Genomic DNA, 72,089 nt, shown 5'->3' on the forward strand with positions numbered 1-72,089 from the left:
AATGGTGATAATTCCGCTAAATATCGTTTAAAGTCATTTGTATTGAACTAATCATACTTTTTATATTTTTATCGTTAAGCTCACATTATTTTACATCTAAAACACGTCTTTACAATACATTTGGGTGAATACAAAAAATAGAAAAAAAATTTGGGAAAAAATTTGGTAAAAAATGGTGATAATTTCGCTAAATATCGATTAAAGTCATTTGTATTGAACTAATCATACTTTTTATATTTTTATCGTTAAGTTCACATTATTTTACATCTAAAACACGTCTTTACAATATATTTGGGTGAATATAAAAGGTCGTAAAAAAATTTTGAAATACAGGTGATGAATCCGCTAAATATCGTCTTAAGTCATTTCTATTAAACTAATCATACTTTTATATTTTTAACGTTAAGTTCACATTATTTTACATCTAAAACACGTGTTTACAATACATTTGGGTGAATACAAAAAATAGAAAAAAAATTTGGGAAAAAATTTGGTAAAAAATGGTGATAATTCCGCTAAATATCGTTTAAAGTCATTTGTATTGAACTAATCATACTTTTTATATTTTTATCGTTAAGTTCACATTATTTTACATCTAAAACACGTCTTTACAATATATTTGGGTGAATATAAAAGGTCGTAAAAAAATTTTGAAATGCAGGTGATGAATCCGCTAAATATCGTCTTAAGTCATTTCTATTAAACTAATCATACTTTTTATATTTTTAACGTTAAGTTCACATTGTTTTACATCTAAAACACGTATTTACAATACATTTGGGTGAATACAAAAACTAGAAAAAAAATTTGGGAAAAAATTTGGTAAAAAATGGTGATAATTTCGCTAAATATCGATTAAAGTCATTTCTATTCAACTAATCATACTTTTTATATTTTTAACGTTAAGTTCACATTATTTTACATCTAAAACACGTCTTTACAATACATTTGGGTGAATATAAAAGGTCGTAAAAAAATTTTGAAATACAGGTGATGAATCCGCTAAATATCGTCTTAAGTCATTTCTATTAAACTAATCATACTTTTTATATTTTTAACGTTAAGTTCACAATATTTTACATCTAAAACACGTATTTACAATACATTTGAGTGAATAGAAAAAATAGAAAAAAAATTTGGGAAACAATTTGGTAAATAATGGTGATAATTCCGCTAAATATCGTTTAAAGTCATTTGTATTGAACTAATCATACTTTTTATATTTTTATCGTTAAGCTCACATTATTTTACATCTAAAACACGTCTTTACAATACATTTGGGTGAATACAAAAAATAGAAAAAAAATTTGGGAAAAAATTTGGTAAAAAATGGTGATAATTTCGCTAAATATCGATTAAAGTCATTTGTATTGAACTAATCATACTTTTTATATTTTTATCGTTAAGTTCACATAATTTTACATCTAAAACACGTCTTTACAATACATTTGGGTGAATATAAAAGGTCGTAAAAGAATTTTGAAATACAGGTGATGAATCCGCTAAATATCGTCTTAAGTCATTTCTATTAAACTAATCATACTTTTTATATTTTTAACGTTAAGTTCACATTATTTTACATCTAAAACACGTATTTATAATACATTTGGGTGAATACAAAAAATAGAAAAAAAATTTGGGAAAAAATTTGGTAAAAAATGGTGATAATTCCGCTAAATATCGTTTAAAGTCATTTGTATTGAACTAATCATACTTTTTATATTTTTAACGTTAAGTTCACATTATTTTACATCTAAAACACGTATTTACATTACATTTGGGTGAATACAAAAAATAGAAAAAAAATTTGGGAAAAAATTTGGTAAAAAATGGTGATAATTTCGCTAAATATCGATTAAAGTCATTTCTATTAAACTAATCATACTTTTTATATTTTTAACGTTAAGTTCACATTATTTTACATCTAAAACACGTATTTACAATACATTTGGGTGAATACAAAAAATAGAAAAAAAATTTGGGAAAAAATTGGATAAAAAATGGTGATAATTCCGCTAAATATCGTTTAAAGTCATTTGTATTGAACTAATCATACTTTTTATATTTTTATCGTTAAGCTCACATTATTTTACATCTAAAACACGTCTTTACAATACATTTGGGTGAATACAAAAAATAGAAAAAAAATTTGGGAAAAAATTTGGTAAAAAATGGTGATAATTTCGCTAAATATCGATTAAAGTCATTTGTATTGAACTAATCATACTTTTTATATTTTTATCGTTAAGTTCACATAATTTTACATCTAAAACACGTCTTTACAATACATTTGGGTGAATATAAAAGGTCGTAAAAGAATTTTGAAATACAGGTGATGAATCCGCTAAATATCGTCTTAAGTCATTTCTATTAAACTAATCATACTTTTTATATTTTTAACGTTAAGTTCACATTATTTTACATCTAAAACACGTATTTACAATACATTTGGGTGAATACAAAAAATAGAAAAAAAATTTGGGAAAAAATTTGGTAAAAAATGGTGATAATTTTGCTAAATATCGATTAAAGTCATTTCTCTTAAACTAATCATACTTTTTATATTTTTAACGTTAAGTTCACATTATTTTACATCTAAAACACGTATTTACAATACATTTGGGTGAATACAAAAAATAGAAAAAAAATTTGGGAAAAAATTGGGTAAAAAATGGTGTTAATCCGCTAAATATCGTTTAAAGTCATTTGTATTGAACTAATCATACTTTTTATATTTTTATCGTTAAGCTCACATTATTTTACATCTAAAACACGTCTTTACATTACATTTGGGTGAATATAAAAGGTCGTAAAAAAATTTTGAAATACAGGTGATGAATCCGCTAAATATCGTCTTAAGTCATTTCTATTAAACTAATCATACTTTTATATTTTTAACGTTAAGTTCACATTATTTTACATCTAAAACACGTATTTACAATACATTTGGGTGAATACAAAAAATAGAAAAAAAATTTGGGAAAAAATTTGGTAAAAAATGGTGATAATTTCGCTAAATATCGATTAAAGTCATTTGTATTGAACTAATCATACTTTTTATATTTTTATCGTTAAGTTCACATTATTTTACATCTAAAGCACGTCTTTACAATACATTTAGGTAAATATAAAAGGTCGTAAAAAAATTTTGAAATACAGGTGTTGAATCCGCTAAATATCGTCTTAAGTCATTTCTATTAAACTAATCATACTTTTTATATTTTTAACGTTAAGTTCACAATATTTTACATCTAAAACACGTATTTACAATACATTTGAGTGAATAGAAAAAATAGAAAAAAAATTTGGGAAAAAATTTGTTAAATAATGGTGATAATTCCGCTAAATATCGTTTAAAGTCATTTGTATTGAACTAATCATACTTTTTATATTTTTATCGTTAAGTTCACATAATTTTACATCTAAAACACGTCTTTACAATACATTTGGGTGAATACAAAAAATAGAAAAAAAATTTGGGAAAAAATTTGGTAAAAAATGGTGATAATTTCGCTAAATATCGATTAAAGTCATTTGTATTGAACTAATCATACATTTTATATTTTTATCGTTAAGTTCACATAATTTTACATCTAAAACACGTCTTTACAATACATTTGGGTGAATATAAAAGGTCGTAAAAGAATTTTGAAATACAGGTGATGAATCCGCTAAATATCGTCTTAAGTCATTTCTATTAAACTAATCATACTTTTTATATTTTTAACGTTAAGTTCACATTATTTTACATCTAAAACACGTATTTATAATACATTTGGGTGAATACAAAAAATAGAAAAAAAATTTGGGAAAAAATTTGGTAAAAAATGGTGATAATTTTGCTAAATATCGATTAAAGTCATTTCTTTTAAACTAATCATACTTTTTATATTTTTAACGTTAAGTTCACATTATTTTACATCTAAAACACGTATTTACAATACATTTGGGTGAATACAAAAAATAGAAAAAAAATTTGGGAAAAAATTTGGTAAAAAATGGTGATAATTTCGCTAAATATCGATTAAAGTCATTTGTATTGTACTAATCATACTTTTTATATTTTTATCGTTAAGTTCACATAATTTTACATCTAAAACACGTCTTTACAATACATTTGGGTGAATATAAAAGGTCGTAAAAAAATTTTGAAATACAGGTGATGAATCCGCTAAATATCGTCTTAAGTCATTTCTATTAAACTAATCATACTTTTATATTTTTAACGTTAAGTTCACATTATTTTACATCTAAAACACGTATTTACAATACATTTGGGTGAATACAAAAAATAAAAAAAAAATTTGGGAAAAAATTTGGTAAATAATGGTGATAATTCCGCTAAATATCGTTTAAAGTCATTTGTATTGAACTAATCATACTTTTTATATTTTTATCGTTAAGGTCACATTATTTTACATCTAAAACACGTCTTTACAATACATTTGGGTGAATACAAAAAATAGAAAAAAAATTTGGGAAAAAATTGGGTAAAAAATGGTGATAATTCCGCTAAATATCGTTTAAAGTCATTTGTATTGATTTAATCATACTTTTTATATTTTTAACGTTAAGTTCACATTATTTTACATCTAAAACACGTATTTACAATACATTTGGGTGAATACAAAAAATAGAAAAAAAATTTGGGAAAAAATTTGGTAAAAAATGGTGATAATTTCGCTAAATATCGATTAAAGTCATTTCTATTAAACTAATCATACTTTTTATATTTTTAACGTTAAGTTCACATTATTTTACATCTAAAACACGTATTTACAATACATTTGGGTGAATACAAAAAATAGAAAAAAAATTTGGGAAAAAATTGGGTAAAAAATGGTGATAATTCCGCTAAATATCGTTTAAAGTCATTTGTATTGAACTAATCATACTTTTTATATTTTTAACGTTAAGTTCACATTATTTTACATCTAAAACACGTATTTACATTACATTTGGGTGAATACAAAAAATAGAAAAAAAATTTGGGAAAAAATTTGGTAAAAAATGGTGATAATTTCGCTAAATATCGATTAAAGTCATTTCTATTAAACTAATCATACTTTTTATATTTTTAACGTTAAGTTCACATTATTTTACATCTAAAACACGTATTTACAATACATTTGGGTGAATAAAAAAAATAGAAAAAAAATTTGGGAAAAAATTGGATAAAAAATGGTGATAATTCCGCTAAATATCGTTTAAAGTCATTTGTATTGAACTAATCATACTTTTTATATTTTTATCGTTAAGCTCACATTATTTTACATCTAAAACACGTCTTTACAATACATTTGAGTGAATACAAAAAATAGAAAAAAAATTTGGGAAAAAATTTGGTAAAAAATGGTGATAATTTCGCTAAATATCGATTAAAGTCATTTGTATTGAACTAATCATACTTTTTATATTTTTATCGTTAAGTTCACATTATTTTACATCTAAAGCACGTCTTTACAATACATTTAGGTAAATATAAAAGGTCGTAAAAAAATTTTGAAATACAGGTGTTGAATCCGCTAAATATCGTCTTAAGTCATTTCTATTAAACTAATCATACTTTTTATATTTTTAACGTTAAGTTCACAATATTTTACATCTAAAACACGTATTTACAATACATTTGAGTGAATAGAAAAATAGAAAAAAAATTTGGGAAAAAATTTGGTAAAAAATGGTGATAATTTTGCTAAATATCGATTAAAGTCATTTCTCTTAAACTAATCATACTTTTTATATTTTTAACGTTAAGTTCACATTATTTTACATCTAAAACACGTATTTACAATACATTTGGGTGAATACAAAAAATAGAAAAAAAATTTGGGAAAAAATTTGGTAAAAAATGGTGATAATTTCGCTAAATATCGATTAAAGTCATTTGTATTGTACTAATCATACTTTTTATATTTTTATCGTTAAGTTCACATAATTTTACATCTAAAACACGTCTTTACAATACATTTGGGTGAATATAAAAGGTCGTAAAAAAATTTTGAAATACAGGTGATGAATCCGCTAAATATCGTCTTAAGTCATTTCTATTAAACTAATCATACTTTTATATTTTTAACGTTAAGTTCACATTATTTTACATCTAAAACACGTATTTACAATACATTTGGGTGAATACAAAAAATAGAAAAAAAATTTGGGAAAAAATTTGGTAAAAAATGGTGATAATTTCGCTAAATATCGATTAAAGTCATTTGTATTGAACTAATCATACTTTTTATATTTTTATCGTTAAGTTCACATTATTTTACATCTAAAGCACGTCTTTACAATACATTTAGGTAAATATAAAAGGTCGTAAAAAAATTTTGAAATACATGTGTTGAATCCGCTAAATATCGTCTTAAGTCATTTCTATTAAACTAATCATACTTTTTATATTTTTAACGTTTAGTTCACAATATTTTACATCTAAAACACGTATTTACAATACATTTGAGTGAATAGAAAAAATAGAAAAAAAATTTGGGAAAAAATTTGGTAAATAATGGTGATAATTCCGCTAAATATCGTTTAAAGTCATTTGTATTGAACTAATCATACTTTTTATATTTTTATCGTTAAGGTCACATTATTTTACATCTAAAACACGTCTTTACAATACATTTGGGTGAATACAAAAAATAGAAAAAAAATTTGGGAAAAAATTGGGTAAAAAATGGTGATAATTCCGCTAAATATCGTTTAAAGTCATTTGTATTGATTTAATCATACTTTTTATATTTTTAACGTTAAGTTCACATTATTTTACATCTAAAACACGTATTTACAATACATTTGAGTGAATAGAAAAAATAGAAAAAAAATTTGGGAGAAAATTTGGTAAATAATGGTGATAATTCCGCTAAATATCGTTTAAAGTCATTTGTATTGAACTAATCATACTTTTTATATTTTTATCGTTAAGTTCACATAATTTTACATCTAAAACACGTCTTTACAATACATTTGGGTGAATACAAAAAATAGAAAAAAAATTTGGGAAAAAATTTGGTAAAAAATGGTGATAATTTCGCTAAATATCGATTAAAGTCATTTGTATTGAACTAATCATACTTTTTATATTTTTATCGTTAAGTTCACATAATTTTACATCTAAAACACGTCTTTACAATACATTTGGGTGAATATAAAAGGTCGTAAAAGAATTTTGAAATACAGGTGATGAATCCGCTAAATATCGTCTTAAGTCATTTCTATTAAACTAATCATACTTTTTATATTTTTAACGTTAAGTTCACATTATTTTACATCTAAAACACGTATTTATAATACATTTGGGTGAATACAAAAAATAGAAAAAAAATTTGGGAAAAAATTTGGTAAAAAATGGTGATAATTTTGCTAAATATCGATTAAAGTCATTTCTCTTAAACTAATCATACTTTTTATATTTTTAACGTTAAGTTCACATTATTTTACATCTAAAACACGTATTTACAATACATTTGGGTGAATATAAAAAATAGAAAAAAAATTTGGGAAAAAATTTGGTAAAAAATGGTGATAATTTCGCTAAATATCGATTAAAGTCATTTGTATTGTACTAATCATACTTTTTATATTTTTAACGTTAAGTTCACATAATTTTACATCTAAAACACGTCTTTACAATACATTTGGGTGAATATAAAAGGTCGTAAAAGAATTTTGAAATACAGGTGATGAATCCGCTAAATATCGTCTTAAGTCATTTCTATTAAACTAATCATACTTTTTATATTTTTAACGTTAAGTTCACATTATTTTACATCTAAAACACGTATTTACAATACATTTGGGTGAATACAAAAAATAGAAAAAAAATTTGGGAAAAAATTTGGTAAAAAATGGTGATAATTTTGCTAAATATCGATTAAAGTCATTTCTCTTAAACTAATCATACTTTTTATATTTTTAACGTTAAGTTCACATTATTTTACATCTAAAACACGTATTTACAATACATTTGGGTGAATACAAAAAATAGAAAAAAAATTTGGGAAAAAATTGGGTAAAAAATGGTGTTAATCCGCTAAATATCGTTTAAAGTCATTTGTATTGAACTAATCATACTTTTTATATTTTTATCGTTAAGCTCACATTATTTTACATCTAAAACACGTCTTTACATTACATTTGGGTGAATATAAAAGGTCGTAAAAAAATTTTGAAATACAGGTGATGAATCCGCTAAATATCGTCTTAAGTCATTTCTATTAAACTAATCATACTTTTATATTTTTAACGTTAAGTTCACATTATTTTACATCTAAAACACGTATTTACAATACATTTGGGTGAATACAAAAAATAGAAAAAAAATTTGGGAAAAAATTTGGTAAAAAATGGTGATAATTTCGCTAAATATCGATTAAAGTCATTTGTATTGAACTAATCATACTTTTTATATTTTTATCGTTAAGTTCACATTATTTTACATCTAAAGCACGTCTTTACAATACATTTAGGTAAATATAAAAGGTCGTAAAAAAATTTTGAAATACAGGTGTTGAATCCGCTAAATATCGTCTTAAGTCATTTCTATTAAACTAATCATACTTTTTATATTTTTAACGTTAAGTTCACAATATTTTACATCTAAAACACGTATTTACAATACATTTGAGTGAATAGAAAAAATAGAAAAAAAATTTGGGAAAAAATTTGTTAAATAATGGTGATAATTCCGCTAAATATCGTTTAAAGTCATTTGTATTGAACTAATCATACTTTTTATATTTTTATCGTTAAGTTCACATAATTTTACATCTAAAACACGTCTTTACAATACATTTGGGTGAATACAAAAAATAGAAAAAAAATTTGGGAAAAAATTTGGTAAAAAATGGTGATAATTTCGCTAAATATCGATTAAAGTCATTTGTATTGAACTAATCATACATTTTATATTTTTATCGTTAAGTTCACATAATTTTACATCTAAAACACGTCTTTACAATACATTTGGGTGAATATAAAAGGTCGTAAAAGAATTTTGAAATACAGGTGATGAATCCGCTAAATATCGTCTTAAGTCATTTCTATTAAACTAATCATACTTTTTATATTTTTAACGTTAAGTTCACATTATTTTACATCTAAAACACGTATTTATAATACATTTGGGTGAATACAAAAAATAGAAAAAAAATTTGGGAAAAAATTTGGTAAAAAATGGTGATAATTTTGCTAAATATCGATTAAAGTCATTTCTTTTAAACTAATCATACTTTTTATATTTTTAACGTTAAGTTCACATTATTTTACATCTAAAACACGTATTTACAATACATTTGGGTGAATACAAAAAATAGAAAAAAAATTTGGGAAAAAATTTGGTAAAAAATGGTGATAATTTCGCTAAATATCGATTAAAGTCATTTGTATTGTACTAATCATACTTTTTATATTTTTATCGTTAAGTTCACATAATTTTACATCTAAAACACGTCTTTACAATACATTTGGGTGAATATAAAAGGTCGTAAAAAAATTTTGAAATACAGGTGATGAATCCGCTAAATATCGTCTTAAGTCATTTCTATTAAACTAATCATACTTTTATATTTTTAACGTTAAGTTCACATTATTTTACATCTAAAACACGTATTTACAATACATTTGGGTGAATACAAAAAATAAAAAAAAAATTTGGGAAAAAATTTGGTAAATAATGGTGATAATTCCGCTAAATATCGTTTAAAGTCATTTGTATTGAACTAATCATACTTTTTATATTTTTATCGTTAAGGTCACATTATTTTACATCTAAAACACGTCTTTACAATACATTTGGGTGAATACAAAAAATAGAAAAAAAATTTGGGAAAAAATTGGGTAAAAAATGGTGATAATTCCGCTAAATATCGTTTAAAGTCATTTGTATTGATTTAATCATACTTTTTATATTTTTAACGTTAAGTTCACATTATTTTACATCTAAAACACGTATTTACAATACATTTGGGTGAATACAAAAAATAGAAAAAAAATTTGGGAAAAAATTTGGTAAAAAATGGTGATAATTTCGCTAAATATCGATTAAAGTCATTTCTATTAAACTAATCATACTTTTTATATTTTTAACGTTAAGTTCACATTATTTTACATCTAAAACACGTATTTACAATACATTTGGGTGAATACAAAAAATAGAAAAAAAATTTGGGAAAAAATTGGGTAAAAAATGGTGATAATTCCGCTAAATATCGTTTAAAGTCATTTGTATTGAACTAATCATACTTTTTATATTTTTAACGTTAAGTTCACATTATTTTACATCTAAAACACGTATTTACATTACATTTGGGTGAATACAAAAAATAGAAAAAAAATTTGGGAAAAAATTTGGTAAAAAATGGTGATAATTTCGCTAAATATCGATTAAAGTCATTTCTATTAAACTAATCATACTTTTTATATTTTTAACGTTAAGTTCACATTATTTTACATCTAAAACACGTATTTACAATACATTTGGGTGAATAAAAAAAATAGAAAAAAAATTTGGGAAAAAATTGGATAAAAAATGGTGATAATTCCGCTAAATATCGTTTAAAGTCATTTGTATTGAACTAATCATACTTTTTATATTTTTATCGTTAAGCTCACATTATTTTACATCTAAAACACGTCTTTACAATACATTTGAGTGAATACAAAAAATAGAAAAAAAATTTGGGAAAAAATTTGGTAAAAAATGGTGATAATTTCGCTAAATATCGATTAAAGTCATTTGTATTGAACTAATCATACTTTTTATATTTTTATCGTTAAGTTCACATTATTTTACATCTAAAGCACGTCTTTACAATACATTTAGGTAAATATAAAAGGTCGTAAAAAAATTTTGAAATACAGGTGTTGAATCCGCTAAATATCGTCTTAAGTCATTTCTATTAAACTAATCATACTTTTTATATTTTTAACGTTAAGTTCACAATATTTTACATCTAAAACACGTATTTACAATACATTTGAGTGAATAGAAAAATAGAAAAAAAATTTGGGAAAAAATTTGGTAAAAAATGGTGATAATTTTGCTAAATATCGATTAAAGTCATTTCTCTTAAACTAATCATACTTTTTATATTTTTAACGTTAAGTTCACATTATTTTACATCTAAAACACGTATTTACAATACATTTGGGTGAATACAAAAAATAGAAAAAAAATTTGGGAAAAAATTTGGTAAAAAATGGTGATAATTTCGCTAAATATCGATTAAAGTCATTTGTATTGTACTAATCATACTTTTTATATTTTTATCGTTAAGTTCACATAATTTTACATCTAAAACACGTCTTTACAATACATTTGGGTGAATATAAAAGGTCGTAAAAAAATTTTGAAATACAGGTGATGAATCCGCTAAATATCGTCTTAAGTCATTTCTATTAAACTAATCATACTTTTATATTTTTAACGTTAAGTTCACATTATTTTACATCTAAAACACGTATTTACAATACATTTGGGTGAATACAAAAAATAGAAAAAAAATTTGGGAAAAAATTTGGTAAAAAATGGTGATAATTTCGCTAAATATCGATTAAAGTCATTTGTATTGAACTAATCATACTTTTTATATTTTTATCGTTAAGTTCACATTATTTTACATCTAAAGCACGTCTTTACAATACATTTAGGTAAATATAAAAGGTCGTAAAAAAATTTTGAAATACATGTGTTGAATCCGCTAAATATCGTCTTAAGTCATTTCTATTAAACTAATCATACTTTTTATATTTTTAACGTTTAGTTCACAATATTTTACATCTAAAACACGTATTTACAATACATTTGAGTGAATAGAAAAAATAGAAAAAAAATTTGGGAAAAAATTTGGTAAATAATGGTGATAATTCCGCTAAATATCGTTTAAAGTCATTTGTATTGAACTAATCATACTTTTTATATTTTTATCGTTAAGGTCACATTATTTTACATCTAAAACACGTCTTTACAATACATTTGGGTGAATACAAAAAATAGAAAAAAAATTTGGGAAAAAATTGGGTAAAAAATGGTGATAATTCCGCTAAATATCGTTTAAAGTCATTTGTATTGATTTAATCATACTTTTTATATTTTTAACGTTAAGTTCACATTATTTTACATCTAAAACACGTATTTACAATACATTTGAGTGAATAGAAAAAATAGAAAAAAAATTTGGGAGAAAATTTGGTAAATAATGGTGATAATTCCGCTAAATATCGTTTAAAGTCATTTGTATTGAACTAATCATACTTTTTATATTTTTATCGTTAAGTTCACATAATTTTACATCTAAAACACGTCTTTACAATACATTTGGGTGAATACAAAAAATAGAAAAAAAATTTGGGAAAAAATTTGGTAAAAAATGGTGATAATTTCGCTAAATATCGATTAAAGTCATTTGTATTGAACTAATCATACTTTTTATATTTTTATCGTTAAGTTCACATAATTTTACATCTAAAACACGTCTTTACAATACATTTGGGTGAATATAAAAGGTCGTAAAAGAATTTTGAAATACAGGTGATGAATCCGCTAAATATCGTCTTAAGTCATTTCTATTAAACTAATCATACTTTTTATATTTTTAACGTTAAGTTCACATTATTTTACATCTAAAACACGTATTTATAATACATTTGGGTGAATACAAAAAATAGAAAAAAAATTTGGGAAAAAATTTGGTAAAAAATGGTGATAATTTTGCTAAATATCGATTAAAGTCATTTCTCTTAAACTAATCATACTTTTTATATTTTTAACGTTAAGTTCACATTATTTTACATCTAAAACACGTATTTACAATACATTTGGGTGAATATAAAAAATAGAAAAAAAATTTGGGAAAAAATTTGGTAAAAAATGGTGATAATTTCGCTAAATATCGATTAAAGTCATTTGTATTGTACTAATCATACTTTTTATATTTTTATCGTTAAGTTCACATAATTTTACATCTAAAACACGTCTTTACAATACATTTGGGTGAATATAAAAGGTCGTAAAAAAATTTTGAAATACAGGTGATGAATCCGCTAAATATCGTCTTAAGTCATTTCTATTAAACTAATCATACTTTTATATTTTTAACGTTAAGTTCACATTATTTTACATCTAAAACACGTATTTACAATACATTTGGGTGAATACAAAAAATAGAAAAAAAATTTGGGAAAAAATTTGGTAAAAAATGGTGATAATTTCGCTAAATATCGATTAAAGTCATTTGTATTGAACTAATCATACTTTTTATATTTTTATCGTTAAGTTCACATTATTTTACATCTAAAGCACGTCTTTACAATACATTTAGGTAAATATAAAAGGTCGTAAAAAAATTTTGAAATACATGTGTTGAATCCGCTAAATATCGTCTTAAGTCATTTCTATTAAACTAATCATACTTTTTATATTTTTAACGTTAAGTTCACATTATTTTACATCTAAAACACGTATTTACAATACATTTGGGTGAATACAAAAAATAGAAAAAAAATTTGGGAAAAAATTTGGTAAAAAATGGTGATAATTTCGCTAAATATCGATTAAAGTCATTTCTATTAAACTAATCATACTTTTTATATTTTTAACGTTAAGTTCACATTATTTTACATCTAAAACACGTATTTACAATACATTTGGATGAATACAAAAAATAGAAAAAAAATTTGGGAAAAAATTGGGTAAAAAATGGTGATAATTCTGCTAAATATCGTTTAAAGTCATTTGTATTGAACTAATCATACTTTTTATATTTTTAACGTTAAGTTCACATTATTTTACATCTAAAACACGTATTTACATTACATTTGGGTGAATACAAAAAATAGAAAAAAAATTTGGGAAAAAATTTGGTAAAAAATGGTGATAATTTCGCTAAATATCGATTAAAGTCATTTCTATTAAACTAATCATACTTTTTATATTTTTAACGTTAAGTTCACATTATTTTACATCTAAAACACGTATTTACAATACATTTGGGTGAATAAAAAAAATAGAAAAAAAATTTGGGAAAAAATTGGATAAAAAATGGTGATAATTCCGCTAAATATCGTTTAAAGTCATTTGTATTGAACTAATCATACTTTTTATATTTTTATCGTTAAGCTCACATTATTTTACATCTAAAACACGTCTTTACAATACATTTGAGTGAATACAAAAAATAGAAAAAAAATTTGGGAAAAAATTTGGTAAAAAATGGTGATAATTTCGCTAAATATCGATTAAAGTCATTTGTATTGAACTAATCATACTTTTTATATTTTTATCGTTAAGTTCACATAATTTTACATCTAAAACACGTCTTTACAATACATTTGGGTGAATATAAAAGGTCGTAAAAAAATTTTGAAATACAGGTGATGAATCCGCTAAATATCGTCTTAAGTCATTTCTATTAAACTAATCATACTTTTATATTTTTAACGTTAAGTTCACATTATTTTACATCTAAAACACGTGTTTACAATACATTTGGGTGAATACAAAAAATAGAAAAAAAATTTGGGAAAAAATTTGGTAAAAAATGGTGATAATTCCGCTAAATATCGTTTAAAGTTATTTGTATTGAACTAATCATACTTTTTATATTTTTATCGTTAAGTTCACATTATTTTACATCTAAAACACGTCTTTACAATATATTTGGGTGAATATAAAAGGTCGTAAAAAAATTTTGAAATGCAAGTGATGAATCCGCTAAATATCGTCTTAAGTCATTTCTATTAAACAAATCATACTTTTTATATTTTTTACGTTAAGTTCACATTGTTTTACATCTAAAACACGTATTTACAATACATTTGGGCGAATACAAAAACTAGAAAAAAAATTTGGGAAAAAATTTGGTAAAAAATGGTGATAATTTCGCTAAATATCGATTAAAGTCATTTCTATTCAACTAATCATACTTTTTATATTTTTAACGTTAAGTTCACATTATTTTACATCTAAAACACGTCTTTAGAATACATTTGGGTGAATATAAAAGGTCGTAAAAAAATTTTGAAATACAGGTGATGAATCCGCTAAATATCGTCTTAAGTCATTTCTATTAAACTAATCATACTTTTTATATTTTTAACGTTAAGTTCACATTATTTTACATCTAAAACACGTATTTACAATACATTTGGGTGAATACAAAAAATAGAAAAAAAATTTGGGAAAAAATTGTGTAAAAAATGGTGATAATTCCGCTAAATATCGTTTAAAGTCATTTGTATTGAACTAATCATACTTATTATATTTTTAACGTTAAGTTCACATTATTTTACATCTAAAACACGTATTTACATTACATTTGGGTGAATACAAAAAATAGAAAAAAAATTTGGTAAAAAATGGTGATAATTTCGCTAAATATCGATTAAAGTCATTTCTATTAAACTAATCATACTTTTTATATTTTTAACGTTAAGTTCACATTATTTTACATCTAAAACACGTATTTACAATACATTTGGGTGAATACAAAAAATAGAAAAAAAATTTGGGAAAAAATTGGATAAAAAATGGTGATAATTCCGCTAAATATCGTTTAAAGTCATTTGTATTGAACTAATCATACTTTTTATATTTTTATCGTTAAGCTCACATTATTTTACATCTAAAACACGTCTTTACAATACATTTGAGTGAATACAAAAAATAGAAAAAAAATTTGGGAAAAAATTTGGTAAAAAATGGTGATAATTTCGATAAATATCGATTAAAGTCATTTGTATTGAACTAATCATACTTTTTATATTTTTATCGTTAAGTTCACATAATTTTACATCTAAAACACGTCTTTACAATACATTTGGGTGAATATAAAAGGTCGTAAAAGAATTTTGAAATACAGGTGATGAATCCGCTAAATATCGTCTTAAGTCATTTCTATTAAACTAATCATACTTTTTATATTTTTAACGTTAAGTTCACATTATTTTACATCTAAAACACGTATTTACAATACATTTGGGTGAATACAAAAAATAGAAAAAAAATTTGGGAAAAAATTTGGTAAAAAATGGTGATAATTTTGATAAATATCGATTAAAGTCATTTCTCTTAAACTAATCATACTTTTTATATTTTTAACGTTAAGTTCACATTATTTTACATCTAAAACACGTATTTACAATACATTTGGGTGAATACAAAAAATAGAAAAAAAATTTGGGAAAAAATTGGGTAAAAAATGGTGATAATTCCGCTAAATATCGTTTAAAGTCATTTGTATTGAACTAATCATACTTTTTATATTTTTATCGTTAAGCTCACATTATTTTACATCTAAAACACGTCTTTACATTACATTTGGGTGAATACAAAAAATAGAAAAAAAATTTGGGAAAAAATTTGGTAAAAAATGGTGATAATTTCGCTAAATATCGATTAAAGTCATTTGTATTGAACTAATCATACTTTTTATATTTTTATCGTTAAGTTCACATAATTTTACATCTAAAACACGTCTTTACAATACATTTGGGTGAATATAAAAGGTCGTAAAAAAATTTTGAAATACAGGTGATGAATCCGCTAAATATCGTCTTAAGTCATTTCTATTAAACTAATCATACTTTTATATTTTTAACGTTAAGTTCACATTATTTTACATCTAAAACACGTGTTTACAATACATTTGGGTGAATACAAAAAATAGAAAAAAAATTTGGGAAAAAATTTGGTAAAAAATGGTGATAATTCCGCTAAATATCGTTTAAAGTCATTTGTATTGAACTAATCATACTTTTTATATTTTTATCGTTAAGTTCACATTATTTTACATCTAAAACACGTCTTTACAATATATTTGGGTGAATATAAAAGGTCGTAAAAAAATTTTGAAATGCAAGTGATGAATCCGCTAAATATCGTCTTAAGTCATTTCTATTAAACAAATCATACTTTTTATATTTTTAACGTTAAGTTCACATTGTTTTACATCTAAAACACGTATTTACAATACATTTGGGCGAATACAAAAACTAGAAAAAAAATTTGGGAAAAAATTTGGTAAAAAATGGTGATAATTTCGCTAAATATCGATTAAAGTCATTTCTATTCAACTAATCATACTTTTTATATTTTTAACGTTAAGTTCACATTATTTTACATCTAAAACACGTCTTTAGAATACATTTGGGTGAATATAAAAGGTCGTAAAAAAATTTTGAAATACAGGTGATGAATCCGCTAAATATCGTCTTAAGTCATTTCTATTAAACTAATCATACTTTTTATATTTTTAACGTTAAGTTCACAATATTTTACATCTAAAACACGTATTTACAATACATTTGAGTGAATAGAAAAAATAGAAAAAAAATTTGGGAAACAATTTGGTAAATAATGGTGATAATTCCGCTAAATATCGTTTAAAGTCATTTGTATTGAACTAATCATACTTTTTATATTTTTATCGTTAAGGTCACATTATTTTACATCTAAAACACGTCTTTACAATACATTTGGGTGAATACAAAAAATAGAAAAAAAATTTGGGAAAAAATTTGGTATAAAATGGTGATAATTTCGCTAAATATCGATTAAAGTCATTTGTATTGAACTAATCATACTTTTTATATTTTTATCGTTAAGTTCACATAATTTTACATCTAAAACACGTCTTTACAATACATTTGGGTGAATATAAAAGGTCGTAAAAGAATTTTGAAATACAGGTGATGAATCCGCTAAATATCGTCTTAAGTCATTTCTATTAAACTAATCATACTTTTTATATTTTTAACGTTAAGTTTACATTATTTTACATCTAAAACACGTATTTACAATACATTTGGGTGAATACAAAAAATAGAAAAAAAATTTGGGAAAAAATTTGGTAAAAAATGGTGATAATTTCGCTAAATATCGATAAAAGTCATTTATATTAAACTAATCATACTTTTTATATTTTTAACGTTAAGTTCACATTATTTTACATCTAAAACACGTATTTACAATACATTTGGGTGAATACAAAAAATAGAAAAAAAATTTGGGAAAAAATTGGGTAAAAAATGGTGATAATTCCGCTAAATATCGTTTAAAGTCATTTATATTGAACTAATCATAATTTTTATATTTTTAACGTTAAGTTCACATTATTTTACATCTAAAACACGTATTTACAATACATTTGGGTGAATAGAAAAATTTGGGAAAAAATTTGGTAAAAAATGGTGATAATTTCGCTAAATATCGATTAAAGTCATTTCTATTAAACTAATCATACTTTTTATATTTTTAACGTTAAGTTCACATTATTTTACATCTAAAACACGTATTTACAATACATTTGGGTGAATAGAAAAAATAGAAAAAAAATTTGGGAAAAAATTTGGTAAAAAATGGTGATAATTTCGCTAAATATCGATTAAAGTCATTTCTATAAAACTAATCATACTTTTTATATTTTTAACGTTAAGTTCACATTATTTTACATCTAAAACACGTATTTACAATACATTTCGGTGAATACAAAAAATAGAAAAAAAATTTGGGAAAAAATTTGGTAAAAAATGGTGATAATTTCGCTAAATATCGATTAAAGTCATTTGTATTGAACTAATCATACTTTTTATATTTTTATCGTTAAGTTCACATTATTTTACATCTAAAACACGTATTTACAATACATTTGGGTGAATACAAAAAATAGAAAAAAAATTTGGGAAATAATTGGGTAAAAAATGGTGATAATTCCGCTAAATATCGTTTAAAGTCATTTGTATTGAACTAATCATACTGTTTATATTTTTATCGTTAAGTTCACATAATTTTACATCTAAAACACGTCTTTACAATACATTTGGGTGAATATAAAAGGTCGTAAAAGAATTTTGAAATACAGGTGATGAATCCGCTAAATATCGTCTTAAGTCATTTCTATTAAACTAATCATACTTTTTATATTTTTAACGTTAAGTTCACATTATTTTACATCTAAAACACGTATTTACAATACATTTGGGTGAATACAAAAAATAGAAAAAAAATTTGGGAAAAAATTTGGTAAAAAATGGTGATAATTCTGCTAAATATCGTTTAAAGTCATTTGTATCGAACTAATCATACTTTTTATATTTTTAACGTTAAGTTCACATTATTTTACATCTAAAACACGTATTTACAATACATTTGGGTGAATACAAAAAATAGAAAAAAAATTTGGGAAAAAATTGGGTAAAAAATGGTGATAATTCCGCTAAATATCGTTTAAAGTCATTTATATTGAACTAATCATAATTTTTATACTTTTAACGTTAAGTTCACATTATTTTACATCTAAAACACGTATTTACAATACATTTGGGTGAATAGAAAAAATAGAAAAAAAATTTGGGAAAAAATTTGGTAAAAAATGGTGATAATTTCGATAAATATCGATTAAAGTCATTTCTATTAAACTAATCATACTTTTTATATTTTTAACGTTAAGTTCACATTATTTTACATCTAAAACACGTATTTACAATACATTTCGGTGAATACAAAAAATAGAAAAAAAATTTGGGAAAAAATTTGGTAAAAAATGGTGATAATTTCGCTAAATATCGATTAAAGTCATTTGTATTGAACTAATCATACTTTTTATATTTTTATCGTTAAGTTCACATTATTTTACATCTAAAACACGTATTTACAATACATTTGGGTGAATACAAAAAATAGAAAAAAAATTTGGGAAATAATTGGGTAAAAAATGGTGATAATTCCGCTAAATATCGTTTAAAGTCATTTGTATTGAACTAATCATACTGTTTATATTTTTATCGTTAAGTTCACATAATTTTACATCTAAAACACGTCTTTACAATACATTTGGGTGAATATAAAAGGTCGTAAAAGAATTTTGAAATACAGGTGATGAATCCGCTAAATATCGTCTTAAGTCATTTCTATTAAACTAATCATACTTTTTATATTTTTAACGTTAAGTTCACATTATTTTACATCTAAAACACGTATTTACAATACATTTGGGTGAATACAAAAAATAGAAAAAAAATTTGGGAAAAAATTTGGTAAAAAATGGTGATAATTCCGCTAAATATCGTTTAAAGTCATTTGTATCGAACTAATCATACTTTTTATATTTTTAACGTTAAGTTCACATTATTTTACATCTAAAACACGTATTAACAATACATTTGGGTGAATACAAAAAATAGAAAAAAAATTTGGGATAAAATTTGGTAAAAAATGGTGATAATTCCGCTAAATATCGTTTAAAGTCATTTGTATTGAACTAATCATACTTTTTATATTTTTAACGTTAAGTTCACATTATTTTACATCTAAAACACGTATTTACATTACATTTGGGTGAATACAAAAAATAGAAAAAAAATTTGGGATAAAATTGGGTAAAAAATGGTGATAATTCCGCTAAATATCGTTTAAAGTCATTTGTATTGAACTAATCATACTTTTTATATTTTTAACGTTAAGTTCACATTATTTTACATCTAAAACACGTATTAACAATACATTTGGGTGAATACAAAAAATAGAAAAAAAATTTGGGATAAAATTTGGTAAAAAATGGTGATAATTCCGCTAAATATCGTTTAAAGTCATTTGTATTGAACTAATCATACTTTTTATATTTTTAACGTTAAGTTCACATTATTTTACATCTAAAACACGTATTTACATTACATTTGGGTGAATACAAAAAATAGAAAAAAAATTTGGGATAAAATTGGGTAAAAAATGGTGATAATTCCGCTAAATATCGTTTAAAGTCATTTGTATTGAACTAATCATACTTTTTATATTTTTATCGTTAAGTTCACATTATTTTACATCTAAAACACGTATTTACAATACATTTGGGTGAATACAAAAAATAGAAAAAAAATTTGGGAAATAATTGGGTAAAAAATGGTGATAATTCCGCTAAATATCGTTTAAAGTCATTTGTATTGAACTAATCATACTGTTTATATTTTTATCGTTAAGTTCACATAATTTTACATCTAAAACACGTCTTTACAATACATTTGGGTGAATATAAAAGGTCGTAAAAGAATTTTGAAATACAGGTGATGAATCCGCTAAATATCGTCTTAAGTCATTTCTATTAAACTAATCATACTTTTTATATTTTTAACGTTAAGTTCACATTATTTTACATCTAAAACACGTATTTACAATACATTTGGGTGAATACAAAAAATAGAAAAAAAATTTGGGAAAAAATTGGGTAAAAAATGGTGATAATTCCGCTAAATATCGTTTAAAGTCATTTGTATTGAACTAATCATACTTTTTATATTTTTAACGTTCAGTTCACATTATTTTACATCTAAAACACGTATTTACATTACATTTGGGTGAATATAAAAGGTCGTAAAAAAATTTTGAAATACAGGTGATGAATCCGCTAAATATCGTCTTAAGTCATTTCTATTAAACTAATCAAACTTTTTATATTTTTAACGTTAAGTTCACAATATTTTACATCTAAAACACGTATTTACAATACATTTGAGTGAATAGAAAAAATAGAAAAAAAATTTGGGAAACAATTTGGTAAATAATGGTGATAATTCCGCTAAATATCGTTTAAAGTCATTTGTATTGAACTAATCATACTTTTTATATTTTTATCGTTAAGGTCACATTATTTTACATCTAAAACACGTCTTTACAATACATTTGGGTGAATACAAAAAATAGAAAAAAAATTTGGGAAAAAATTTGGTATAAAATGGTGATAATTTCGCTAAATATCGATTAAAGTCATTTGTATTGAACTAATCATACTTTTTATATTTTTATCGTTAAGTTCACATAATTTTACATCTAAAACACGTCTTTACAATACATTTGGGTGAATATAAAAGGTCGTAAAAGAATTTTGAAATACAGGTGATGAATCCGCTAAATATCGTCTTAAGTCATTTCTATTAAACTAATCATACTTTTTATATTTTTAACGTTAAGTTTACATTATTTTACATCTAAAACACGTATTTACAATACATTTGGGTGAATACAAAAAATAGAAAAAAAATTTGGGAAAAAATTTGGTAAAAAATGGTGATAATTTCGCTAAATATCGATAAAAGTCATTTATATTAAACTAATCATACTTTTTATATTTTTAACGTTAAGTTCACATTATTTTACATCTAAAACACGTATTTACAATACATTTGGGTGAATACAAAAAATAGAAAAAAAATTTGGGAAAAAATTGGGTAAAAAATGGTGATAATTCCGCTAAATATCGTTTAAAGTCATTTATATTGAACTAATCATAATTTTTATATTTTTAACGTTAAGTTCACATTATTTTACATCTAAAACACGTATTTACAATACATTTGGGTGAATAGAAAAATTTGGGAAAAAATTTGGTAAAAAATGGTGATAATTTCGCTAAATATCGATTAAAGTCATTTCTATTAAACTAATCATACTTTTTATATTTTTAACGTTAAGTTCACATTATTTTACATCTAAAACACGTATTTACAATACATTTGGGTGAATAGAAAAAATAGAAAAAAAATTTGGGAAAAAATTTGGTAAAAAATGGTGATAATTTCGCTAAATATCGATTAAAGTCATTTCTATAAAACTAATCATACTTTTTATATTTTTAACGTTAAGTTCACATTATTTTACATCTAAAACACGTATTTACAATACATTTCGGTGAATACAAAAAATAGAAAAAAAATTTGGGAAAAAATTTGGTAAAAAATGGTGATAATTTCGCTAAATATCGATTAAAGTCATTTGTATTGAACTAATCATACTTTTTATATTTTTATCGTTAAGTTCACATTATTCTACATCTAAAACACGTATTTACAATACATTTGGGTGAATACAAAAAATAGAAAAAAAATTTGGGAAATAATTGGGTAAAAAATGGTGATAATTCCGCTAAATATCGTTTAAAGTCATTTGTATTGAACTAATCATACTGTTTATATTTTTATCGTTAAGTTCACATAATTTTACATCTAAAACACGTCTTTACAATACATTTGGGTGAATATAAAAGGTCGTAAAAGAATTTTGAAATACAGGTGATGAATCCGCTAAATATCGTCTTAAGTCATTTCTATTAAACTAATCATACTTTTTATATTTTTAACGTTAAGTTCACATTATTTTACATCTAAAACACGTATTTACAATACATTTCGGTGAATAGAAAAAATAGAAAAAAAATTTGGGAAAAAATTTGGTAAAAAATGGTGATAATTTCGATAAATATCGATTAAAGTCATTTCTATTAAACTAATCATACTTTTTATATTTTTAACGTTAAGTTCACATTATTTTACATCTAAAACACGTATTTACAATACATTTCGGTGAATACAAAAAATAGAAAAAAAATTTGGGAAAAAATTTGGTAAAAAATGGTGATAATTTCGCTAAATATCGATTAAAGTCATTTGTATTGAACTAATCATACTTTTTATATTTTTATCGTTAAGTTCACATTATTTTACATCTAAAACACGTATTTACAATACATTTGGGTGAATACAAAAAATAGAAAAAAAATTTGGGAAATAATTGGGTAAAAAATGGTGATAATTCCGCTAAATATCGTTTAAAGTCATTTGTATTGAACTAATCATACTGTTTATATTTTTATCGTTAAGTTCACATAATTTTACATCTAAAACACGTCTTTACAATACATTTGGGTGAATATAAAAGGTCGTAAAAGAATTTTGAAATACAGGTGATGAATCCGCTAAATATCGTCTTAAGTCATTTCTATTAAACTAATCATACTTTTTATATTTTTAACGTTAAGTTCACATTATTTTACATCTAAAACACGTATTTACAATACATTTGGGTGAATACAAAAAATAGAAAAAAAATTTGGGAAAAAATTGGGTAAAAAATGTTGATAATTCCGCTAAATATCGTTTAAAGTCATTTGTATTGAACTAATCATACTTTTTATATTTTTAACGTTAAGTTCACATAATTTTACATCTAAAACACGTCTTTACAATACATTTGGGTGAATATAAAAGGTCGTAAAAGAATTTTGAAATACAGGTGATGAATCCGCTAAATATCGTCTTAAGTCATTTCTATTAAACTAATCATACTTTTTATATTTTTAACGTTAAGTTCACATTATTTTAGATCTAAAACACGTATTTACAATACATTTGGGTGAATACAAAAAATAGAAAAAAAATTTGGGAAAAAATTTGGTAAAAAATGGTGATAATTTTGCTATATATCGATTAAAGTCATTTCTCTTAAACTAATCATACTTTTTATATTTTTAACGTTAAGTTCACATTATTTTACATCTAAAACACGTATTTACAATACATTTGGGTGAATACAAAAAATAGAAAAAAAATTTGGGAAAAAATTGGGTAAAAAATGGTGATAATTCCGCTAAATATCGTTTAAAGTCATTTGTATTGAACTAATCATACTTTTTATATTTTTATCGTTAAGCTCACATTATTTTACATCTAAAACACGTCTTTACAATACATTTGGGTGAATATAAAAGGTCGTAAAAAAATTTTGAAATACAGGTGATGAATCCGCTAAATATCGTCTTAAGTCATTTCTATTAAACTAATCATACTTTTATATTTTTAACGTTAAGTTCACATTATTTTACATCTAAAACACGTGTTTACAATACATTTGGGTGAATACAAAAAATAGAAAAAAAATTTGGGAAAAAATTTGGTAAAAAATGGTGATAATTCCGCTAAATATCGTTTAAAGTCATTTGTATTGAACTAATCATACTTTTTATATTTTTATCGTTAAGTTCACATTATTTTACATCTAAAACACGTCTTTACAATATATTTGGGTGAATATAAAAGGTCGTAAAAAAATTTTGAAATGCAGGTGATGAATCCGCTAAATATCGTCTTAAGTCATTTCTATTAAACTAATCATACTTTTTATATTTTTAACGTTAAGTTCACAATATTTTACATCTAAAACACGTATTTACAATACATTTGAGTGAATAGAAAAAATAGAAAAAAAATTTGGGAAACAATTTGGTAAATAATGGTGATAATTCCGCTAAATATCGTTTAAAGTCATTTGTATTGAACTAATCATACTTTTTATATTTTTATCGTTAAGCTCACATTATTTTACATCTAAAACACGTCTTTACAATACATTTGGGTGAATACAAAAAATAGAAAAAAAATTTGGGAAAAAATTTGGTAAAAAATGGTGATAATTTCGCTAAATATCGATTAAAGTCATTTGTATTGAACTAATCATACTTTTTATATTTTTATCGTTAAGTTCACATAATTTTACATCTAAAACACGTCTTTACAATACATTTGGGTGAATATAAAAGGTCGTAAAAGAATTTTGAAATACAGGTGATGAATCCGCTAAATATCGTCTTAAGTCATTTCTATTAAACTAATCATACTTTTTATATTTTTAACGTTAAGTTCACATTATTTTACATCTAAAACACGTATTTATAATACATTTGGGTGAATACAAAAAATAGAAAAAAAATTTGGGAAAAAATTTGGTAAAAAATGGTGATAATTCCGCTAAATATCGTTTAAAGTCATTTGTATTGAACTAATCATACTTTTTATATTTTTAACGTTAAGTTCACATTATTTTACATCTAAAACACGTATTTACATTACATTTGGGTGAATACAAAAAATAGAAAAAAAATTTGGGAAAAAATTTGGTAAAAAATGGTGATAATTTCGCTAAATATCGATTAAAGTCATTTCTATTAAACTAATCATACTTTTTATATTTTTAACGTTAAGTTCACATTATTTTACATCTAATTCACGTATTTACAATACATTTGGGTGAATACAAAAAATAGAAAAAAAATTTGGGAAAAAATTGGATAAAAAATGGTGATAATTCCGCTAAATATCGTTTAAAGTCATTTGTATTGAACTAATCATACTTTTTATATTTTTAACGTTAAGTTCACATTATTTTACATCTAAAACACGTATTTACAATACATTTGGGTGAATACAAAAAAAAGAAAAAAAATTTGGGAAAAAATTTGGTAAAAAATGGTGATAATTCCGCTAAATATCGTTTAAAGTCATTTGTATTGAACTAATCATACTTTTTATATTTTTAACGTTAAGATCACATTATTTTACATCTAAAACACGTATTTACAATACATTTGGGTGAATACAAAAAATAGAAAAAAAATTTGGGAAAAAATTTGGTAAAAAATGGTGATAATTTCGCTAAATATCGATTAAAGTCATTTCTCTAAAACTAATCATACTTTTTATATTTTTAACGTTAAGTTCACATTATTTTACATCTAAAACACGTATTTACAATACATTTGGGTGAATACAAAAAATAGAAAAAAAATTTGGGAAAAAATTTGGTAAAAAATGGTGATAATTTCGCTAAATATCGATTAAAGTCATTTCTATTCAACTAATCATACTTTTTATATTTTTAACGTTAAGTTCACATTATTTTACATCTAAAACACGTCTTTACAATACATTTGGGTGAATATAAAAGGTCGTAAAAAAATTTTGAAATACAGGTGATGAATCCGCTAAATATCGTCTTAAGTCATTTCTATTAAACTAATCATACTTTTTATATTTTTAACGTTAAGTTCACAATATTTTACATCTAAAACACGTATTTACAATACATTTGAGTGAATAGAAAAAATAGAAAAAAAATTTGGGAAACAATTTGGTAAATAATGGTGATAATTCCGCTAAATATCGTTTAAAGTCATTTGTATTGAACTAATCATACTTTTTATATTTTTATCGTTAAGCTCACATTATTTTACATCTAAAACACGTCTTTACAATACATTTGGGTGAATACAAAAAATAGAAAAAAAATTTGGGAAAAAATTTGGTAAAAAATGGTGATAATTTCGCTAAATATCGATTAAAGTCATTTGTATTGAACTAATCATACTTTTTATATTTTTATCGTTAAGTTCACATAATTTTACATCTAAAACACGTCTTTACAATACATTTGGGTGAATATAAAAGGTCGTAAAAGAATTTTGAAATACAGGTGATGAATCCGCTAAATATCGTCTTAAGTCATTTCTATTAAACTAATCATACTTTTTATATTTTTAACGTTAAGTTCACATTATTTTACATCTAAAACACGTATTTATAATACATTTGGGTGAATACAAAAAATAGAAAAAAAATTTGGGAAAAAATTTGGTAAAAAATGGTGATAATTCCGCTAAATATCGTTTAAAGTCATTTGTATTGAACTAATCATACTTTTTATATTTTTAACGTTAAGTTCACATTATTTTACATCTAAAACACGTATTTACATTACATTTGGGTGAATACAAAAAATAGAAAAAAAATTTGGGAAAAAATTTGGTAAAAAATGGTGATAATTTCGCTAAATATCGATTAAAGTCATTTCTATTAAACTAATCATACTTTTTATATTTTTAACGTTAAGTTCACATTATTTTACATCTAAAACACGTATTTACAATACATTTGGGTGAATACAAAAAATAGAAAAAAAATTTGGGAAAAAATTGGATAAAAAATGGTGATAATTCCGCTAAATATCGTTTAAAGTCATTTGTATTGAACTAATCATACTTTTTATATTTTTATCGTTAAGCTCACATTATTTTACATCTAAAACACGTCTTTACAATACATTTGGGTGAATACAAAAAATAGAAAAAAAATTTGGGAAAAAATTTGGTAAAAAATGGTGATAATTTCGCTAAATATCGATTAAAGTCATTTGTATTGAACTAATCATACTTTTTATATTTTTATCGTTAAGTTCACATAATTTTACATCTAAAACACGTCTTTACAATACATTTGGGTGAATATAAAAGGTCGTAAAAGAATTTTGAAATACAGGTGATGAATCCGCTAAATATCGTCTTAAGTCATTTCTATTAAACTAATCATACTTTTATATTTTTAACGTTAAGTTCACATTATTTTACATCTAAAACACGTATTTACAATACATTTGGGTGAATACAAAAAATAGAAAAAAAATTTGGGAAAAAATTTGGTAAAAAATGGTGATAATTTCGCTAAATATCGATTAAAGTCATTTGTATTGAACTAATCATACTTTTTATATTTTTATCGTTAAGTTCACATAATTTTACATCTAAAACACGTCTTTACAATACATTTGGGTGAATACAAAAAATAGAAAAAAAATTTGGGAAAAAATTTGGTAAAAAATGGTGATAATTTCGCTAAATATCGATTAAAGTCATTTGTATTGAACTAATCATACATTTTATATTTTTATCGTTAAGTTCACATAATTTTACATCTAAAACACGTCTTTACAATACATTTGGGTGAATATAAAAGGTCGTAAAAGAATTTTGAAATACAGGTGATGAATCCGCTAAATATCGTCTTAAGTCATTTCTATTAAACTAATCATACTTTTTATATTTTTAACGTTAAGTTCACATTATTTTACATCTAAAACACGTATTTATAATACATTTGGGTGAATACAAAAAATAGAAAAAAAATTTGGGAAAAAATTTGGTAAAAAATGGTGATAATTTTGCTAAATATCGATTAAAGTCATTTCTCTTAAACTAATCATACTTTTTATATTTTTAACGTTAAGTTCACATTATTTTACATCTAAAACACGTATTTACAATACATTTGGGTGAATACAAAAAATAGAAAAAAAATTTGGGAAAAAATTTGGTAAAAAATGGTGATAATTTCGCTAAATATCGATTAAAGTCATTTGTATTGTACTAATCATACTTTTTATATTTTTATCGTTAAGTTCACATAATTTTACATCTAAAACACGTCTTTACAATACATTTGGGTGAATATAAAAGGTCGTAAAAAAATTTTGAAATACAGGTGATGAATCCGCTAAATATCGTCTTAAGTCATTTCTATTAAACTAATCATACTTTTATATTTTTAACGTTAAGTTCACATTATTTTACATCTAAAACACGTATTTACAATACATTTGGGTGAATACAAAAAATAGAAAAAAAATTTGGGAAAAAATTTGGTAAAAAATGGTGATAATTTCGCTAAATATCGATTAAAGTCATTTGTATTGAACTAATCATACTTTTTATATTTTTATCGTTAAGTTCACATTATTTTACATCTAAAGCACGTCTTTACAATACATTTAGGTAAATATAAAAGGTCGTAAAAAAATTTTGAAATACAGGTGTTGAATCCGCTAACTATCGTCTTAAGTCATTTCTATTAAACTAATCATACTTTTTATATTTTTAACGTTAAGTTCACAATATTTTACATCTAAAACACGTATTTACAATACATTTGAGTGAATAGAAAAAATAGAAAAAAAATTTGGGAAAAAATTTGGTAAATGGTGATAATTCCGCTAAATATCGTTTAAAGTCATTTGTATTGAACTAATCATACTTTTTATATTTTTATCGTTAAGTTCACATAATTTTACATCTAAAACACGTCTTTACAATACATTTGGGTGAATACAAAAAATAGAAAAAAAATTTGGGAAAAAATTTGGTAAAAAATGGTGATAATTTCGCTAAATATCGATTAAAGTCATTTGTATTGAACTAATCATACTTTTTATATTTTTATCGTTAAGTTCACATAGTTTTACATCTAAAACACGTCTTTACAATACATTTGGGTGAATATAAAAGGTCGTAAAAGAATTTTGAAATACAGGTGATGAATCCGCTAAATATCGTCTTAAGTCATTTCTATTAAACTAATCATACTTTTTATATTTTTAACGTTAAGTTCACATTATTTTACATCTAAAACACGTATTTATAATACATTTGGGTGAATACAAAAAATAGAAAAAAAATTTGGGAAAAAATTTGGTAAAAAATGGTGATAATTTTGCTAAATATCGATTAAAGTCATTTCTCTTAAACTAATCATACTTTTTATATTTTTAACGTTAAGTTCACATTATTTTACATCTAAAACACGTATTTACAATACATTTGGGTGAATACAAAAAATAGAAAAAAAATTTGGGAAAAAATTTGGTAAAAAATGGTGATAATTTCGCTAAATATCGATTAAAGTCATTTGTATTGTACTAATCATACTTTTTATATTTTTATCGTTAAGTTCACATAATTTTACATCTAAAACACGTCTTTACAATACATTTGGGTGAATATAAAAGGTCGTAAAAAAATTTTGAATTACAGGTGATGAATCCGCTAAATATCGTCTTAAGTCATTTCTATTAAACTAATCATACTTTTATATTTTTAACGTTAAGTTCACATTATTTTACATCTAAAACACGTATTTACAATACATTTGGGTGAATACAAAAAATAAAAAAAAAATTTGGGAAAAAATTTGGTAAATAATGGTGATAATTCCGCTAAATATCGTTTAAAGTCATTTGTATTGAACTAATCATACTTTTTATATTTTTATCGTTAAGGTCACATTATTTTACATCTAAAACACGTCTTTACAATACATTTGGGTGAATACAAAAAATAGAAAAAAAATTTGGGAAAAAATTGGGTAAAAAATGGTGATAATTCCGCTAAATATCGTTTAAAGTCATTTGTATTGATTTAATCATACTTTTTATATTTTTAACGTTAAGTTCACATTATTTTACATCTAAAACACGTATTTACAATACATTTGGGTGAATACAAAAAATAGAAAAAAAATTTGGGAAAAAATTTGGTAAAAAATGGTGATAATTTCGCTAAATATCGATTAAAGTCATTTCTATTAAACTAATCATACTTTTTATATTTTTAACGTTAAGTTCACAATATTTTACATCTAAAACACGTATTTACAATACATTTGAGTGAATAGAAAAAATAGAAAAAAATTTGGGAAAAAATTTGGTAAATAATGGTGATAATTCCGCTAAATATCGTTTAAAGTCATTTGTATTGAACTAATCATACTTTTTATATTTTTATCGTTAAGCTCACATTATTTTACATCTAAAACACGTCTTTACAATACATTTGAGTGAATACAAAAAATAGAAAAAAAATTTGGGAAAAAATTTGGTAAAAAATGGTGATAATTTCGCTAAATATCGATTAAAGTCATTTGTATTGAACTAATCATACTTTTTATATTTTTATCGTTAAGTTCACATTATTTTACATCTAAAGCACGTCTTTACAATACATTTAGGTAAATATAAAAGGTCGTAAAAAAATTTTGAAATACAGGTGTTGAATCCGCTAAATATCGTCTTAAGTCATTTCTATTAAACTAATCATACTTTTTATATTTTTAACGTTAATTTCACAATATTTTACATCTAAAACACGTATTTACAATACATTTGAGTGAATAGAAAAATAGAAAAAAAATTTGGGAAAAAATTTGGTAAATAATGGTGATAATTCCGCTAAATATCGTTTAAAGTCATTTGTATTGAACTAATCATACTTTTTATATTTTTATCGTTAAGTTCACATAATTTTACATCTAAAACACGTCTTTACAATACATTTGGGTGAATACAAAAAATAGAAAAAAAATTTGGGAAAAAATTTGGTAAAAAATGGTGATAATTTCGCTAAATATCGATTAAAGTCATTTGTATTGAACTAATCATACTTTTTATATTTTTATCGTTAAGTTCACATAATTTTACATCTAAAACACGTCTTTACAATACATTTGGGTGAATATAAAAGGTCGTAAAAGAATTTTGAAATACAGGTGATGAATCCGCTAAATATCGTCTTAAGTCATTTCTATTAAACTAATCATACTTTTTATATTTTTAACGTTAAGTTCACATTATTTTACATCTAAAACACGTATTTATAATACATTTGGGTGAATACAAAAAATAGAAAAAAAATTTGGGAAAAAATTTGGTAAAAAATGGTGATAATTTTGCTAAATATCGATTAAAGTCATTTCTCTTAAACTAATCATACTTTTTATATTTTTAACGTTAAGTTCACATTATTTTACATCTAAAACACGTATTTACAATACATTTGGGTGAATACAAAAAATAGAAAAAAAATTTGGGAAAAAATTTGGTAAAAAATGGTGATAATTTCGCTAAATATCGATTAAAGTCATTTGTATTGTACTAATCATACTTTTTATATTTTTATCGTTAAGTTCACATAATTTTACATCTAAAACACGTCTTTACAATACATTTGGGTGAATATAAAAGGTCGTAAAAAAATTTTGAAATACAGGTGATGAATCCGCTAAATATCGTCTTAAGTCATTTCTATTAAACTAATCATACTTTTATATTTTTAACGTTAAGTTCACATTATTTTACATCTAAAACACGTATTTACAATACATTTGGGTGAATACAAAAAATAGAAAAAAAATTTGGGAAAAAATTTGGTAAAAAATGGTGATAATTTCGCTAAATATCGATTAAAGTCATTTGTATTGAACTAATCATACTTTTTATATTTTTATCGTTAAGTTCACATTATTTTACATCTAAAGCACGTCTTTACAATACATTTAGGTAAATATAAAAGGTCGTAAAAAAATTTTGAAATACATGTGTTGAATCCGCTAAATATCGTCTTAAGTCATTTCTATTAAACTAATCATACTTTTTATATTTTTAACGTTTAGTTCACAATATTTTACATCTAAAACACGTATTTACAATACATTTGAGTGAATAGAAAAAATAGAAAAAAAATTTGGGAAAAAATTTGGTAAATAATGGTGATAATTCCGCTAAATATCGATTAAAGTCATTTCTATTAAACTAATCATACTTTTTATATTTTTAACGTTAAGTTCACAATATTTTACATCTAAAACACGTATTTACAATACATTTGAGTGAATAGAAAAAATAGAAAAAAATTTGGGAAAAAATTTGGTAAATAATGGTGATAATTCCGCTAAATATCGTTTAAAGTCATTTGTATTGAACTAATCATACTTTTTATATTTTTATCGTTAAGCTCACATTATTTTACATCTAAAACACGTCTTTACAATACATTTGAGTGAATACAAAAAATAGAAAAAAAATTTGGGAAAAAATTTGGTAAAAAATGGTGATAATTTCGCTAAATATCGATTAAAGTCATTTGTATTGAACTAATCATACTTTTTATATTTTTATCGTTAAGTTCACATTATTTTACATCTAAAGCACGTCTTTACAATACATTTAGGTAAATATAAAAGGTCGTAAAAAAATTTTGAAATACAGGTGTTGAATCCGCTAAATATCGTCTTAAGTCATTTCTATTAAACTAATCATACTTTTTATATTTTTAACGTTAATTTCACAATATTTTACATCTAAAACACGTATTTACAATACATTTGAGTGAATAGAAAAATAGAAAAAAAATTTGGGAAAAAATTTGGTAAATAATGGTGATAATTCCGCTAAATATCGTTTAAAGTCATTTGTATTGAACTAATCATACTTTTTATATTTTTATCGTTAAGTTCACATAATTTTACATCTAAAACACGTCTTTACAATACATTTGGGTGAATACAAAAAATAGAAAAAAAATTTGGGAAAAAATTTGGTAAAAAATGGTGATAATTTCGCTAAATATCGATTAAAGTCATTTGTATTGAACTAATCATACTTTTTATATTTTTATCGTTAAGTTCACATAATTTTACATCTAAAACACGTCTTTACAATACATTTGGGTGAATATAAAAGGTCGTAAAAGAATTTTGAAATACAGGTGATGAATCCGCTAAATATCGTCTTAAGTCATTTCTATTAAACTAATCATACTTTTTATATTTTTAACGTTAAGTTCACATTATTTTACATCTAAAACACGTATTTATAATACATTTGGGTGAATACAAAAAATAGAAAAAAAATTTGGGAAAAAATTTGGTAAAAAATGGTGATAATTTTGCTAAATATCGATTAAAGTCATTTCTCTTAAACTAATCATACTTTTTATATTTTTAACGTTAAGTTCACATTATTTTACATCTAAAACACGTATTTACAATACATTTGGGTGAATACAAAAAATAGAAAAAAAATTTGGGAAAAAATTTGGTAAAAAATGGTGATAATTTCGCTAAATATCGATTAAAGTCATTTGTATTGTACTAATCATACTTTTTATATTTTTATCGTTAAGTTCACATAATTTTACATCTAAAACACGTCTTTACAATACATTTGGGTGAATATAAAAGGTCGTAAAAAAATTTTGAAATACAGGTGATGAATCCGCTAAATATCGTCTTAAGTCATTTCTATTAAACTAATCATACTTTTATATTTTTAACGTTAAGTTCACATTATTTTACATCTAAAACACGTATTTACAATACATTTGGGTGAATACAAAAAATAGAAAAAAAATTTGGGAAAAAATTTGGTAAAAAATGGTGATAATTTCGCTAAATATCGATTAAAGTCATTTGTATTGAACTAATCATACTTTTTATATTTTTATCGTTAAGTTCACATTATTTTACATCTAAAGCACGTCTTTACAATACATTTAGGTAAATATAAAAGGTCGTAAAAAAATTTTGAAATACATGTGTTGAATCCGCTAAATATCGTCTTAAGTCATTTCTATTAAACTAATCATACTTTTTATATTTTTAACGTTTAGTTCACAATATTTTACATCTAAAACACGTATTTACAATACATTTGAGTGAATAGAAAAAATAGAAAAAAAATTTGGGAAAAAATTTGGTAAATAATGGTGATAATTCCGCTAAATATCGTTTAAAGTCATTTGTATTGAACTAATCATACTTTTTATATTTTTATCGTTAAGGTCACATTATTTTACATCTAAAACACGTCTTTACAATACATTTGGGTGAATACAAAAAATAGAAAAAAAATTTGGGAAAAAATTGGGTAAAAAATGGTGATAATTCCGCTAAATATCGTTTAAAGTCATTTGTATTGATTTAATCATACTTTTTATATTTTTAACGTTAAGTTCACATTATTTTACATCTAAAACACGTATTTACAATACATTTGAGTGAATAGAAAAAATAGAAAAAAAATTTGGGAGAAAATTTGGTAAATAATGGTGATAATTCCGCTAAATATCGTTTAAAGTCATTTGTATTGAACTAATCATACTTTTTATATTTTTATCGTTAAGTTCACATAATTTTACATCTAAAACACGTCTTTACAATACATTTGGGTGAATACAAAAAATAGAAAAAAAATTTGGGAAAAAATTTGGTAAAAAATGGTGATAATTTCGCTAAATATCGATTAAAGTCATTTGTATTGAACTAATCATACTTTTTATATTTTTATCGTTAAGTTCACATAATTTTACATCTAAAACACGTCTTTACAATACATTTGGGTGAATATAAAAGGTCGTAAAAGAATTTTGAAATACAGGTGATGAATCCGCTAAATATCGTCTTAAGTCATTTCTATTAAACTAATCATACTTTTTATATTTTTAACGTTAAGTTCACATTATTTTACATCTAAAACACGTATTTATAATACATTTGGGTGAATACAAAAAATAGAAAAAAAATTTGGGAAAAAATTTGGTAAAAAATGGTGATAATTTTGCTAAATATCGATTAAAGTCATTTCTCTTAAACTAATCATACTTTTTATATTTTTAACGTTAAGTTCACATTATTTTACATCTAAAACACGTATTTACAATACATTTGGGTGAATACAAAAAATAGAAAAAAAATTTGGGAAAAAATTTGGTAAAAAATGGTGATAATTTCGCTAAATATCGATTAAAGTCATTTGTATTGTACTAATCATACTTTTTATATTTTTATCGTTAAGTTCACATAATTTTACATCTAAAACACGTCTTTACAATACATTTGGGTGAATATAAAAGGTCGTAAAAAAATTTTGAAATACAGGTGATGAATCCGCTAAATATCGTCTTAAGTCATTTCTATTAAACTAATCATACTTTTATATTTTTAACGTTAAGTTCACATTATTTTACATCTAAAACACGTATTTACAATACATTTGGGTGAATACAAAAAATAGAAAAAAAATTTGGGAAAAAATTTGGTAAAAAATGGTGATAATTTCGCTAAATATCGATTAAAGTCATTTGTATTGAACTAATCATACTTTTTATATTTTTATCGTTAAGTTCACATTATTTTACATCTATAGCACGTCTTTACAATACATTTAGGTAAATATAAAAGGTCGTAAAAAAATTTTGAAATACATGTGTTGAATCCGCTAAATATCGTCTTAAGTCATTTCTATTAAACTAATCATACTTTTTATATTTTTAACGTTAAGTTCACATTATTTTACATCTAAAACACGTATTTACAATACATTTGGGTGAATACAAAAAATAGAAAAAAAATTTGGGAAAAAATTTGGTAAAAAATGGTGATAATTTCGCTAAATATCGATTAAAGTCATTTCTATTAAACTAATCATACTTTTTATATTTTTAACGTTAAGTTCACATTATTTTACATCTAAAACACGTATTTACAATACATTTGGGTGAATACAAAAAATAGAAAAAAAATTTGGGAAAAAATTGGGTAAAAAATGGTGATAATTCTGCTAAATATCGTTTAAAGTCATTTGTATTGAACTAATCATACTTTTTATATTTTTAACGTTAAGTTCACATTATTTTACATCTAAAACACGTATTTACATTACATTTGGGTGAATACAAAAAATAGAAAAAAAATTTGGGAAAAAATTTGGTAAAAAATGGTGATAATTTCGCTAAATATCGATTAAAGTCATTTCTATTAAACTAATCATACTTTTTATATTTTTAACGTTAAGTTCACATTATTTTACATCTAAAACACGTATTTACAATACATTTGGGTGAATAAAAAAAATAGAAAAAAAATTTGGGAAAAAATTGGATAAAAAATGGTGATAATTCCGCTAAATATCGTTTAAAGTCATTTGTATTGAACTAATCATACTTTTTATATTTTTATCGTTAAGCTCACATTATTTTACATCTAAAACACGTCTTTACAATACATTTGAGTGAATACAAAAAATAGAAAAAAAATTTGGGAAAAAATTTGGTAAAAAATGGTGATAATTTCGCTAAATATCGATTAAAGTCATTTGTATTGAACTAATCATACTTTTTATATTTTTATCGTTAAGTTCACATAATTTTACATCTAAAACACGTCTTTACAATACATTTGGGTGAATATAAAAGGTCGTAAAAGAATTTTGAAATACAGGTGATGAATCTGCTAAATATCGTCTTAAGTCATTTCTATTAAACTAATCATACTTTTTATATTTTTAACGTTAAGTTCACATTATTTTACATCTAAAACACGTATTTACAATACATTTGGGTGAATACAAAAAATAGAAAAAAAATTTGGGAAAAAATTTGGTAAAAAATGGTGATAATTTTGCTAAATATCGATTAAAGTCATTTCTCTTAAACTAATCATAATTTATATATTTTTAACGTTAAGTTCACATTATTTTACATCTAAAACACGTATTTACAATACATTTGGGTGAATACAAAAAATAGAAAAAAAATTTGGGAAAAAATTGGGTAAAAAATGGTGATAATTCCGCTAAATATCGTTTAAAGTCATTTGTATTGAACTAATCATACTTTTTATATTTTTATCGTTAAGCTCACATTATTTTAACTCTAAAACACGTCTTTACATTACATTTGGGTGAATACAAAAAATAGAAAAAAAATTTGGGAAAAAATTTGGTAAAAAATGGTGATAATTTCGCTAAATATCGATTAAAGTCATTTGTATTGAACTAATCATACTTTTTATATTTTTATCGTTAAGTTCACATAATTTTACATCTAAAACACGTCTTTACAATACATTTGGGTGAATATAAAAGGTCGTAAAAAAATTTTGAAATACAGGTGATGAATCCGCTAAATATCGTCTTAAGTCATTTCTATTAAACTAATCATACTTTTATATTTTTAACGTTAAGTTCACATTATTTTACATCTAAAACACGTGTTTACAATACATTTGGGTGAATACAAAAAATAGAAAAAAAATTTGGGAAAAAATTTGGTAAAAAATGGTGATAATTCCGCTAAATATCGTTTAAAGTCATTTGTATTGAACTAATCATACTTTTTATATTTTTATCGTTAAGTTCACATTATTTTACATCTAAAACACGTCTTTACAATATATTTGGGTGAATATAAAAGGTCGTAAAAAAATTTTGAAATGCAAGTGATGAATCCGCTAAATATCGTCTTAAGTCATTTCTATTAAACAAATCATACTTTTTATATTTTTTACGTTAAGTTCACATTGTTTTACATCTAAAACACGTATTTACAATACATTTGGGCGAATACAAAAACTAGAAAAAAAATTTGGGAAAAAATTTGGTAAAAAATGGTGATAATTTCGCTAAATATCGATTAAAGTCATTTCTATTCAACTAATCATACTTTTTATATTTTTAACGTTAAGTTCACATTATTTTACATCTAAAACACGTCTTTAGAATACATTTGGGTGAATATAAAAGGTCGTAAAAAAATTTTGAAATACAGGTGATGAATCCGCTAAATATCGTCTTAAGTCATTTCTATTAAACTAATCATACTTTTTATATTTTTAACGTTAAGTTCACATTATTTTACATCTAAAACACGTATTTACAATACATTTGGGTGAATACAAAAAATAGAAAAAAAATTTGGGAAAAAATTGTGTAAAAAATGGTGATAATTCCGCTAAATATCGTTTAAAGTCATTTGTATTGAACTAATCATACTTTTTATATTTTTAACGTTAAGTTCACATTATTTTACATCTAAAACACGTATTTACATTACATTTGGGTGAATACAAAAAATAGAAAAAAAATTTGGTAAAAAATGGTGATAATTTCGCTAAATATCGATTAAAGTCATTTCTATTAAACTAATCATACTTTTTATATTTTTAACGTTAAGTTCACATTATTTTACATCTAAAACACGTATTTACAGTACATTTGGGTGAATACAAAAAATAGAAAAAAAATTTGGGAAAAAATTGGATAAAAAATGGTGATAATTCCGCTAAATATCGTTTAAAGTCATTTGTATTGAACTAATCATACTTTTTATATTTTTATCGTTAAGCTCACATTATTTTACATCTAAAACACGTCTTTACAATACATTTGAGTGAATACAAAAAATAGAAAAAAAATTTGGGAAAAAATTTGGTAAAAAATGGTGATAATTTCGCTAAATATCGATTAAAGTCATTTGTATTGAACTAATCATACTTTTTATATTTTTATCGTTAAGTTCACATAATTTTACATCTAAAACACGTCTTTACAATACATTTGGGTGAATATAAAAGGTCGTAAAAGAATTTTGAAATACAGGTGATGAATCCGCTAAATATCGTCTTAAGTCATTTCTATTAAACTAATCATACTTTTTATATTTTTAACGTTAAGTTCACATTATTTTACATCTAAAACACGTGTTTACAATACATTTGGGTGAATACAAAAAATAGAAAAAAAATTTGGGAAAAAATTTGGTAAAAAATGGTGATAATTCCGCTAAATATCGTTTAAAGTCATTTGTATTGAACTAATCATACTTTTTATATTTTTATCGTTAAGTTCACATTATTTTACATCTAAAACACGTCTTTACAATATATTTGGGTGAATATAAAAGGTCGTAAAAAAATTTTGAAATGCAAGTGATGAATCCGCTAAATATCGTCTTAAGTCATTTCTATTAAACAAATCATACTTTTTATATTTTTAACGTTAAGTTCACATTGTTTTACATCTAAAACACGTATTTACAATACATTTGGGCGAATACAAAAACTAGAAAAAAAATTTGGGAAAAAATTTGGTAAAAAATGGTGATAATTTCGCTAAATATCGATTAAAGTCATTTCTATTCAACTAATCATACTTTTTATATTTTTAACGTTAAGTTCACATTATTTTACATCTAAAACACGTCTTTAGAATACATTTGGGTGAATATAAAAGGTCGTAAAAAAATTTTGAAATACAGGTGATGAATCCGCTAAATATCGTCTTAAGTCATTTCTATTAAACTAATCATACTTTTTATATTTTTAACGTTAAGTTCACAATATTTTACATCTAAAACACGTATTTACAATACATTTGAGTGAATAGAAAAAATAGAAAAAAAATTTGGGAAACAATTTGGTAAATAATGGTGATAATTCCGCTAAATATCGTTTAAAGTCATTTGTATTGAACTAATCATACTTTTTATATTTTTATCGTTAAGGTCACATTATTTTACATCTAAAACACGTCTTTACAATACATTTGGGTGAATACAAAAAATAGAAAAAAAATTTGGGAAAAAATTTGGTATAAAATGGTGATAATTTCGCTAAATATCGATTAAAGTCATTTGTATTGAACTAATCATACTTTTTATATTTTTATCGTTAAGTTCACATAATTTTACATCTAAAACACGTCTTTACAATACATTTGGGTGAATATAAAAGGTCGTAAAAGAATTTTGAAATACAGGTGATGAATCCGCTAAATATCGTCTTAAGTCATTTCTATTAAACTAATCATACTTTTTATATTTTTAACGTTAAGTTTACATTATTTTACATCTAAAACACGTATTTACAATACATTTGGGTGAATACAAAAAATAGAAAAAAAATTTGGGAAAAAATTTGGTAAAAAATGGTGATAATTTCGCTAAATATCGATAAAAGTCATTTATATTAAACTAATCATACTTTTTATATTTTTAACGTTAAGTTCACATTATTTTACATCTAAAACACGTATTTACAATACATTTGGGTGAATACAAAAAATAGAAAAAAAATTTGGGAAAAAATTGGGTAAAAAATGGTGATAATTCCGCTAAATATCGTTTAAAGTCATTTATATTGAACTAATCATAATTTTTATATTTTTAACGTTAAGTTCACATTATTTTACATCTAAAACACGTATTTACAATACATTTGGGTGAATAGAAAAATTTGGGAAAAAATTTGGTAAAAAATGGTGATAATTTCGCTAAATATCGATTAAAGTCATTTCTATTAAACTAATCATACTTTTTATATTTTTAACGTTAAGTTCACATTATTTTACATCTAAAACACGTATTTACAATACATTTGGGTGAATAGAAAAAATAGAAAAAAAATTTGGGAAAAAATTTGGTAAAAAATGGTGATAATTTCGCTAAATATCGATTAAAGTCATTTCTATAAAACTAATCATACTTTTTATATTTTTAACGTTAAGTTCACATTATTTTACATCTAAAACACGTATTTACAATACATTTCGGTGAATACAAAAAATAGAAAAAAAATTTGGGAAAAAATTTGGTAAAAAATGGTGATAATTTCGCTAAATATCGATTAAAGTCATTTGTATTGAACTAATCATACTTTTTATATTTTTATCGTTAAGTTCACATTATTTTACATCTAAAACACGTATTTACAATACATTTGGGTGAATACAAAAAATAGAAAAAAAATTTGGGAAATAATTGGGTAAAAAATGGTGATAATTCCGCTAAATATCGTTTAAAGTCATTTGTATTGAACTAATCATACTGTTTATATTTTTATCGTTAAGTTCACATAATTTTACATCTAAAACACGTCTTTACAATACATTTGGGTGAATATAAAAGGTCGTAAAAGAATTTTGAAATACAGGTGATGAATCCGCTAAATATCGTCTTAAGTCATTTCTATTAAACTAATCATACTTTTTATATTTTTAACGTTAAGTTCACATTATTTTACATCTAAAACACGTATTTACAATACATTTGGGTGAATACAAAAAATAGAAAAAAAATTTGGGAAAAAATTGGGTAAAAAATGGTGATAATTCCGCTAAATATCGTTTAAAGTCATTTGTATTGAACTAATCATACTGTTTATATTTTTATCGTTAAGTTCACATAATTTTACATCTAAAACACGTCTTTACAATACATTTGGGTGAATATAAAAGGTCGTAAAAGAATTTTGAAATACAGGTGATGAATCCGCTAAATATCGTCTTAAGTCATTTCTATTAAACTAATCATACTTTTATATTTTTAACGTTAAGTTCACATTATTTTACATCTAAAACACGTATTTACAATACATTTGGGTGAATACAAAAAATAGAAAAAAAATTTGGGAAAAAATTTGGTAAAAAATGGTGATAATTTCGCTAAATATCGATGAAAGTCATTTGTATTGAACTAATCATACTTTTTATATTTTTAACGTTAAGTTCACATTATTTTACATCTAAAGCACGTCTTTACAATACATTTAGGTAAATATAAAAGGTCGTAAAAAAATTTTGAAATACATGTGTTGAATCCGCTAAATATCGTCTTAAGTCATTTCTATTAAACTAATCATACTTTTTATATTTTTAACGTTAAGTTCACATTATTTTACATCTAAAACACGTATTTACAATACATTTGGGTGAATACAAAAAATAGAAAAAAAATTTGGGAAAAAATTTGGTAAAAAATGGTGATAATTTCGCTAAATATCGATTAAAGTCATTTCTATTAAACTAATCATACTTTTTATATTTTTAACGTTAAGTTCACATTATTTTACATCTAAAACACGTATTTACAATACATTTGGGTGAATACAAAAAATAGAAAAAAAATTTGGGAAAAAATTGGGTAAAAAATGGTGATAATTCTGCTAAATATCGTTTAAAGTCATTTGTATTGAACTAATCATACTTTTTATATTTTTAACGTTAAGTTCACATTATTTTACATCTAAAACACGTATTTACAATACATTTGGGTGAATACAAAAAATAGAAAAAAAATTTGGGAAAAATTGGGTAAAAAATGGTGATAATTCCGCTAAATATCGTTTAAAGTCATTTATATTGAACTAATCATAATTTTTATACTTTTAACGTTAAGTTCACATTATTTTACATCTAAAACACGTATTTACAATACATTTGGGTGAATAGAAAAAATAGAAAAAAAATTTGGGAAAAAATTTGGTAAAAAATGGTGATAATTTCGATAAATATCGATTAAAGTCATTTCTATTAAACTAATCATACTTTTTATATTTTTAACGTTAAGTTCACATTATTTTACATCTAAAACACGTATTTACAATACATTTCGGTGAATACAAAAAATAGAAAAAAAATTTGGGAAAAAATTTGGTAAAAAATGGTGATAATTTCGCTAAATATCGATTAAAGTCATTTGTATTGAACTAATCATACTTTTTATATTTTTATCGTTAAGTTCACATTATTTTACATCTAAAACACGTATTTACAATACATTTGGGTGAATACAAAAAATAGAAAAAAAATTTGGGAAATAATTGGGTAAAAAATGGTGATAATTCCGCTAAATATCGTTTAAAGTCATTTGTATTGAACTAATCATACTGTTTATATTTTTATCGTTAAGTTCACATAATTTTACATCTAAAACACGTCTTTACAATACATTTGGGTGAATATAAAAGGTCGTAAAAGAATTTTGAAATACAGGTGATGAATCCGCTAAATATCGTCTTAAGTCATTTCTATTAAACTAATCATACTTTTTATATTTTTAACGTTAAGTTCACATTATTTTACATCTAAAACACGTATTTACAATACATTTGGGTGAATACAAAAAATAGAAAAAAAATTTGGGAAAAAATTTGGTAAAAAATGGTGATAATTCCGCTAAATATCGTTTAAAGTCATTTGTATCGAACTAATCATACTTTTTATATTTTTAACGTTAAGTTCACATTATTTTACATCTAAAACACGTATTAACAATACATTTGGGTGAATACAAAAAATAGAAAAAAAATTTGGGATAAAATTTGGTAAAAAATGGTGATAATTCCGCTAAATATCGTTTAAAGTCATTTGTATTGAACTAATCATACTATTTATATTTTTAACGTTAAGTTCACATTATTTTACATCTAAAACACGTATTTACATTACATTTGGGTGAATACAAAAAATAGAAAAAAAATTTGGGATAAAATTGGGTAAAAAATGGTGATAATTCCGCTAAATATCGTTTAAAGTCATTTGTATCGAACTAATCATACTTTTTATATTTTTAACGTTAAGTTCACATTATTTTACATCTAAAACACGTATTAACAATACATTTGGGTGAATACAAAAAATAGAAAAAAAATTTGGGATAAAATTTGGTAAAAAATGGTGATAATTCCGCTAAATATCGTTTAAAGTCATTTGTATTGAACTAATCATACTTTTTATATTTTTAACGTTAAGTTCACATTATTTTACATCTAAAACACGTATTTACATTACATTTGGGTGAATACAAAAAATAGAAAAAAAATTTGGGATAAAATTGGGTAAAAAATGGTGATAATTCCGCTAAATATCGTTTAAAGTCATTTGTATTGAACTAATCATACTTTTTATATTTTTATCGTTAAGTTCACATTATTTTACATCTAAAACACGTATTTACAATACATTTGGGTGAATACAAAAAATAGAAAAAAAATTTGGGAAATAATTGGGTAAAAAATGGTGATAATTCCGCTAAATATCGTTTAAAGTCATTTGTATTGAACTAATCATACTGTTTATATTTTTATCGTTAAGTTCACATAATTTTACATCTAAAACACGTCTTTACAATACATTTGGGTGAATTTAAAAGGTCGTAAAAGAATTTTGAAATACAGGTGATGAATCCGCTAAATATCGTCTTAAGTCATTTCTATTAAACTAATCATACTTTTTATATTTTTAACGTTAAGTTCACATTATTTTACATCTAAAACACGTATTTACAATACATTTGGGTGAATACAAAAAATAGAAAAAAAATTTGGGAAAAAATTGGGTAAAAAATGGTGATAATTCCGCTAAATATCGTTTAAAGTCATTTGTATTGAACTAATCATACTTTTTATATTTTTAACGTTAAGTTCACATTATTTTACATCTAAAACACGTATTTACATTACATTTGGGTGAATACAAAAAATAGAAAAAAAATTTGGGAAAAAATTTGGTAAAAAATGGTGATAATTCCGCTAAATATCGTTTAAAGTCATTTGTATTGAACTAATCATACTGTTTATATTTTTATCGTTAAGTTCACATAATTTTACATCTAAAACACGTCTTTACAATACATTTGGGTGAATATAAAAGGTCGTAAAAGAATTTTGAAATACAGGTGATGAATCCGCTAAATATCGTCTTAAGTCATTTCTATTAAACTAATCATACTTTTTATATTTTTAACGTTAAGTTCACATTATTTTACATCTAAAACACGTATTTACAATACATTTGGGTGAATACAAAAAATAGAAAAAAAATTTGGGAAAAAATTTGGTAAAAAATGGTGATAATTCCGCTAAATATCGTTTAAAGTCATTTGTATCGAACTAATCATACTTTTTATATTTTTAACGTTAAGTTCACATTATTTTACATCTAAAACACGTATTAACAATACATTTGGGTGAATACAAAAAATAGAAAAAAAATTTGGGATAAAATTTGGTAAAAAATGGTGATAATTCCGCTAAATATCGTTTAAAGTCATTTGTATTGAACTAATCATACTATTTATATTTTTAACGTTAAGTTCACATTATTTTACATCTAAAACACGTATTTACATTACATTTGGGTGAATACAAAAAATAGAAAAAAAATTTGGGATAAAATTGGGTAAAAAATGGTGATAATTCCGCTAAATATCGTTTAAAGTCATTTGTATCGAACTAATCATACTTTTTATATTTTTAACGTTAAGTTCACATTATTTTACATCTAAAACACGTATTAACAATACATTTGGGTGAATACAAAAAATAGAAAAAAAATTTGGGATAAAATTTGGTAAAAAATGGTGATAATTCCGCTAAATATCGTTTAAAGTCATTTGTATTGAACTAATCATACTTTTTATATTTTTAACGTTAAGTTCACATTATTTTACATCTAAAACACGTATTTACATTACATTTGGGTGAATACAAAAAATAGAAAAAAAATTTGGGATAAAATTGGGTAAAAAATGGTGATAATTCCGCTAAATATCGTTTAAAGTCATTTGTATTGAACTAATCATACTTTTTATATTTTTATCGTTAAGTTCACATTATTTTACATCTAAAACACGTATTTACAATACATTTGGGTGAATACAAAAAATAGAAAAAAAATTTGGGAAATAATTGGGTAAAAAATGGTGATAATTCCGCTAAATATCGTTTAAAGTCATTTGTATTGAACTAATCATACTGTTTATATTTTTATCGTTAAGTTCACATAATTTTACATCTAAAACACGTCTTTACAATACATTTGGGTGAATATAAAAGGTCGTAAAAGAATTTTGAAATACAGGTGATGAATCCGCTAAATATCGTCTTAAGTCATTTCTATTAAACTAATCATACTTTTTATATTTTTAACGTTAAGTTCACATTATTTTACATCTAAAACACGTATTTACAATACATTTGGGTGAATACAAAAAATAGAAAAAAAATTTGGGAAAAAATTGGGTAAAAAATGGTGATAATTCCGCTAAATATCGTTTAAAGTCATTTGTATTGAACTAATCATACTTTTTATATTTTTAACGTTAAGTTCACATTATTTTACATCTAAAACACGTATTTACATTACATTTGGGTGAATACAAAAAATAGAAAAAAAATTTGGGAAAAAATTTGGTAAAAAATGGTGATAATTTCGCTAAATATCGATTAAAGTCATTTCTATTAAACTAATCATACTTTTTATATTTTTAACGTTAAGTTCACATTATTTTACATCTAAAACACGTATTTACAATACATTTGGGTGAATACAAAAAATAGAAAAAAAATTTGGGAAAAAATTGGATAAAAAATGGTGATAATTCCGCTAAATATCGTTTAAAGTCATTTGTATTGAACTAATCATACTTTTTATATTTTTATCGTTAAGCTCACATTATTTTACATCTAAAACACGTCTTTACAATACATTTGGGTGAATACAAAAAATAGAAAAAAAATTTGGGAAAAAATTTGGTAAAAAATGGTGATAATTTCGCTAAATATCGATTAAAGTCATTTGTATTGAACTAATCATACTTTTTATATTTTTATCGTTAAGTTCACATAATTTTACATCTAAAACACGTCTTTACAATACATTTGGGTGAATATAAAAGGTCGTAAAAGAATTTTGAAATACAGGTGATGAATCCGCTAAATATCGTCTTAAGTTATTTCTATTAAACTAATCATACTTTTTATATTTTTAACGTTAAGTTCACATTATTTTACATCTAAAACACGTATTTACAATACATTTGGGTGAATACAAAAAATAGAAAAAAAATTTGGGAAAAAATTTGGTAAAAAATGGTGATAATTTCGCTAAATATCGATTAAAGTCATTTGTATTGAACTAATCATACTTTTTATATTTTTATCGTTAAGTTCACATAATTTTACATCTAAAACACGTATTTACATTACATTTGGGTGAATACAAAAAATAGAAAAAAAATTTGGGAAAAAATTTGGTAAAAAATGGTGATAATTTCGCTAAATATCGATTAAAGTCATTTCTATTAAACTAATCATACTTTTTATATTTTTAACGTTAAGTTCACATTATTTTACATCTAAAACACGTATTTACAATACATTTGGGTGAATACAAAAAATAGAAAAAAAATTTGGGAAAAAATTGGATAAAAAATGGTGATAATTCCGCTAAATATCGTTTAAAGTCATTTGTATTGGACTAATCATACTTTTTATATTTTTATCGTTAAGCTCACATTATTTTACATCTAAAACACGTCTTTACAATACATTTGGGTGAATACAAAAAATAGAAAAAAAATTTGGGAAAAAATTTGGTAAAAAATGGTGATAATTTCGCTAAATATCGATTAAAGTCATTTGTATTGAACTAATCATACTTTTTATATTTTTATCGTTAAGTTCACATAATTTTACATCTAAAACACGTCTTTACAATACATTTGGGTGAATATAAAAGGTCGTAAAAGAATTTTGAAATACAGGTGATGAATCCGCTAAATATCGTCTTAAGTCATTTCTATTAAACTAATCATACTTTTTATATTTTTAACGTTAAGTTCACATTATTTTACATCTAAAACACGTATTTACAATACATTTGGGTGAATACAAAAAATAGAAAAAAAATTTGGGAAAAAATTTGGTAAAAAATGGTGATAATTTCGCTAAATATCGATTAAAGTCATTTCTCTAAAACTAATCATACTTTTTATATTTTTAACGTTAAGTTCACATTATTTTACATCTAAAACACGTATTTACAATACATTTGGGTGAATACAAAAAATAGAAAAAAAATTTGGGAAAAAATTTGGTAAAAAATGGTGATAATTCCGCTAAATATCGTTTAAAGTCATTTGTATCGAACTAATCATACTTTTTATATTTTTAACGTTAAGTTCACATTATTTTACATCTAAAACACGTATTTACAATACATTTGGGTGAATACAAAAAATAGAAAAAAAATTTGGGATAAAATTTGGTAAAAAATGGTGATAATTCCGCTAAATATCGTTTAAAGTCATTTGTATTGAACTAATCATACTTTTTATATTTTTAACGTTAAGTTTACATTATTTTACATCTAAAACACGTATTTACAATACATTTGGGTGAATACAAAAAATAGAAAAAAAATTTGGGAAAAAATTGGGTAAAAAATGGTGATAATTCCGCTAAATATCGTTTAAAGTCATTTGTATTGAACTAATCATACTTTTTATATTTTTAACGTTAAGTTCACATTATTTTACATCTAAAACACTTATTTACATTACATTTGGGTGAATACAAAAAATAGAAAAAAAATTTGGGAAAAAATTTGGTAAAAAATGGTGATAATTTCGCTAAATATCGATTAAAGTCATTTCTATTAAACTAATCATACTTTTTATATTTTTAACGTTAAGTTCACATTATTTTACATCTAAAACACGTATTTACAATACATTTGGGTGAATACAAAAAATAGAAAAAAAATTTGGGAAAAAATTGGATAAAAAATGGTGATAATTCCGCTAAATATCGTTTAAAGTCATTTGTATTGAACTAATCATACTTTTTATATTTTTATCGTTAAGCTCACATTATTTTACATCTAAAACACGTCTTTACAATACATTTGGGTGAATACAAAAAATAGAAAAAAAATTTGGGAAAAAATTTGGTAAAAAATGGTGATAATTTCGCTAAATATCGATTAAAGTCATTTGTATTGAACTAATCATACTTTTTATATTTTTATCGTTAAGTTCACATAATTTTACATCTAAAACACGTCTTTACAATACATTTGGGTGAATATAAAAGGTCGTAAAAGAATTTTGAAATACAGGTGATGAATCCGCTAAATATCGTCTTAAGTCATTTCTATTAAACTAATCATACTTTTTATATTTTTAACGTTAAGTTCACATTATTTTACATCTAAAACACGTATTTACAATACATTTGGGTGAATACAAAAAATAGAAAAAAAATTTGGGAAAAAATTTGGTAAAAAATGGTGATAATTCCGCTAAATATCGTTTAAAGTCATTTGTATCGAACTAATCATACTTTTTATATTTTTAACGTTAAGATCACATTATTTTACATCTAAAACACGTCTTTACAATACATTTGGGTGAATACAAAAAATAGAAAAAAAATTTGGGAAAAAATTTGGTAAAAAATGGTGATAATTTCGCTAAATATCGATTAAAGTCATTTGTATTGAACTAATCATACTTTTTATATTTTTAGCGTTATGTTCACATAATTTTACATCTAAAACACGTCTTTACAATACATTTGGGTGAATATAAAAGGTCGTAAAAGAATTTTGAAATACAGGTGATGAATCCGCTAAATATCGTCTTAAGTCATTTCTATTAAACTAATCATCCTTTTTATATTTTTAACGTTAAGTTCACATTATTTTACATCTAAAACACGTATTTACAATACATTTGGGTGAATACAAAAAATAGAAAAAAAATTTGGGAAAAAATTTGGTAAAAAATGGTGATAATTCCGCTAAATATCGTTTAAAGTCATTTGTATTGAACTAATCATACTTTTTATATTTTTAACGTTAAGTTCACATTATTTTACATCTAAAACACGTATTTACATTACATTTGGGTGAATACAAAAAATAGAAAAAAAATTTGGGAAAAAATTGGATAAAAAATGGTGATAATTCCGCTAAATATCGTTTAAAGTCATTTGTATTGAACTAATCATACTTTTTATATTTTTAACGTTAAGTTTACATTATTTTACATCTAAAACACGTCTTTACAATACATTTGGGTGAATACAAAAAATAGAAAAAAAATTTGGGAAAAAATTTGGTAAAAAATGGTGATAATTTCGCTAAATATCGATTAAAGTCATTTGTATTGAACTAATCATACTTTTTATATTTTTATCGTTAAGTTCACATAATTTTACATCTAAAACACGTCTTTACAATACATTTGGGTGAATATAAAAGGTCGTAAAAGAATTTTGAAATACAGGTGATGAATCCGCTAAATATCGTCTTAAGTCATTTCTATTAAACTAATCATACTTTTTATATTTTTAACGTTAAGTTCACATTATTTTACATCTAAAACACGTATTTACAATACATTTGGGTGAATACAAAAAATAGAAAAAAAATTTGGGAAAAAATTTGGTAAAAAATGGTGATAATTTCGCTAAATATCGATTAAAGTCATTTCTATTAAACTAATCATACTTTTTATATTTTTAACGTTAAGTTCACATTATTTTACATCTAAAACACGTATTTACAATACATTTGGGTGAATACAAAAAATAGAAAAAAAATTTGGGAAAAAATTGGATAAAAAATGGTGATAATTCCGCTAAATATCGTTTAAAGTCATTTGTATTGAACTAATCATACTTTTTATATTTTTATCGTTAAGCTCACATAATTTTACATCTAAAACACGTCTTTACAATACATTTGGGTGAATATAAAAGGTCGTAAAAGAATTTTGAAATACAGGTGATGAATCCGCTAAATATCGTCTTAAGTCATTTCTATTAAACTAATCATACTTTTTATATTTTTAACGTTAAGTTCACATTATTTTACATCTAAAACACGTATTTACAATACATTTGGGTGAATACAAAAAATAGAAAAAAAATTTGGGAAAAAATTTGGTAAAAAATGGTGATAATTCCGCTAAATATCGTTTAAAGTCATTTGTATCGAACTAATCATACTTTTTATATTTTTAACGTTAAGATCACATTATTTTACATCTAAAACACGTATTTACAATACATTTGGGTGAATACAAAAAATAGAAAAAAAATTTGGGAAAAAATTTGGTAAAAAATGGTGATAATTTCGCTAAATATCGATTAAAGTCATTTCTCTAAAACTAATCATACTTTTTATATTTTTAACGTTAAGTTCACATTATTTTACATCTAAAACACGTATTTACAATACATTTGGGTGAATACAAAAAATAGAAAAAAAATTTGGGAAAAAATTTGGTAAAAAATGGTGATAATTTCGCTAAATATCGATTAAAGTCATTTGTATTGAACTAATCATACTTTTTATATTTTTAGCGTTAAGTTCACATAATTTTACATCTAAAACACGTCTTTACAATACATTTGGGTGAATATAAAAGGTCGTAAAAGAATTTTGAAATACAGGTGATGAATCCGCTAAATATCGTCTTAAGTCATTTCTATTAAACTAATCATACTTTTTATTTTTTTAACGTTAAGTTCACATTATTTTACATCTAAAACACGTATTTACAATACATTTGGGTGAATACAAAAAATAGAAAAAAAATTTGGGAAAAAATTTGGTAAAAAATGGTGATAATTTCGCTAAATATCGATTAAAGTCATTTGTATTGAACTAATCATACTTTTTATATTTTTATCGTTAAGTTCACATAATTTTACATCTAAAACACGTCTTTACAATACATTTGGGTGAATATAAAAGGTCGTAAAAGAATTTTGAAATACAGGTGATGAATCCGCTAAATATCGTCTTAAGTCATTTCTATTAAACTAATCATCCTTTTTATATTTTTAACGTTAAGTTCACATTATTGTACATCTAAAACACGTATTTACAATACATTTGGGTGAATACAAAAAATAGAAAAAAAATTTGGGAAAAAATTTGGTAAAAAATGGTGATAATTTCGCTAAATATCGATTAAAGTCATTTGTATTGAACTAATCATACTTTTTATATTTTTAGCGTTAAGTTCACATAATTTTACATCTAAAACACGTCTTTACAATACATTTGGGTGAATATAAAAGGTCGTAAAAGAATTTTGAAATACAGGTGATGAATCCGCTAAATATCGTCTTAAGTCATTTCTATTAAACTAATCATACTTTTTATTTTTTTAACGTTAAGTTCACATTATTTTACATCTAAAACACGTATTTACAATACATTTGGGTGAATACAAAAAATAGAAAAAAAATTTGGGAAAAAATTTGGTAAAAAATGGTGATAATTTCGCTAAATATCGATTAAAGTCATTTGTATTGAACTAATCATACTTTTTATATTTTTATCGTTAAGTTCACATAATTTTACATCTAAAACACGTCTTTACAATACATTTGGGTGAATATAAAAGGTCGTAAAAGAATTTTGAAATACAGGTGATGAATCCGCTAAATATCGTCTTAAGTCATTTCTATTAAACTAATCATCCTTTTTATATTTTTAACGTTAAGTTCACATTATTGTACATCTAAAACACGTATTTACAATACATTTGGGTGAATACAAAAAATAGAAAAAAAATTTGGGAAAAAATTTGGTAAAAAATGGTGATAATTCCGCTAAATATCGTTTAAAGTCATTTGTATTGAACTAATCATACTTTTTATATTTTTAACGTTAAGTTCACATTATTTTACATCTAAAACACGTATTTACATTACATTTGGGTGAATACAAAAAATAGAAAAAAAATTTGGGAAAAAATTGGATAAAAAATGGTGATAATTCCGCTAAATATCGTTTAAAGTCATTTGTATTGAACTAATCATACTTTTTATATTTTTAACGTTAAGTTTACATTATTTTACATCTAAAACACGTATTTACAATACATTTGGGTGAATACAAAAAATAGAAAAAAAATTTGGGAAAAAATTGGGTAAAAAATGGTGATAATTCCGCTAAATATCGTTTAAAGTCATTTGTATTGAACTAATCATACTTTTTATATTTTTAACGTTAAGTTCACATTATTTTACATCTAAAACACGTATTTACATTACATTTGGGTGAATACAAAAAATAGAAAAAAAATTTGGGAAAAAATTGGATAAAAAATGGTGATAATTCCGCTAAATATCGTTTAAAGTCATTTGTATTGAACTAATCATACTTTTTATATTTTTATCGTTAAGCTCACATTATTTTACATCTAAAACACGTCTTTACAATACATTTGGGTGAATACAAAAAATAGAAAAAAAATTTGGGAAAAAATTTGGTAAAAAATGGTGATAATTTCGCTAAATATCGATTAAAGTCATTTGTATTGAACTAATCATACTTTTTATATTTTTAGCGTTAAGTTCACATAATTTTACATCTAAAACACGTCTTTACAATACATTTGGGTGAATATAAAAGGTCGTAAAAGAATTTTGAAATACAGGTGATGAATCCGCTAAATATCGTCTTAAGTCATTTCTATTAAACTAATCATACTTTTTATTTTTTTAACGTTAAGTTCACATTATTTTACATCTAAAACACGTATTTACAATACATTTGGGTGAATACAAAAAATAGAAAAAAAATTTGGGAAAAAATTTGGTAAAAAATGGTGATAATTTCGCTAAATATCGATTAAAGTCATTTGTATTGAACTAATCATACTTTTTATATTTTTATCGTTAAGTTCACATAATTTTACATCTAAAACACGTCTTTACAATACATTTGGGTGAATATAAAAGGTCGTAAAAGAATTTTGAAATACAGGTGATGAATCCGCTAAATATCGTCTTAAGTCATTTCTATTAAACTAATCATCCTTTTTATATTTTTAACGTTAAGTTCACATTATTGTACATCTAAAACACGTATTTACAATACATTTGGGTGAATACAAAAAATAGAAAAAAAATTTGGGAAAAAATTTGGTAAAAAATGGTGATAATTCCGCTAAATATCGTTTAAAGTCATTTGTATTGAACTAATCATACTTTTTATATTTTTAACGTTAAGTTCACATTATTTTACATCTAAAACACGTATTTACATTACATTTGGGTGAATACAAAAAATAGAAAAAAAATTTGGGAAAAAATTGGATAAAAAATGGTGATAATTCCGCTAAATATCGTTTAAAGTCATTTGTATTGAACTAATCATACTTTTTATATTTTTATCGTTAAGCTCACATTATTTTACATCTAAAACACGTCTTTACAATACATTTGGGTGAATACAAAAAATAGAAAAAAAATTTGGGAAAAAATTTGGTAAAAAATGGTGATAATTTCGCTAAATATCGATTAAAGTCATTTGTATTGAACTAATCATACTTTTTATATTTTTATCGTTAAGTTCACATAATTTTACATCTAAAACACGTCTTTACAATACATTTGGGTGAATATAAAAGGTCGTAAAAGAATTTTGAAATACAGGTGATGAATCCGCTAAATATCGTCTTAAGTCATTTCTATTAAACTAATCATACTTTTTATATTTTTAACGTTAAGTTCACATTATTTTACATCTAAAACACGTATTTACAATACATTTGGGTGAATACAAAAAATAGAAAAAAAATTTGGGAAAAAATTTGGTAAAAAATGGTGATAATTCCGCTAAATATCGTTTAAAGTCATTTGTATCGAACTAATCATACTTTTTATATTTTTAACGTTAAGATCACATTATTTTACATCTAAAACACGTATTTACAATACATTTGGGTGAATACAAAAAATAGAAAAAAAATTTGGGAAAAAATTTGGTAAAAAATGGTGATAATTTCGCTAAATATCGATTAAAGTCATTTCTCTAAAACTAATCATACTTTTTATATTTTTAACGTTAAGTTCACATTATTTTACATCTAAAACACGTATTTACAATACATTTGGGTGAATACAAAAAATAGAAAAAAAATTTGGGAAAAAATTTGGTAAAAAATGGTGATAATTTCGCTAAATATCGATTAAAGTCATTTGTATTGAACTAATCATACTTTTTATATTTTTAGCGTTAAGTTCACATAATTTTACATCTAAAACACGTCTTTACAATACATTTGGGTGAATATAAAAGGTCGTAAAAGAATTTTGAAATACAGGTGATGAATCCGCTAAATATCGTCTTAAGTCATTTCTATTAAACTAATCATACTTTTTATTTTTTTAACGTTAAGTTCACATTATTTTACATCTAAAACACGTATTTACAATACATTTGGGTGAATACAAAAAATAGAAAAAAAATTTGGGAAAAAATTTGGTAAAAAATGGTGATAATTTCGCTAAATATCGATTAAAGTCATTTGTATTGAACTAATCATACTTTTTATATTTTTATCGTTAAGTTCACATAATTTTACATCTAAAACACGTCTTTACAATACATTTGGGTGAATATAAAAGGTCGTAAAAGAATTTTGAAATACAGGTGATGAATCCGCTAAATATCGTCTTAAGTCATTTCTATTAAACTAATCATCCTTTTTATATTTTTAACGTTAAGTTCACATTATTGTACATCTAAAACACGTATTTACAATACATTTGGGTGAATACAAAAAATAGAAAAAAAATTTGGGAAAAAATTTGGTAAAAAATGGTGATAATTCCGCTAAATATCGTTTAAAGTCATTTGTATTGAACTAATCATACTTTTTATATTTTTAACGTTAAGTTCACATTATTTTACATCTAAAACACGTATTTACATTACATTTGGGTGAATACAAAAAATAGAAAAAAAATTTGGGAAAAAATTGGATAAAAAATGGTGATAATTCCGCTAAATATCGTTTAAAGTCATTTGTATTGAACTAATCATACTTTTTATATTTTTAACGTTAAGTTTACATTATTTTACATCTAAAACACGTATTTACAATACATTTGGGTGAATACAAAAAATAGAAAAAAAATTTGGGAAAAAATTGGGTAAAAAATGGTGATAATTCCGCTAAATATCGTTTAAAGTCATTTGTATTGAACTAATCATACTTTTTATATTTTTAACGTTAAGTTCACATTATTTTACATCTAAAACACGTATTTACATTACATTTGGGTGAATACAAAAAATAGAAAAAAAATTTGGGAAAAAATTGGATAAAAAATGGTGATAATTCCGCTAAATATCGTTTAAAGTCATTTGTATTGAACTAATCATACTTTTTATATTTTTATCGTTAAGCTCACATTATTTTACATCTAAAACACGTCTTTACAATACATTTGGGTGAATACAAAAAATAGAAAAAAAATTTGGGAAAAAATTTGGTAAAAAATGGTGATAATTTCGCTAAATATCGATTAAAGTCATTTGTATTGAACTAATCATACTTTTTATATTTTTAGCGTTAAGTTCACATAATTTTACATCTAAAACACGTCTTTACAATACATTTGGGTGAATATAAAAGGTCGTAAAAGAATTTTGAAATACAGGTGATGAATCCGCTAAATATCGTCTTAAGTCATTTCTATTAAACTAATCATACTTTTTATTTTTTTAACGTTAAGTTCACATTATTTTACATCTAAAACACGTATTTACAATACATTTGGGTGAATACAAAAAATAGAAAAAAAATTTGGGAAAAAATTTGGTAAAAAATGGTGATAATTTCGCTAAATATCGATTAAAGTCATTTGTATTGAACTAATCATACTTTTTATATTTTTATCGTTAAGTTCACATAATTTTACATCTAAAACACGTCTTTACAATACATTTGGGTGAATATAAAAGGTCGTAAAAGAATTTTGAAATACAGGTGATGAATCCGCTAAATATCGTCTTAAGTCATTTCTATTAAACTAATCATCCTTTTTATATTTTTAACGTTAAGGTCACATTATTGTACATCTAAAACACGTATTTACAATACATTTGGGTGAATACAAAAAATAGAAAAAAAATTTGGGAAAAAATTTGGTAAAAAATGGTGATAATTCCGCTAAATATCGTTTAAAGTCATTTGTATTGAACTAATCATACTTTTTATATTTTTAACGTTAAGTTCACATTATTTTACATCTAAAACACGTATTTACATTACATTTGGGTGAATACAAAAAATAGAAAAAAAATTTGGGAAAAAATTGGATAAAAAATGGTGATAATTCCGCTAAATATCGTTTAAAGTCATTTGTATTGAACTAATCATACTTTTTATATTTTTATCGTTAAGCTCACATTATTTTACATCTAAAACACGTCTTTACAATACATTTGGGTGAATACAAAAAATAGAAAAAAAATTTGGGAAAAAATTTGGTAAAAAATGGTGATAATTTCGCTAAATATCGATTAAAGTCATTTGTATTGAACTAATCATACTTTTTATATTTTTATCGTTAAGTTCACATAATTTTACATCTAAAACACGTCTTTACAATACATTTGGGTGAATATAAAAGGTCGTAAAAGAATTTTGAAATACAGGTGATGAATCCGCTAAATATCGTCTTAAGTCATTTCTATTAAACTAATCATACTTTTTATATTTTTAACGTTAAGTTCACATTATTTTACATCTAAAACACGTATTTACAATACATTTGGGTGAATACAAAAAATAGAAAAAAAATTTGGTAAAAAATGGTGATAATTTCGCTAAATATCGATTAAAGTCATTTCTCTAAAACTAATCATACTTTTTATATTTTTAACGTTAAGTTCACATTATTTTACATCTAAAACACGTATTTACAATACATTTGGGTGAATACAAAAAATAGAAAAAAAATTTGGGAAAAAATTTGGTAAAAAATGGTGATAATTTCGCTAAATATCGATTAAAGTCATTTCTATTAAACTAATCATACTTTTTATATTTTTAACGTTAAGTTCACATTATTTTACATCTAAAACACGTATTTACAATACATTTGGGTGAATACAAAAAATAGAAAAAAAATTTGGGAAAAAATTGGATAAAAAATGGTGATAATTCCGCTAAATATCGTTTAAAGTCATTTGTATTGAACTAATCATACTTTTTATATTTTTATCGTTAAGCTCACATTATTTTACATCTAAAACACGTCTTTACAATACATTTGGGTGAATACAAAAAATAGAAAAAAAATTTGGGAAAAAATTTGGTAAAAAATGGTGATAATTTCGCTAAATATCGATTAAAGTCATTTGTATTGAACTAATCATACTTTTTATATTTTTAACGTTAAGTTCACATTATTTTACATCTAAAACACGTCTTTACAATACATTTGGGTGAATACAAAAAATAGAAAAAAAATTTGGGAAAAAATTTGGTAAAAAATGGTGATAATTTCGCTAAATATCGATTAAAGTCATTTGTATTGAACTAATCATACTTTTTATATTTTTATCGTTAAGTTCACATAATTTTACATCTAAAACACGTCTTTACAATACATTTGGGTGAATATAAAAGGTCGTAAAAGAATTTTGAAATACAGGTGATGAATCCGCTAAATATCGTCTTAAGTCATTTCTATTAAACTAATCATCCTTTTTATATTTTTAACGTTAAGTTCACATTATTGTACATCTAAAACACGTATTTACAATACATTTGGGTGAATACAAAAAATAGAAAAAAAATTTGGGAAAAAATTTGGTAAAAAATGGTGATAATTCCGCTAAATATCGTTTAAAGTCATTTGTATTGAACTAATCATACTTTTTATATTTTTAACGTTAAGTTCACATTATTTTACATCTAAAACACGTATTTACATTACATTTGGGTGAATACAAAAAATAGAAAAAAAATTTGGGAAAAAATTGGATAAAAAATGGTGATAATTCCGCTAAATATCGTTTAAAGTCATTTGTATTGAACTAATCATACTTTTTATATTTTTATCGTTAAGCTCACATTATTTTACATCTAAAACACGTCTTTACAATACATTTGGGTGAATACAAAAAATAGAAAAAAAATTTGGGAAAAAATTTGGTAAAAAATGGTGATAATTTCGCTAAATATCGATTAAAGTCATTTGTATTGAACTAATCATACTTTTTATATTTTTATCGTTAAGTTCACATAATTTTACATCTAAAACACGTCTTTACAATACATTTGGGTGAATATAAAAGGTCGTAAAAGAATTTTGAAATACAGGTGATGAATCCGCTAAATATCGTCTTAAGTCATTTCTATTAAACTAATCATACTTTTTATATTTTTAACGTTAAGTTCACATTATTTTACATCTAAAACACGTATTTACAATACATTTGGGTGAATACAAAAAATAGAAAAAAAATTTGGTAAAAAATGGTGATAATTTCGCTAAATATCGATTAAAGTCATTTCTCTAAAACTAATCATACTTTTTATATTTTTAACGTTAAGTTCACATTATTTTACATCTAAAACACGTATTTACAATACATTTGGGTGAATACAAAAAATAGAAAAAAAATTTGGGAAAAAATTTGGTAAAAAATGGTGATAATTTCGCTAAATATCGATTAAAGTCATTTCTATTAAACTAATCATACTTTTTATATTTTTAACGTTAAGTTCACATTATTTTACATCTAAAACACGTATTTACAATACATTTGGGTGAATACAAAAAATAGAAAAAAAATTTGGGAAAAAATTGGATAAAAAATGGTGATAATTCCGCTAAATATCGTTTAAAGTCATTTGTATTGAACTAATCATACTTTTTATATTTTTATCGTTAAGCTCACATTATTTTACATCTAAAACACGTCTTTACAATACATTTGGGTGAATACAAAAAATAGAAAAAAAATTTGGGAAAAAATTTGGTAAAAAATGGTGATAATTTCGCTAAATATCGATTAAAGTCATTTGTATTGAACTAATCATACTTTTTATATTTTTATCGTTAAGTTCACATAATTTTACATCTAAAACACGTCTTTACAATACATTTGGGTGAATATAAAAGGTCGTAAAAGAATTTTGAAATACAGGTGATGAATCCGCTAAATATCGTCTTAAGTCATTTCTATTAAACTAATCATACTTTTTATATTTTTAACGTTAAGTTCACATTATTTTACATCTAAAACACGTATTTACAATACATTTGGGTGAATACAAAAAATAGAAAAAAAATTTGGGAAAAAATTTGGTAAAAAATGGTGATAATTCCGCTAAATATCGTTTAAAGTCATTTGTATCGAACTAATCATACTTTTTATATTTTTAACGTTAAGATCACATTATTTTACATCTAAAACACGTATTTACAATACATTTGGGTGAATACAAAAAATAGAAAAAAAATTTGGGAAAAAATTTGGTAAAAAATGGTGATAATTTCGCTAAATATCGATTAAAGTCATTTCTCTAAAACTAATCATACTTTTTATATTTTTAACGTTAAGTTCACATTATTTTACATCTAAAACACGTATTTACAATACATTTGGGTGAATACAAAAAATAGAAAAAAAATTTGGGAAAAAATTTGGTAAAAAATGGTGATAATTTCGCTAAATATCGATTAAAGTCATTTCTATTAAACTAATCATACTTTTTATATTTTTAACGTTAAGTTCACATTATTTTACATCTAAAACACGTATTTACAATACATTTGGGTGAATACAAAAAATAGAAAAAAAATTTGGGAAAAAATTGGATAAAAAATGGTGATAATTCCGCTAAATATCGTTTAAAGTCATTTGTATTGAACTAATCATACTTTTTATATTTTTATCGTTAAGCTCACATTATTTTACATCTAAAACACGTCTTTACAATACATTTGGGTGAATACAAAAAATAGAAAAAAAATTTGGGAAAAAATTTGGTAAAAAATGGTGATAATTTCGCTAAATATCGATTAAAGTCATTTGTATTGAACTAATCATACTTTTTATATTTTTAACGTTAAGTTCACATTATTTTACATCTAAAACACGTATTTACAATACATTTGGGTGAATATAAAAGGTCGTAAAAAACTTTTGAAATACAGGTGATGAATCCGCTAAATATCGTCTTAAGTCATTTCTATTAAACTAATCATACTTTTTATATTTTTAACGTTAAGTTCACATTATTTTACATCTAAAACACGTATTTACAATACATTTGGGTGAATACAAAAAATAGAAAAAAAATTTGGGAAAAAATTTGGTAAAAAATGGTGATAATTTCGCTAAATATCGATTAAAGTCATTTGTATTGAACTAATCATACTTTTTATATTTTTATCGTTAAGTTCACATAATTTTACATCTAAAACACGTCTTTACAATACATTTGGGTGAATATAAAAGGTCGTAAAAGAATTTTGAAATACAGGTGATGAATCCGCTAAATATCGTCTTAAGTCATTTCTATTAAACTAATCATACTTTTTATATTTTTAACGTTAAGTTCACATTATTTTACATCTAAAACACGTATTTACAATACATTTGGGTGAATACAAAAAATAGAAAAAAAATTTGGGAAAAAATTTGGTAAAAAATGGTGATAATTCCGCTAAATATCGTTTAAAGTCATTTGTATCGAACTAATCATACTTTTTATATTTTTAACGTTAAGATCACATTATTTTACATCTAAAACACGTATTTACAATACATTTGGGTGAATACAAAAAATAGAAAAAAAATTTGGGAAAAAATTTGGTAAAAAATGGTGATAATTTCGCTAAATATCGATTAAAGTCATTTCTCTAAAACTAATCATACTTTTTATATTTTTAACGTTAAGTTCACATTATTTTACATCTAAAACACGTATTTACAATACATTTGGGTGAATACAAAAAATAGAAAAAAAATTTGGGAAAAAATTTGGTAAAAAATGGTGATAATTTCGCTAAATATCGATTAAAGTCATTTCTATTAAACTAATCATACTTTTTATATTTTTAACGTTAAGTTCACATTATTTTACATCTAAAACACGTATTTACAATACATTTGGGTGAATACAAAAAATAGAAAAAAAATTTGGGAAAAAATTTGGTAAAAAATGGTGATAATTTCGCTAAATATCGATTAAAGTCATTTGTATTGAACTAATCATACTTTTTATATTTTTATCGTTAAGTTCACATAATTTTACATCTAAAACACGTCTTTACAATACATTTGGGTGAATATAAAAGGTCGTAAAAGAATTTTGAAATACAGGTGATGAATCCGCTAAATATCGTCTTAAGTCATTTCTATTAAACTAATCATACTTTTTATATTTTTAACGTTAAGTTCACATTATTTTACATCTAAAACACGTATTTACAATACATTTGGGTGAATACAAAAAATAGAAAAAAAATTTGGGAAAAAATTTGGTAAAAAATGGTGATAATTCCGCTAAATATCGTTTAAAGTCATTTGTATCGAACTAATCATACTTTTTATATTTTTAACGTTAAGATCACATTATTTTACATCTAAAACACGTATTTACAATACATTTGGGTGAATACAAAAAATAGAAAAAAAATTTGGGATAAAATTTGGTAAAAAATGGTGATAATTCCGCTAAATATCGTTTAAAGTCATTTGTATTGAACTAATCATACTTTTTATATTTTTAACGTTAAGTTTACATTATTTTACATCTAAAACACGTATTTACAATACATTTGGGTGAATACAAAAAATAGAAAAAAAATTTGGGAAAAAATTGGGTAAAAAATGGTGATAATTCCGCTAAATATCGTTTAAAGTCATTTGTATTGAACTAATCATACTTTTTATATTTTTAACGTTAAGTTCACATTATTTTACATCTAAAACACGTATTTACATTACATTTGGGTGAATACAAAAAATAGAAAAAAAATTTGGGAAAAAATTGGATAAAAAATGGTGATAATTCCGCTAAATATCGTTTAAAGTCATTTGTATTGAACTAATCATACTTTTTATATTTTTATCGTTAAGCTCACATTATTTTACATCTAAAACACGTCTTTACAATACATTTGGGTGAATACAAAAAATAGAAAAAAAATTTGGGAAAAAATTTGGTAAAAAATGGTGATAATTTCGCTAAATATCGATTAAAGTCATTTGTATTGAACTAATCATACTTTTTATATTTTTATCGTTAAGTTCACATAATTTTACATCTAAAACACGTCTTTACAATACATTTGGGTGAATATAAAAGGTCGTAAAAGAATTTTGAAATACAGGTGATGAATCCGCTAAATATCGTCTTAAGTCATTTCTATTAAACTAATCATACTTTTTATATTTTTAACGTTAAGTTCACATTATTTTACATCTAAAACACGTGTTTACAATACATTTGGGTGAATACAAAAAATAGAAAAAAAATTTGGGAAAAAATTTGGTAAAAAATGGTGATAATTTCGCTAAATATCGATTAAAGTCATTTCTCTAAAACTAATCATACTTTTTATATTTTTAACGTTAAGTTCACATTATTTTACATCTAAAACACGTATTTACAATACATTTGGGTGAATACAAAAAATAGAAAAAAAATTTGGGAAAAAATTTGGTAAAAAATGGTGATAATTTCGCTAAATATCGATTAAAGTCATTTCTATTAAACTAATCATACTTTTTATATTTTTAACGTTAAGTTCACATTATTTTACATCTAAAACACGTATTTACAATACATTTGGGTGAATACAAAAAATAGAAAAAAAATTTGGGAAAAAATTGGATAAAAAATGGTGATAATTCCGCTAAATATCGTTTAAAGTCATTTGTATTGAACTAATCATACTTTTTATATTTTTATCGTTAAGCTCACATTATTTTACATCTAAAACACGTCTTTACAATACATTTGGGTGAATACAAAAAATAGAAAAAAAATTTGGGAAAAAATTTGGTAAAAAATGGTGATAATTTCGCTAAATATCGATTAAAGTCATTTGTATTGAACTAATCATACTTTTTATATTTTTATCGTTAAGTTCACATAATTTTACATCTAAAACACGTCTTTACAATACATTTGGGTGAATATAAAAGGTCGTAAAAGAATTTTGAAATACAGGTGATGAATCCGCTAAATATCGTCTTAAGTCATTTCTATTAAACTAATCATACTTTTTATATTTTTAACGTTAAGTTCACATTATTTTACATCTAAAACACGTATTTACAATACATTTGGGTGAATACAAAAAATAGAAAAAAAATTTGGGATAAAATTTGGTAAAAAATGGTGATAATTCCGCTAAATATCGTTTAAAGTCATTTGTATTGAACTAATCATACTTTTTATATTTTTAACGTTAAGTTTACATTATTTTACATCTAAAACACGTATTTACAATACATTTGGGTTAATACAAAAAATAGAAAAAAAATTTGGGAAAAAATTGGATAAAAAATGGTGATAATTCCGCTAAATATCGTTTAAAGTCATTTGTATTGAACTAATCATACTTTTTATATTTTTATCGTTAAGCTCACATTATTTTACATCTAAAACACGTCTTTACAATACATTTGGGTGAATACAAAAAATAGAAAAAAAATTTGGGAAAAAATTTGGTAAAAAATGGTGATAATTTCGCTAAATATCGATTAAAGTCATTTGTATTGAACTAATCATACTTTTTATATTTTTATCGTTAAGTTCACATAATTTTACATCTAAAACACGTCTTTACAATACATTTGGGTGAATATAAAAGGTCGTAAAAGAATTTTGAAATACAGGTGATGAATCCGCTAAATATCGTCTTAAGTCATTTCTATTAAACTAATCATACTTTTTATATTTTTAACGTTAAGTTCACATTATTTTACATCTAAAACACGTATTTACAATACATTTGGGTGAATACAAAAAATAGAAAAAAAATTTGGGAAAAAATTTGGTAAAAAATGGTGATAATTCCGCTAAATATCGTTTAAAGTCATTTGTATCGAACTAATCATACTTTTTATATTTTTAACGTTAAGATCACATTATTTTACATCTAAAACACGTATTTACAATACATTTGGGTGAATACAAAAAATAGAAAAAAAATTTGGGAAAAAATTTGGTAAAAAATGGTGATAATTTCGCTAAATATCGATTAAAGTCATTTCTCTAAAACTAATCATACTTTTTATATTTTTAACGTTAAGTTCACATTATTTTACATCTAAAACACGTATTTACAATACATTTGGGTGAATACAAAAAATAGAAAAAAAATTTGGGAAAAAATTTGGTAAAAAATGGTGATAATTTCGCTAAATATCGATTAAAGTCATTTCTATTAAACTAATCATACTTTTTATATTTTTAACGTTAAGTTCACATTATTTTACATCTAAAACACGTATTTACAATACATTTGGGTGAATACAAAAAATAGAAAAAAAATTTGGGAAAAAATTGGATAAAAAATGGTGATAATTCCGCTAAATATCGTTTAAAGTCATTTGTATTGAACTAATCATACTTTTTATATTTTTATCGTTAAGCTCACATTATTTTACATCTAAAACACGTCTTTACAATACATTTGGGTGAATACAAAAAATAGAAAAAAAATTTGGGAAAAAATTTGGTAAAAAATGGTGATAATTTCGCTAAATATCGATTAAAGTCATTTGTATTGAACTAATCATACTTTTTATATTTTTAACGTTAAGTTCACATTATTTTACATCTAAAACACGTATTTACAATACATTTGGGTGAATATAAAAGGTCGTAAAAAACTTTTGAAATACAGGTGATGAATCCGCTAAATATCGTCTTAAGTCATTTCTATTAAACTAATCATACTTTTTATATTTTTAACGTTAAGTTCACATTATTTTACATCTAAAACACGTATTTACAATACATTTGGGTGAATACAAAAAATAGAAAAAAAATTTGGGAAAAAATTTGGTAAAAAATGGTGATAATTTCGCTAAATATCGATTAAAGTCATTTGTATTGAACTAATCATACTTTTTATATTTTTATCGTTAAGTTCACATAATTTTACATCTAAAACACGTCTTTACAATACATTTGGGTGAATATAAAAGGTCGTAAAAGAATTTTGAAATACAGGTGATGAATCCGCTAAATATCGTCTTAAGTCATTTCTATTAAACTAATCATACTTTTTATATTTTTAACGTTAAGTTCACATTATTTTACATCTAAAACACGTATTTACAATACATTTGGGTGAATACAAAAAATAGAAAAAAAATTTGGGAAAAAATTTGGTAAAAAATGGTGATAATTCCGCTAAATATCGTTTAAAGTCATTTGTATCGAACTAATCATACTTTTTATATTTTTAACGTTAAGATCACATTATTTTACATCTAAAACACGTATTTACAATACATTTGGGTGAATACAAAAAATAGAAAAAAAATTTGGGAAAAAATTTGGTAAAAAATGGTGATAATTTCGCTAAATATCGATTAAAGTCATTTCTCTAAAACTAATCATACTTTTTATATTTTTAACGTTAAGTTCACATTATTTTACATCTAAAACACGTATTTACAATACATTTGGGTGAATACAAAAAATAGAAAAAAAATTTGGGAAAAAATTTGGTAAAAAATGGTGATAATTTCGCTAAATATCGATTAAAGTCATTTCTATTAAACTAATCATACTTTTTATATTTTTAACGTTAAGTTCACATTATTTTACATCTAAAACACGTATTTACAATACATTTGGGTGAATACAAAAAATAGAAAAAAAATTTGGGAAAAAATTTGGTAAAAAATGGTGATAATTTCGCTAAATATCGATTAAAGTCATTTGTATTGAACTAATCATACTTTTTATATTTTTATCGTTAAGTTCACATAATTTTACATCTAAAACACGTCTTTACAATACATTTGGGTGAATATAAAAGGTCGTAAAAGAATTTTGAAATACAGGTGATGAATCCGCTAAATATCGTCTTAAGTCATTTCTATTAAACTAATCATACTTTTTATATTTTTAACGTTAAGTTCACATTATTTTACATCTAAAACACGTATTTACAATACATTTGGGTGAATACAAAAAATAGAAAAAAAATTTGGGAAAAAATTTGGTAAAAAATGGTGATAATTCCGCTAAATATCGTTTAAAGTCATTTGTATCGAACTAATCATACTTTTTATATTTTTAACGTTAAGATCACATTATTTTACATCTAAAACACGTATTTACAATACATTTGGGTGAATACAAAAAATAGAAAAAAAATTTGGGATAAAATTTGGTAAAAAATGGTGATAATTCCGCTAAATATCGTTTAAAGTCATTTGTATTGAACTAATCATACTTTTTATATTTTTAACGTTAAGTTTACATTATTTTACATCTAAAACACGTATTTACAATACATTTGGGTGAATACAAAAAATAGAAAAAAAATTTGGGAAAAAATTGGGTAAAAAATGGTGATAATTCCGCTAAATATCGTTTAAAGTCATTTGTATTGAACTAATCATACTTTTTATATTTTTAACGTTAAGTTCACATTATTTTACATCTAAAACACGTATTTACATTACATTTGGGTGAATACAAAAAATAGAAAAAAAATTTGGGAAAAAATTGGATAAAAAATGGTGATAATTCCGCTAAATATCGTTTAAAGTCATTTGTATTGAACTAATCATACTTTTTATATTTTTATCGTTAAGCTCACATTATTTTACATCTAAAACACGTCTTTACAATACATTTGGGTGAATACAAAAAATAGAAAAAAAATTTGGGAAAAAATTTGGTAAAAAATGGTGATAATTTCGCTAAATATCGATTAAAGTCATTTGTATTGAACTAATCATACTTTTTATATTTTTATCGTTAAGTTCACATAATTTTACATCTAAAACACGTCTTTACAATACATTTGGGTGAATATAAAAGGTCGTAAAAGAATTTTGAAATACAGGTGATGAATCCGCTAAATATCGTCTTAAGTCATTTCTATTAAACTAATCATACTTTTTATATTTTTAACGTTAAGTTCACATTATTTTACATCTAAAACACGTGTTTACAATACATTTGGGTGAATACAAAAAATAGAAAAAAAATTTGGGAAAAAATTTGGTAAAAAATGGTGATAATTTCGCTAAATATCGATTAAAGTCATTTCTCTAAAACTAATCATACTTTTTATATTTTTAACGTTAAGTTCACATTATTTTACATCTAAAACACGTATTTACAATACATTTGGGTGAATACAAAAAATAGAAAAAAAATTTGGGAAAAAATTTGGTAAAAAATGGTGATAATTTCGCTAAATATCGATTAAAGTCATTTCTATTAAACTAATCATACTTTTTATATTTTTAACGTTAAGTTCACATTATTTTACATCTAAAACACGTATTTACAATACATTTGGGTGAATACAAAAAATAGAAAAAAAATTTGGGAAAAAATTGGATAAAAAATGGTGATAATTCCGCTAAATATCGTTTAAAGTCATTTGTATTGAACTAATCATACTTTTTATATTTTTATCGTTAAGCTCACATTATTTTACATCTAAAACACGTCTTTACAATACATTTGGGTGAATACAAAAAATAGAAAAAAAATTTGGGAAAAAATTTGGTAAAAAATGGTGATAATTTCGCTAAATATCGATTAAAGTCATTTGTATTGAACTAATCATACTTTTTATATTTTTATCGTTAAGTTCACATAATTTTACATCTAAAACACGTCTTTACAATACATTTGGGTGAATATAAAAGGTCGTAAAAGAATTTTGAAATACAGGTGATGAATCCGCTAAATATCGTCTTAAGTCATTTCTATTAAACTAATCATACTTTTTATATTTTTAACGTTAAGTTCACATTATTTTACATCTAAAACACGTATTTACAATACATTTGGGTGAATACAAAAAATAGAAAAAAAATTTGGGATAAAATTTGGTAAAAAATGGTGATAATTCCGCTAAATATCGTTTAAAGTCATTTGTATTGAACTAATCATACTTTTTATATTTTTAACGTTAAGTTTACATTATTTTACATCTAAAACACGTATTTACAATACATTTGGGTTAATACAAAAAATAGAAAAAAAATTTGGGAAAAAATTGGGTAAAAAATGGTGATAATTCCGCTAAATATCGTTTAAAGTCATTTGTATTGAACTAATCATACTTTTTATATTTTTATCGTTAAGCTCACATTATTTTACATCTAAAACACGTCTTTACAATACATTTGGGTGAATACAAAAAATAGAAAAAAAATTTGGGAAAAAATTTGGTAAAAAATGGTGATAATTTCGCTAAATATCGATTAAAGTCATTTGTATTGAACTAATCATACTTTTTATATTTTTATCGTTAAGTTCACATAATTTTACATCTAAAACACGTCTTTACAATACATTTGGGTGAATATAAAAGGTCGTAAAAGAATTTTGAAATACAGGTGATGAATCCGCTAAATATCGTCTTAAGTCATTTCTATTAAACTAATCATACTTTTTATATTTTTAACGTTAAGTTCACAATATTTTACATCTAAAACACGTATTTACAATACATTTGAGTGAATAGAAAAAATAGAAAAAAAATTTGGGAAAAAATTTGGTAAATAATGGTGATAATTCCGCTAAATATCGTTTAAAGTCATTTGTATTGAACTAATCATACTTTTTATATTTTTATCGTTAAGGTCACATTATTTTACATCTAAAACACGTCTTTACAATACATTTGGGTGAATACAAAAAATAGAAAAAAAATTTGGGAAAAAATTTGGTATAAAATGGTGATAATTTCGCTAAATATCGATTAATGTCATTTGTATTGAACTAATCATACTTTTTATATTTTTATCGTTAAGTTCACATAATTTAACATTTAAAACACGTCTTTACAATACATTTGGGTGAATATAAAAGGTCGTAAAAGAATTTTGAAATACAGGTGATGAATCCGCTAAATATCGTCTTAAGTCATTTCTATTAAACTAATCATACTTTTTATATTTTTAACGTTAAGTTCACATTATTTTACATCTAAAACACGTATTTACAATACATTTGGGTGAATACAAAAAATAGAAAAAAAATTTGGGAAAAAATTTGGTAAAAAATGGTGATAATTTCGCTAAATATCGATTAAAGTCATTTCTCTTAAACTAATCATACTTTTTATATTTTTAACGTTAAGTTCACATTATTTTACATCTAAAACACGTATTTACAATACATTTGGGTGAATACAAAAAATAGAAAAAAAATTTGGGAAAAAATTGGGTAAAAAATGGTGATAATTCCGCTAAAAATCGTTTAAAGTCATTTGTATTGAACTAATCATACTTTTTATATTTTTATCGTTAAGTTCACATTATTTTACATCTAAAGCACGTCTTTACAATACATTTGGGTAAATATAAAAGGTCGTAAAAAAATTTTGAAATACAGGTGATGAATCCGCTAAATATCGTCTTAAGTCATTTCTATTAAACTAATCATACTTTTTATATTTTTAACGTTAAGTTCACAATATTTTACATCTAAAACACGTATTTACAATACATTTGAGTGAATAGAAAAAATAGAAAAAAAATTTGGGAAAAAATTTGGTAAATAATGGTGATAATTCCGCTAAATATCGTTTAAAGTCATTTGTATTGAACTAATCATACTTTTTATATTTTTATCGTTAAGGTCACATTATTTTACATCTAAAACACGTCTTTACAATACATTTGGGTGAATACAAAAAATAGAAAAAAAATTTGGGAAAAAATTTGGTATAAAATGGTGATAATTTCGCTAAATATCGATTAAAGTCATTTGTATTGAACTAATCATACTTTTTATATTTTTATCGTTAAGTTCACATAATTTAACATCTAACACACGTCTTTACAATACATTTGGGTGAATATAAAAGGTCGTAAAAGAATTTTGAAATACAGGTGATGAATCCGCTAAATATCGTCTTAAGTCATTTCTATTAAACTAATCATACTTTTTATATTTTTAACGTTAAGTTCACATTATTTTACATCTAAAACACGTATTTACAATACATTTGGGTGAATACAAAAAATAGAAAAAAAATTTGGGAAAAAATTTGGTAAAAAATGGTGATAATTTCGCTAAATATCGATTAAAGTCATTTCTCTAAAACTAATCATACTTTTTATATTTTTAACGTTAAGTTCACATTATTTTACATCTAAAACACGTATTTACAATACATTTGGGTGAATACAAAAAATAGAAAAAAAATTTGGGAAAAAATTTGGTAAAAAATGGTGATAATTTCGCTAAATATCGATTAAAGTCATTTCTATTAAACTAATCATACTTTTTATATTTTTAACGCTAAGTTCACATTATTTTACATCTAAAACACGTATTTACAATACATTTGGGTGAATACAAAAAATAGAAAAAAAATTTGGGAAAAAATTGGATAAAAAATGGTGATAATTCCGCTAAATATCGTTTAAAGTCATTTGTATTGAACTAATCATACTTTTTATATTTTTATCGTTAAGCTCACATTATTTTACATCTAAAACACGTCTTTACAATACATTTGGGTGAATACAAAAAATAGAAAAAAAATTTGGGAAAAAATTTGGTAAAAAATGGTGATAATTTCGCTAAATATCGATTAAAGTCATTTGTATTGAACTAATCATACTTTTTATATTTTTATCGTTAAGTTCACATAATTTTACATCTAAAACACGTCTTTACAATACATTTGGGTGAATATAAAAGGTCGTA

This window comes from Diuraphis noxia, unplaced genomic scaffold (assembly GCF_037042655.1).
Source record: "Diuraphis noxia isolate RWA-SAM2 unplaced genomic scaffold, SU_Dnox_SAM2 contig0003, whole genome shotgun sequence".
NCBI lineage: Eukaryota > Metazoa > Arthropoda > Insecta > Hemiptera > Aphididae > Diuraphis > Diuraphis noxia.